Genomic DNA, 72,089 nt, shown 5'->3' with positions numbered 1-72,089 from the left:
AGAATGGGTGCAGTAACCTCTACGTAGTGAAGCAAAGTGCTCATGACACAGAGATGGGGAACCGCTGGGGAAAATGGGTATGACACGGATGAGGAGTCCGACTTGGTTCTATGAGACACCATAAAGGAAACACCATCTGGGGATACCGAAAAACCGTCCACATCGAACACTCAAACGTCCAAAATATGACAAAAGGACACTAGACATAAAAGCAATGTGAGTTTGGCTGATAGTTGTTGATAGGAGTGAGAGATCTAAATTATCCTGCTAATTTAGAAGGAAGCGAATTACAAAATCTAAGTCCCATGATTGATAATACTTCGGAGCCGGGGGTCTGGATACCCTATAGTAACCGGCATATCAAAGGATCCTGTCCGATCTGAGTGACGTTAATCGGAACGTGTGCAGTCGAAATAGCCGAACGTATCACATTAATGGAATGATGCGACCGCCCTATTGAAAAAAGGGTTGATAAAAAATTTAGCACTATGGTAACAGGTGCTGTAAAGGGATCGTAGTCCCTCTCCATACACCAGCGATTCCAGGTATTCAATGCAGATATGTAGCTTTGTCTGGTATCTAGTGCCCACAAGTCCCATAGTAGGTCTCTACTCTCTTGTGATAGGCCCATGACGAACCAGGCTCCCCAGAAAGACTTCAGGCCACTAATTCCAGATGTTATTGTAGGATTAGTGGGTGGGATTTCCCTTCCGAGTTTGTTAGAAGGAGTGGAAATGATAGTAAGAGTAGTGGGTGATCCTGTGCTAGTGCCAACAGGTCCGGGAACCATGCTTGACTCTTCATTAATGATGTGATAAGTATCATCGAAATCCTGGACACGCGGAGGCAATGGAGAACTCTCACCAGCATTGAGGATGGTGGGAACGCATATGCACCTATTGGGGGCCATGGTTGTAGAAATGCATCCACTGCTTTGCACTGGGGATACGGGAGCCAGCTGTAGTACTTCGGCAGTTGAGAGTTCGTCCATGACATGAAGAGATCTATGTGTAGTGGTCCTCTGATCGCTCTCACCATGGCGAATATCGATTAGTCTAGTCGTCAGTCGCTACTTTCTCGCCAGTGGTTCGTGACCGGGCTCCGCCCAAGTGGTTTATGTATTGGACTGCTGATATGTTGTCTATGCATAGGAGTATGCAACAATTGGACATGTCATTGGCCAAACTGCAGATCGCAAAAGATCCCGCGATCAGTTCCAGGCAGTTGATGTGAGGGAGTTTCTCCTCCTCCGACCATGGGCCTCCTGTTGAAGCATGTGTGCTCTGGAGGCTAGCGTCCGATTCCAAGATGAAATCCAGGGTTGGTCCAAATATGGCCCTGCCGTTACAGGCTTACATGTGAAGGAGCCACCATCGAAGTTCCGTTCGTACCTCTGCGGGAAGTGGTAACCAGTGGTCGTACGAGTGTCCGGACCATTGGTAGTGAGCCTTCAGTCGTTGCATGGCCCGATAATGTAGTGGTCTCAGGAACATCGCTTAAATGGAGGACGATAGCAGTCCGACCACTGTGGCAAGGAGGCGAAGGGGAATGGTGTCTTTCCAAAGCACATTTCCTATCTCCTTTTGAATCGCCACTATCTTTGTAGTGGGGAGGTGTAAGTCACATGTTCTTAAGTCTATTTTGAATCTGAGGAATTGAATAATTCGTGATGGAGATAGTGACGACTTTTCTCTGTTCACTATGAAGCCTAACGATTCCAAAAATCACACTATAAACCTTGTTTGAGATAGTAGTCTGGATGCATTTTCACAGAATATCAACATGTCATCCAGATAGATGAGGCAGAGGATATCCTTTGTCCTCAGGTGCGCCATGACTGCCTTCATGGGTTTCATGAAGCACCACGGGGCTGAACTAAGTCCGAACACTAGACATGTGAACTGGCATGGGCGATCTTCCCAAGTGAATCGAGTAAATGGTCAACTCAGGTGTGCTATGGGGATGGGTAGGTAAGCTTCCTTCAAGTCCAAGCGTGTGAACCAGTCGTTTTCGCAAAGCAGGTTTCGTGGGAGGTGGATACCTTCCATCCTGAAATGTTGGTACGTTACGAAACCATTTAGTTGGCACAAGTTGATGACGGGTCGGTAGTCTCCTGTCTTTTTTTTGACCATGAAGATATTGCTGAAAAAAACCTGTATCATCCAGAGCGAATTCCACCACTCCTTTGTCGAATAGAGTTCGAATCTCTTCGTCTATGAGCGCTTTGTGGTCTGTCGACGCCCGAAGAGGGGGTGGGCATCTGATCTGCACTGGGGTGTCAGTGAATTCTATTACGTAACCCCTTATTGTCTGAAGGACCCAGGCATCTGTGTTAATCCTCTCCCAGTTCTGTGAAAGAGAGACAGTCTGCCTGCGGTTATACGCGAATGACAATGCATAGAGCGAGGTATGCTCACCTGTGATGAAACGTCCGCGTCCTCGGTTACGAGCCACTCTGGGATGAAAGGAGTCCCTTGAGAAAGTGGCTCTTGTAGCTGGGAAGAAGGCTTGCAGATTTTGATTTCTGTTGACTGTAGGCCAGAAGTGGCTGGCGGCTTGACCTCTCTGCCGACCAGCCCTGCCAAAAACCCCTCTGATTGATGTGGGGTTGCGGAGTACTTGTTTGATGGATGTCTGAGCTTTATCCAGGGTAGTGAATAAGTGCACATGTTTCTTTAGTTCTCCAATGAATGAATCTCCGAACAACTGTCCGTTTGCCAGGTGGCCCATTTCCTTTTTGCCTAACTCCAGTAGTTTGGAGTCAATTTTCAGCAGTGCCGCCTTGCGTCTTTCTGCGCATATGGCCATGTTCATGTTGTCCAACATGCATATGGCCCATTGTATCCATTCCCTTACATACACCGCAAACAACCGCAAACAGTCCATTTGCACAAGGTTGGATACCAAGCTAGCCATGTCCCGTTCCATGTCCTCACTGATGTCATTGAAGGTCTCTTCCTCCACCCAGCCACATACAACACCAAGGGTCCCCGAAAGATGACAACAAGCCCCCTGGGACACCTGCTGTGTTTGGTCTTCCACCTCCTCAAAGCCACCTTCCTCCTCTGACTCCTCTTCTTCAGATTCCTCTCTCTGCGTTGCCTCTCTCTGCGTTATTATAAGGTGTGTTAACTTAGTAGTACTATTCTTATCAGTTTAATACCTGTTGCGTCTCCTATCAGTGGACGTGTATATGTGTCAGGGTACCTGAGGCCTCTACCTCTAAGGGAGGTAGAGACTTGGTGGTTTATCCGTCCAGGCGAGCTGTTTCCTCCGTTCCTCGCGGTTCATCCAGTCACTTAAACACCGGCCGCGAGGAATCCACGTCCTTTTCTAGCAGGACGCTCAATACGTGACGTCATGACGCTATCACGAGCGACCTGTCACTCAAGTGTCCGATATCCAATCGGTACTTGTCAGAGGCGTGATTACCATCCAGAGCCAGGGTATTTAAGCTTACTTCTCACTTCAGCTCATTGCCCTGTCGTGGTTCTAGCTTGTCTAGTCACTCAGCGCTCTGGTATTCTTGTTTGCTCTATTGGTTTTGACTCGGCTCGTTGTACTACCCTGCTTCTCTGTTATCCCTTGACCCGGCTTGTCTCTCGCTTATCTGTCTTCTCGTTCCCTCGACCTCGGCTTGTCTCTGACTATTCTCTATTACTCTCGGTACGTTAGTCCGGCCATTCTAAGGCCCGGTATACGTACCTTTCCTCTCTTTGTACTCTGCGTGTTGGATCCCTGTCCCGATCCTGACATTACGACAGGGCCAATGGATCCTGCAGGTACAAACAGTCAGCTTGGTTCTTCGGATCCCAGGTTTGACGCCATGGAGCATAGGATGGATCAGATGGCTTTAGCACTACAGGCACTTTTGTCTCGTGCTAGTAATCCACCTGAGGAGACACGTACTCCTTCTATTTCTCCTGCAGTCTCAGGTCTAGAGGTAGCCACTGTAGGTGCTTCTTCCCGTATTACCCCACCAGTACGTTATGGCGGGTCACCGGAGAAGTGTCATGGCTTTCTAAACCAGATTAGCATCCATTTCGAATTACAACCCCGCTCTTACCCTACTGATAGAGCGAAGGTTGGATTTATTATCACTCTACTCATTGAAAAAGCTTTGAGATGGGCCAATCCTTTATGGGAGAATGATAACCCACTAGTCTATAATTATAATGCCTTTGTAGCTGCGTTTAGAAGAACTTTTGACCCCCCTGGTAGGAAGGTCAATGCAGCTAGATTACTGTTGCGCCTTAGACAAGACAATCGAACACTTGTGGATTATGCACTAGAGTTCAGGTCCTTGGCGGCAGAAGTTAAGTGGAACGAACAGGCTTATATAGATGTGTTTCTGAATGGGTTATCAGATGTAATCCTTGACGAGGTCGCTACTAGAGAACTCCCTGAAAATTTGGAGGATTTAATTTCTTTTATATCTCGTATTGATGAACGCTTAAGAGAGAGGCTGAACACTCGAGATAGGACCCGTAGACCCTCCTTTAAACTAGCGCCTACTTTTCAAATTTCTGAGTTCGAGGACTTACGTATTCCTGAACCTATGCAGATAGGCAGTACTCATCTCACAGAGAGTGAGAGACAGTACAGGAGAAGGGAGGGCTTATGTATGTATTGTGGAGTCAGGGGTCATTTACGCCTAAACTGTCCCAATCGTTCGGGAAACGCTCGCACCTAAGTTCCTCTAGAGGACAGGCCTTGGGTGTTTCTACTTTGTCCTCTATTCACAACTACAAAGAGCTCAGGCTTCTGTTACCCGTTTCTTTAAAGTGGGAGAAGGGAGTAGTTAAGACTATGGCACTAATCGATTCTGGAGCTGCTGAGAGCTTTATAGATCAGGGTTTTGCTGCCAAGCATGCTATTCCATCCCAGTTAAAGGAGACACCACTGGCCGTTGAGGCCATCGATGGTAGACCGTTACTTGAGCCTGTTATTTTCCATGAGACCATACCGATTAACTTAACTGTTGGCATCCTACATAGAGAAGACATATCCTTACTGCTCATTTCTTCTCCGTCTATTCCCATAGTGCTGGGGTACTCCTGGTTGAGGAGACATAACCCTATTATTAATTGGGAGTCAGGGGAGATAGTTTCGTGGGGACAGAATTGTCAAGAGAAATGCTTGCGGAAAGTCTCACCTCTCGGCTTAACCAATACAGCGGCTAACTCTGATAATCCTACAGAGACACAAATTCCGTCTCAGTATCTAGATTTAAAGGCTGTATTTGACAAAAAGAAAGCCGATACCTTACCCCCACACAGGTCCTTTGATTGCAAAATTAACCTACTCCCTGGTACCATGCCGCCCAGAGGTCATGTATACCCGTTATCTACGAAAGAGAACTCAGTTCTAGAGGAGTATATTCACGAAAATTTAGACAAGGGATTCATTAGAAGGTCCTCCTCCCCTGCCGGGGCTGGATTTTTTTTTGTTAAAAAGAAGGATGGTTCTTTGAGACCTTGTATTGATTATCGAGGCCTAAATAAGATAACCATTAAAAATGCCTACCCAATCCCCTTGATTACCGAACTCTTCGATCGTTTGAAGGGCTCTACAATTTTCACCAAGTTAGACCTCAGAGGGGCATATAACTTGGTGAGAATCCAGCAGGGACATGAGTGGATGACGGCATTCAATACTCGATATGGTCACTATGAATATACTGTTATGCCTTTTGGGTTATGCAATGCACCAGCTGTATTCCAGGATCTGATAAATGAGGTTCTTAGGGAATTTCAGCAAGATTGCGTCATTGTATACCTAGATGATATACTCATTCATTCTAGTGACATTGAGATTCATCACAAGCAAGTCAGGAGGGTTTTGCACAAGCTTCTCCAGCATGGCTTGTACTGTAAGTTGGAGAAATGTAGCTTTGATCAAACCCAGGTAACCTTTCTCGGCTATGTGATCTCGGGGGAGGGATTTAAGATGGATCCGGATAAGCTCCAATCCATTCTAGAGTGGCCTTTACCCAAAGGTCTTAAAGCCGTACAGAGATTTATTGGTTTTTCTAATTATTATAGGCGCTTTATTAAGGGCTATTCTTCCATTATCGCACCTATCACTAACATGACCAAACAGGGGGCTGATACTAAGAATTGGACTACTGAAGCTCTTCTGGCGTTCAAAACTCTCAAGGAGCTTTTCGCTTCCGCTCCAATTTTAGTTCACCCCGACACTTCTCTGCCTTTTCTACTTGAGGTAGACGCATCAGAGACTGGTTTAGGTGCTGTCCTATCTCAAAGGTTGGGTGTTGATAAACCATTACATCCATGTGGATTTTTCTCTAAAAAATTGACCGGTACTGAGAGCAGGTATGACATTGGTGACAGAGAATTACTAGCGGTTATCAAGGCTTTGAAAGAGTGGAGACATTTATTGGAAGGTACTTTACATCCTGTTACCATTCTGACAGACCACAAAAACTTGTCTTATATCGGAGAGGCCAAGCGTCTGTCCTCCAGGCAGGCTCGTTGGTCATTGTTTCTTACCCATTTCAATTACGTTCTGACTTACAGACCTGGGTCAAAGAATTCTAAAGCCGATGCGCTATCTCGCCAATATGAGCCCTCTGCCTCAGTTGAACCACTGTTGTCCTCCATTGTACCCAAATGCAATATTATTGCTAATACCAGTCTCAAAATTCATTCTCCGCTACTTGACCAGATCTTGAAGTCACAACATCTAGCTCCTGGAAACACTCCTGAGGGAAGAAACTTTGTTCCTCCTGAATTTCAACTGGAGCTCTTACAATGCTTTCACGAAAGTAAATTAGCTGGTCATCCTGGTATTCGCAAGACATACTCTCTGATATCCAAGGATTTCTGGTGGCCTTCACTTCGAAAAGATATTGAGGAGTTCGTCGCAGCTTGTGAGACTTGTGCCACGACTAAACTACCTCATGCATCTCCATGTGGCCTGTTACACCCCTTGGACATTCCTGTGAAACCTTGGTCCTGTTTGTCCATAGACTTTATCGTTGATTTGCCTGCTTCCAAGAGACAGACTGTTATTCTCACGGTGGTGGATAGATTTACTAAGATGGCCCATTTCGTGCCATTACCTAAACTTCCGACTTCTCCTGAATTGGCGGAGATTTTTGCGAGAGAGGTTTTTCGCCTACATGGGATTCCTTCAGAGATTGTTTCTGATAGAGGTTCTCAATTTGTCTCACGTTTCTGGAGATCCTTTTGTTCTCAAATGGGCATCAAATTGAACTTCTCCTCTGCCTATCATCCTCAGTCTAACGGAGCTGCTGAACGTACTAATCAAAAGATCGAACAGTATCTACGTTGCTTTGTTTCCGAACACCAGGACGATTGGGTCGGTCTGATTCCTTGGGCAGAGTTCGCACACAATAACCTTGTTTGCGATTCAACTCGCTCTAGCCCTTTCTTCATGAACTATGGCTTTCATCCTTCGATTTTTCCTTCGGTTTCCTCTTCTCAGGGGATACCGTCGGTTGATGATCATGTCGCCAACCTGAAGAAATTATGGGATCAGACTCGGCAAATTCTATTACATAGTTCCTCGCTGTTCAAGAAACACGCTGACAAGCATAGAAGAGCGGCTCCTGTTTTTGTTCCTGGGGATAGGGTATGGTTGAGTACCAAGAATATTCGCCTAAAAGTTCCATCTATGAAATTTGCTCCTCGCTACATAGGCCCTTACAGGGTTCTCACTCGTATCAATCCGGTTGCGTATCGCCTTGCTCTGCCACCTGCCTTACGCATTCCTAACTCCTTTCATGTCTCCTTGTTGAAACCTCTTATTTGCAACAAATTCTCCTCTAAGGTCTCCTCACCTCGTCCTGTTCAGGTGGAGGGTCGGGAGGAGTACGAGGTCAGCTCCATCATTGACTCCAGAATTTCAAGGGGAAAATTGCAATATCTGGTCAACTGGAGGGGATATGGTCCTGAGGAGAGGAGTTGGGTACCTCAGGAGGACGTTCATGCTTCTCGCCTTCGCAGAGCATTTCACCTCCGCTTCCCATCTCGCCCCGGTTCATTCCGCCCGGTGGGCGTATCTGAGAGGGGGGGTACTGTCAGGGTACCTGAGGCCTCTACCTCTAAGGGAGGTAGAGACTTGGTGGTTTATCCGTCCAGGCGAGCTGTTTCCTCCGTTCCTCGCGGTTCATCCAGTCACTTAAACACCGGCCGCGAGGAATCCACGTCCTTTTCTAGCAGGACGCTCAATACGTGACGTCATGACGCTATCACGAGCGACCTGTCACTCAAGTGTCCGATATCCAATCGGTACTTGTCAGAGGCGTGATTACCATCCAGAGCCAGGGTATTTAAGCTTACTTCTCACTTCAGCTCATTGCCCTGTCGTGGTTCTAGCTTGTCTAGTCACTCAGCGCTCTGGTATTCTTGTTTGCTCTATTGGTTTTGACTCGGCTCGTTGTACTACCCTGCTTCTCTGTTATCCCTTGACCCGGCTTGTCTCTCGCTTATCTGTCTTCTCGTTCCCTCGACCTCGGCTTGTCTCTGACTATTCTCTATTACTCTCGGTACGTTAGTCCGGCCATTCTAAGGCCCGGTATACGTACCTTTCCTCTCTTTGTACTCTGCGTGTTGGATCCCTGTCCCGATCCTGACAATATGGCAGCGAGAGATGGAAGAAGATGCTTGGTCGGTCCTCCTACTTCAAATTTGGGGCACTGCGCGTGCAATCTAATGTGCCACCAGATAGGAGTGGTGTTTTTAGTACTATTCTTATCAGTTTAATACCTGTTGTGTCTCCTATCAGTGGACGTGTATATGGCAGCGGTTTTTGGAACAGGGAGATAGAAGAAGATGCTTGGTCGGTCCTCCTACTTCAAATTTGGGGCACTGAGCGTGCAATCTAATGTGCCACCAGATAGGAGTGGTGTGTTTAGTACTATTCTTATCAGTTTAATACCTGTTGCGTCTCCTATCAGTGGACGTGTATATGGCAGCGATTTTAGGAACCGCACACCTGGGTCCCGAGCAAGGTCACCTCGTTCAACAGGCTACAACATTTGCCCCTGGAAACCTAGCCTGGACATCATGCACAACTTGAATGGAGAACGCAAGTTCTCTGATAAAATAAAAATTGTCAGATTCAAGTTCTTGTGCCCCACAGTTCAAATTAACATTCAAATGACAATTCATGACAGATCACACAAGTGAATAGCCCTGCCAACGTCGTCTCAGAATTTTTTTGTTATCTAAGAAGAAATAGAAATTCAAGAGCAGAATAGAGACTGTTCCCTGTCCTCAGAGACCATGATACACACTGACACAGAGCAGAATAGAGACTGTTCCCCCTACATAGGGTCACTTGGCAGATATGGATTGACACCTATGCTAAGGATCCCTGAAACACACTGACACAGAGCAGAATAGAGACTGTTTCCCGTCCTCAAAGCCCCTGATACACACTGACACAGAGCAGAATAGGGACTGTTCACCCTACATAGGGTCACTTGGCAGATATGGATTGACACCTGTCCTCAAAGCCCCTAATACACACTGACAAAGAGCAGAATAGAGACTGTTCCCCGTCCTCAAAGCCCCTGATACACACTGACAAAGAGCAGAATTCACGTTGTTTCTATGATGTGCATAACATGTTCTTGTAAATGTTTGTTAAATTTTTCCTGGAATTTTAATTTTGGAATCTGAATAAAGATAGTCAAATCCCTGATACACACTGACACAGAGCAGAATAGGGAATATTCCCCCTACATAGGGTCACTATGTGCCTTTTTTTTGGTTTGGTTTTTGAAGCCACAGTGCAGCACCAGAGGGCCTGACAATTAGGCATGTACACATGCCTGAAAAATTTGGTATTGTTGCAGCCGCTGCTGTAGCAGCGGCCAGAAAAATTGATGTTTGATTCACAGGCAGAAAGTGCCCTAAAACATGGCGGCTTGAACCCTAGTTGGTGGCGGATAAGTCACGCAAGTCAACCGGCATTCAGAGCTAAAATACAGCAGCGTGTGGACCATTTTTAGCCCAAGGCAGCTCATCTAATCAGGCCTTTTTTTTATCGAATGTATCGCCCAGTGTCAGTCCCTTCGGGATCCATCCCTCATTCATCTTAATAAAGGTGAGGTAATCTAGACTTTTTTGACCTAGGCGACTTCTCTTCTCAGTGACAATACCTCCTGCTGCACTGAAGGTCCTTTCTGACAGGACACTTGAAGCGGGGCAGGCCAGAAGTTCTATCGCACACCCAGTAGTCAAGGGGTTCGTCGCTCCTCAGAGTGTCGATATCTGCAGTTAAGGCGAGGTAGTCTGCTACCTGTCAGTCGAGTCGTTCTCTGAGGGTGGATCCCGAAGGGCTGTGGCGATGCGTAGGACTTAAAAAGGTCCGCATGTCCTCCATCAACAACACGTCTTTAAAGCGTCCTGTCCTTGCCGGCGTGGTCGTGGGAGGAGGAGGATGACTTCCACCTCTCCCCCTGTTAGATTCCCGTTGTGCTGTGACATCACCCGTATACGCTGTGTAAAACATACTTTATATATATTATATTATATTATATATATCATATTTTGACATGTATACTTATTTAACTGTCCTGAAAAAAGTTCGGAATGTGAACTGAAATGCTGACCTAAACAAATAAAGTGCAAAAAACTCATTTTGAGCAAAAAAACAGGTTGTTTTGATATGGAACACATAGTATTGGGACAAGAAGGTTGGTTTCCAATGTAAGTTCCAGTTCATCCAAAGGTGTTCGATGGGGTTGAAGATAGGGCCCTGTGAGGGCCAGTTAATTTTTTAACACCAAACTCATTCAACCATGTCTTTATGGACCATGCTTTGCAGTGGCGGAACTAACTTAGAGAGGGCCCTGGTGCAAGACTTTTATTTGTTACACTCCCCCTATTGCAAGGGTGACCCAAGGTAGATCCCCAAAACTCCCACAATGCTTTGCCAGCTGGAGATCTATCATTTGTCCATCCTTGTAAGTGCACTGTCTTGGCATCAATCTTGATTCTGGATTCACCTTTGAGCCTCACATCTAGTATGTTGCCAAATCTGCACCCGCCCCTTTCTTACACAAGATGCTACCAATGAGCTTGTCCCTGCCCTTTTCCCAAGATCCCTGGTATCTACTTCTCTCTGAACCCCAGGATTCCCTTACAAGAACAGAAGATTGCCTTGGCAATCCACAGGGCTATAGCAGAACTGTGTTCTGATAGTAAACTTCCAAAATAGACTATGATTATCCATAAAGGAAATAAGACAATGGAATTTGATAAAAATAACTGCTGCAGCACACAATACTCCCATAAATTTCCAGAAAATATGAGTTTCTTGACTTTCATCCACCTCCATGAAACCAAGCTCTTGGTTTCTCCTTTCTCACTATTTCTTTACTCCCTTATTAAATGTCTATTTTCTTTGCTTCCACATGGACCACTATTCCTACTGCTTCCCTCATCCCTTCTCTTTTACAGGGTGAACTGTAATAGATGGCACCATTTGATGTTGTTTACCGTAATATATCTTCTTAATATTTCTGAAAGGGCTGTCCCACCATTTTCCCCTTTTTTATGACATGTTTAAATTGATTCTGTCTTTATGAAAAACATTTGTTTAATAAATAAGTGGGTCACAGTTGTATGCTGTACTTATAAACTAACAATGTCTATCAAGAAAAAATAAAACCATTGGAAGGAATGGAAAATGAAAATACTCAAATTTAGCCTGCAGATGGCAGCAACATGCCACTGTGTCTTTGCAAATATTCTAAATTAGTAGAAGAAGTTAGAAATATAAGTATAGAATAAAACTGGAAGAAATAGATTTCCTACCAACCATACACTTGCGAAGACATCCCTTCAGCCCAATAAGTTGCAGAGAAATGTCTGTCCTTATTGTGTCTTCAAGATCAGGTTCGAAGTCCAAAAATGGGATTACTGCCCCAAGTAGCTTCTAGTTAAATAATCCTGAATGAGATACAAAGGTAAAAAGGATTTGCCAAGGCTAAGACAAAGAGACACACTAAATGACTACAAATTTCTACCAGTGAAAAAACTTGGCAAAACCAATTTCATCCAGGTCTGGAAAATAGAAGGCCCACATCTGCAGGAGCCCCAATGCACCATGTAGTCGGTCAGGAAAATCTTCAAGATCAGCCCTATGTCTTGAAATATTTGAGTGTCAGAGGATTAAACTGAGCAGGTTAGGAATTGGCAATTATATAATTCCCATGAATTCTTAGTAGATGAGAAAGTTTTGGATAAACAAACAAAAGAAAAAAGAGGAGGATGCAATGTCTGGTGAAAGGAATGGAATAATAAAGGAATGTGTTAATACTTTTGATAAGACTTAGCTTTTAATAAGTTAAATTAAAAAAGTCCTACAAGGACTCAAACAAGAACTGACCACAGGACATAACACATAGTACTTTAGACAAAACATGACAAAAATACAAAACAACTATTAAAAAACATCTGTGGCTGTTCCAATGGGGGCAATGATTTGATGAGTACCTCAAAATAATATACTTGGATTAATAACCCGTGATAGTGGTTGTCATGGACCACGTTCCCACCCAATGTTTTTGATACACCCAGAAAATATAAATTATGTAAAATCATGCACATTTTATTTACATTTATCTGTTCATCCTCAAGAGAAATAATAGGTGGAGAAATTTCTTTTGAGAATGTTTGATATTTATTTTATGCAATATTTCAGACAGGAGACTGGATTCTAATATAAGAGATAAGCAGTTTCTAGAGTTATTCATGTAGTCTGTGTTTAATTGCATGCATAACCCTCACTCCCTCGTCCACCTTCCCTGAATGCTAACATCTTGCAGTATTGACATTTTGTAATGCAAATTTACTACAATGTATAATAAAAGGACCGTTTCTTGCAATCTCTCTGCAGAGAAAAGTAACCCAGGAATTACAAGATATATTTATTTTTGCATTACTGTGCTTTGCTAAATGAAATGAACACATTGTTGGGAGGTAAGAAGTTAATTTAATTTGGAATGTTGCCCTACTATGATAGCAGAAGTGCATGTCCGTATACAATCTTCAATCTCGGTGGCTGCCATTTTGTCTCTCTGACATTATGACACAATGGAACTTTCTCCTTAGTGTATACAGATTGTAAAATGGAGATTATTTTTAAGAGCAGTACATGCATTGTTGTTTCCATCAAAGTTTCTGTAAATGGACAAGTGGTAAGTGGTAAATGATAAATGATAAGTGTTTCTGGACAAACACTGATTTACAAATAGACAAATGCCAGTTTTCTAGCATTTTAAACATTGTTCTCTCACTTTATAAACAGGTGCCTAATGTTTTAGAAAACGTTGAGAAGTTTATTAATCACTAGGGATAGTGGCCCATGTGGAAGCAAATCAATGGCTGATTATCCCAGTAACTGCCATTATTATGTTTAAAGGGACACTCTAGGCACCCAGACCACTTCTGCTCATTGGAGTGGTCTGGGTGCCAACTCCCACTACCCTTAACCCTGCAAGTGTAATTATTGCAGTTTTCTATAAACTGCAATAATTACATTGCAGGGTTAACTCCACCTCTAGTGGCTGTCTATTAGACAGCCACTAGAGGTCACTTCCTGGGTTCTAGCACAGAAAACCTGTGCTAGAGTGTCGCTGGACGTCCTCACGCTGTGTGAGGACCTCCAGCGTTGCTCAAAACCCCATAGGAAAGCATTGAAATGATTTTTCAATGCTTTCCTATGGGGAGACGTAATGTGCCGCGCATGCGCATTAGGTCCCCTCGGCCGGTGGGCGAGATCAGTCTCGCCCACCGGCCGACGCAATGAAGAGGAGGAGCGTCGCGGAGGCGGATACAGCGATGAGGTACATTGCCGCTGTCTCAGGTAAGTCACTGAAGGGGTTTTCACCCCTTCAGTAACTGGGGATTGGGGGGTGGGAGGGAGAGGGACCCTCCAGTGCCAGGAAAACAGATCGTTTCCCTGGCACTGGAGTTTCCCTTTAACCAATGTCTCCATGCAAATACATAATTTGCTTTTATTGGTTTCCCTATGTTTAAAGCTTTGCAGAACTCAACAGAGAGCAGGCATTTTTTTTTAGATTCAATGAAACCAGTGGTGTCACTAGGGTTGGTGTAAGTTAGTGCTGTAACTCACTGTGTCACCCCCCCCCTATTGACATCCTCCTGTACCAGATCATATGAGATCCATGGCAGTCCATTGGTGAGATCATCTGGTCTGCACCTTCACCTGGTGCAGACCTTGTATATTCTTATTGCATGCTCTCTGATAGTGTCAGAGTGTTGCCATGGGTAACCACTGCAATGCTCCAATATTATCAATGATAGTGGCAGAGCTCACAAGAGGCATATGTAAAGTCTGCACATAAGGTACAGATCAGTAGGTCTCAGTGGGTGCACTGGGCTGGTGAGGGAGATCTTTGATGTTCGGCCAGCTGGCCGAGGCGCTGTAAGGTGCTTGTGCTGTCTTAAGTTAGCACTGGCTTTGTTGGTGTCACCCCTGTCCCCCTCTATTGACACCAATAAATGAATCCTTTGGGAATTATTTTTGGGATACACTATTAAACTATCAAACACCATTAAACTCTTGAATAGTATCAGGTTTCGGTATTTCCAAACTAATTTTGAATAAAATGCTGAGTTAAATGATTACTCCATGCACCAAAACCACAACTATACACTGTTATGGTGCAAGAGTGCCTTGGCTCCATCCTACCCAATGAAAATATTCACATTGTGAACAGAACAGAACAGTTTGACAGAATACCTTTTCTGCCCATGAAGGTTTCTGTAATGCCAGGTGAGAGTACGCAGCTGGTATTTTTAACCCCTTAAGGACACATGACATGTGTGACATGTCATGATTCCCTTTTATTCCAAAAGTTTGGTCCTTAAGGGGTTAATCAGTAAACTAATGGGCTCAGCTCAGTGGGTCTAACTATACCTTACTTAAGCAGCATTATTCTCAACGGTGCTTCAGTGATGAAGGGTATCAAGTGTTATCTGGATACATGGCCACAAGGTGTTGCTGTTGTACTACAAAAGGAGGTACCTGTATGCTTTAACCCCTTAAGGACACATGACATGTGTGACATGTCATGATTCCCTTTTATTCCAAAAGTTTTGTCCTTAAGGGGTTAAAGAAAGTATGTGCTCTGTGTAGATATCAAAACATTCTATCCCAGTCTATATAACAGAGGTTGCAACTGTATTGAACATGACATTAAATTACATTAGTTATCTAATGCAATTAGAGATGTCAAAAAAAACTTGATGACAACTATTTTCTCATTTGCTATGCGTGGTTTTGCACATTATTTTATTTGCAGAAATCAAGGTATTCCAGTTTCCAGAAGTATACAATTAGTTTTTAATATGTCATAGTTAAAACAGATTAATATCACATTTATTCACTATGAAATGTATTGACAAACTCCAAACAGAATCCAATTTGCTCCTTCTAACTCCTAAGTTATTTATGTGACCTTAGCTTGGTAAAATTTAAACGTTGTTACTTGAAAAATGAATTTAGTAGCCAAGTTTGGATTGTCACCACATTGGAGAACGTTTTCCAAATCCCATATTTTGGTGAATTCATAATTCACTGCTTAGTGAATAAACCCTAGCATGTTATAAGATAAAGAAAAAGAAATTGGAGGTGGAGCTTGTGTGGAATGCTAACTGGGAGGATCCAGACAAATCTGAACAGAACTAAATACAAGCTCCGTGTTTGTTTCGATTCAAGAATAACATTTTCTGCATTGCAGAAAGCTCTCTTGGGAGAACAAACAGGACACAGCGTAGAAGTCAAGAAGAAATCTATGATCACAGCTACATTACGAGATACAAGGTTTGTTTTACAGATTAATATAGATTACAAGCCATACAGGCATGTGGGTAATATCTTATTTTAGAGTAGAGTACTATCATTTCAAATTCCAGCGATGGTTTATAACTATATAAATTGCAACATCATAACATGTTGCACAGAAGACATATACAGAGAAAATATCATGCTAAACCAAATATTAACAATTAAACTCTTATTTTTTTTCTCTCGATCTGTTAATGCCAATAGTTTTATCTTAACTCGTTAATGCCAATATAAGTCCACCTGCAATAACCCTATAAGCCAGCGGTACCCAAAAGGTAGATCCCCAGATGTTGCAGAACTACAACTCCCATGATGCTTTGTATGCCTTTAGAATGCTTTAGAAAGAATGACAAGGGATCATGGGAGCTGTTGTTTTTAAAACATCTAGGAATCTACCTTTTTGGCACCCCTGATATAAACCCTTCTTTCTTCCCTTACCCCTCACAGTCATAATATTCCCTGCATTAACCCTTCCCATGAGTTGCTCATCATATTCTCAGTATGAAGTTGCACCCCATTCAATGAACTTTATGCCTCAAACTATGTAGTTCCTACATTAACCATTTCCATTTAATTGTTTTTCTCCCACCCCATCTCTCGTATCTATGCCACACTGAATTCCATCCTTCCTACCCATGTCCAGCCCCAGCTTACACCCAGGTAACGTAATTTCCAACTCAAGCTGTGTCATACAGCCACTTACCTCCCAATCCCGACCTTGACTTTACGCCTATCCTGTACATAAGTAATGAAACCAGCTGAATTACAGGAGAAATCTTTTTTCAGTTACTTATTGCCTCAACTCCAGTTCCACAGCAGAATTTAATGTATAAGACAACCTGGACACTTGCATGATTAAACATATCTCAAATCCTAATAAGTTATTGATTAAAGCATCATAACAGGAGTGAAACGCGACCTGAGTAGGTATTTCCCTTTTTTATATTTTTATTGCATTCTTTTTGTATTTTTCTTAACCTTGTACTCCCCTGAGGTAGAAAGAGTCTGCATTCATTGACAAGTGTTTGAAGATTTTGGATTGCCTGCCACTTATGAGTTCTGCTCATATTTGTATGGCATGTTGTTAACCATTTTTTGTGCAATAAAATATGCACTTTCCATGATCCACCTTGTGGATTACTCTGAGATCCTTATGAGTGCAGACTGTTTGGTTGGGTTTGGCCTATCCTGTAAAGCCCATTAATTTGTGCTCAACACTGTGCATTCACAGTGCATTAAACCATCTTGTGCAGTCTTCTTCCCCACATTAACCCTTTTCATACAGCCAGTTGGTTCCAATATTAATGGATGCAGTTCTATCCCAAATTTCATCCCAGCCTTTTCAGACACTCAGTATGCAGTCCCAACCTTTTACCTCCATCATTCACCTGTGCAAACCTAGGGTTGGAGTCACTTTGCTAAAAGATGATCATTCATACAAAGCCTACATTTCAGATTATTAAAATAGGTTAGTGGCAACAATGGCAGCAGAGATGGACATGTTTGAGAGGGTCAAAGACAATGCAAACAAGTGAATTTACATTGCATTCCTATAAAATATTTTAGTGAATGTAATGACTGCAGATCAGAAGGAACAAAGAGTGGTGATGCAAGAAGACTTTGGAGATTTGGAGACACTGTGTGGAGGAATGTAGTCACACTGGAGTGAGTTCTGAATTGGTGAAGGCCCTCTAGGCACAACCATGGGCATCTGCAGGAATTTTGCTAATTGTAATGACATCCATGCTGGGCCCCTTTTTATAGGGCTCGCCTGGGGATACAAAGCAGCCGTGGAAAAAAATTTACTTTAGCCCCATACGTCATTGTGCATGTGTGTATATATATAGTTACATAGTTACATAGCTGAAAGGAGACTTGTGTCCATCAAGTTCAGCATTCCTCACATTTGTTTTCTGCTGTTGATCCAAAAGGCGGCAAAAAAAAAAAAGTTTGAATCAATACACCAGTATTGCAACAAACTAAGAAAAGAAATCCTTCTTGACCCCAGAATGGCAGTCAGATATATCCTTGGATCAAGCAGCTATTACCCTATCCTTGAATATTCTGTTTTTGCAAATATCCATCTAGTTCTAGTTGCTGTTTGAACATCTGTATGGACTCTGATAAAATCACTTCTTCAGACAGAGAATTCCACATCATTATTGTTCTTACAGTAAAAAAAAAACCTTTTTCTTTGCCTTAGACGAAATCTTCTTTCTTCCAGTCTAAACTCATGACCTTGTGCCCTATGTAAAGTCCAGTTTGTGAATAGATTTCCACACAATGGTTTGTATTGGCCCCGACTATATTTGTATAATGTTATCATATCCCCAACGTTTTTCTAAACTTAAGAGGTTTAAATTCGTTACCCTTTCTTCATAGCTGATATGTTCCATTCCTTCTATTAATTTTGTAGCCCATCTTTACACTTTTTCTAGTGCCATAATATCCTTCTTTAGAACAGGTGCCCAAAAGTGCCCTGCATATTCAATATGTGGTTTTACCAGTGAATATATATATATATATATATATATATATAATATGTGTGTATGTACAGTGGTGTACTCAGGCACCCACACCCGCGTGCAACCCCCACCCAATCCTCCCCCCCTGCCCCGCATTCTAAATACACACACATTCACTGACAAACACACACACTCACTAACAGAAACACACACACTCACTAACAGAAACACACAAATTCACTAACAGACAAACACACACACACACACACTCACTAACAGACACACACACAGACACTCACTAACAGACACACACAGACACTCACTAACAGACACACACACACACTCACTAACAGACAAACACACACACTCACAGACAAACACACACACTTACTAACAGACACACACACTCACTAACAGACACACACTCACTCACTAACAGACACACGCTCACTCACATACACTAACAGGCAAACACACACACTCACTAATAGACACACAGTCAGACACACACAGTCAGACACACACTCACTCACATTAACACACTCACTTTTTTTTTTTATTTAACCCCCCCCCCTGCTTACCTTTAGGAATGTTTGTGTCAGTGAGCTTGTCTGTAGTGAGCTTATGTGTACGTCGGGTCTTTGTGTGTGGTGAACATGTGTGCGGCAGTGAGTTTGTCTCTCCCTGGGGCTGCCGGTCAGTCGGTCGGGCGGCGCTGGCGAGGGAGCACTTTCCCCTGAGCACTCTGCTCAGCTCCCTCGCACGCCACAGAGTGATGCCGTGAGCCAGAATATGACGTCATATCCCGGCTCCCGCGCGCCGCAGAGTGATGCCGTGAGCCGTAATATGACGTCATATTCTGGCTCCCGGTATCACTCTACGGCGCGTGAGGGAGCTGAGCAGAGAGCTCAGGGGAAAGTGCTCCCTCGCCAGCGCTGCCCGCCCAGCAGCCCGCCTGGCTTGTCAGTTAGCCGCAAGGCTAACAAGATATTTGCCATGGGCATTTGGGGGTGGCTTTTTTTGCTGCCGCCTGGAAAATGCCACCCAACAAATGCCTTGTTTGCCTTGCGGCTAAAACGTGTATAAAATTGGTATGTTTATTTTACTGCTTACTGGCGCACACACACAAACTTAGTACACACTCTTACACTCACACAAGGTTACTACAGACAAAGACATTGGTATATATAATTTAATGCAGACAAGCTTACTGTCACACACATACACATGCTAACTACAGAGAAGTTTACTGTCACACACATTCCCCCTACAGACAAGCTTACTGACACACACACACACAAGCTCACTGACACACACACGCTCACTACAGACAAGCTCACTGACACATAAGCACATGCTCACTACAGATACGCTCACTGACACAGACATGCTCACAACAGAAAAGCTAGCTGACACACATAAGCTTATTGATACATGCATGCTCTCTACATACAAGCTCACTGACACTCACACAAGCTTATACATGTTCAATACAAACAAGCTCACTGACACACACATGCTCCCTAGAGACAAACTCACTGCCGCACACATGTTCACCACACACAAAGACCCGACGTACACATAAGCTCACTACAGACAAGCTCACTGACACAAACACACAAGCTCACTGACACACATACATATGCTCACTACAGACAAGCTTACTGACACACACACAAGTTTACTACAGACAAGCTCATTGTCACACACACACATGCTCACTACAGAAAAGCTCACTGACACACACAAGCTCACTTACAGACAAGCTCACTGACACACATGCTTACTACAGAAAAGCTAACTGACACACAAGCTCACTTACACATAAGATCACTGACACACACATACACATGCTCACTACAGACAAGCTCACCGAAACACACATGCTCACTACAAACTCACTGACACACACACAAGTTCACTACAGACAAGCTCACTGACACACACACTTGCTGACTATGTACAAGCTCACTGACACACACACACACGTTCACTACAGACAAGCTCACTTACACACACACACGCTCACTGACACACACGCATGTTCACTTACAGACAAGCTCACTTACACACACACACACGCTCACTGACAGACAAGCTCACTAGCACACTTACTCACTACAGACACACTCACTGACACACACACATATAAGCTCACTACAGACAAGTTAACTGACATACACATGCTCACTACAAACCTACTGACACACAAACACACACACACACACACATGCAAGATCATTCGCTATCAGACACACACACACAAAATCACTGTGATGGGCTGAAGCCTACCTGTCACTGAAGGCTAGGGGAGATTGGGAGCACTGAGAGATGAAGTCTTCATGCTCTGTCCTCTTTCTTCCAGAGAGGTCAGCAGCGTGAGTGTGGGGACAGAGCTTGTGGGGACTGGGCTTGCATGTGGGAGGCGGGGTCTCAATGCGGAGGCACCAAATTGCTGGGGATTCCGAAGGGAGCCTTACAGTGCTTCCTCCACCCTGCTGGCAGCCTAAATGCAGCCCCCAGCACCTCCCTCCTTTTAATTATTTAAAAGGCACTTTAGGTATCTCGGTGCCTGTGGGGAGGGATGACGTTAAAAAATCCAGGGGTGGCCCAGTGCCCCCCTTTACCTTATCCTGCGGACGTCAATGGGCACAACTGAGTTTAGTTTCTACTCCTAGTAATTATTTAGCATATTTAATTATTGTAGGCCAGCAATAGCAAAAAAGGGATGCAGAAACACCTCATAGGGTGCATGAATTGTATACACTATGGTTTAGTACATTAGTACCTTGGTCCCACAGTTGTAGCGTATCGCATGCTCTGGCCATATGTCACTACTTGGAGCAAAGCAGGAACATGATCATTGGTAAAGGGTTCTCAGCCAATGAGCATGGTCTAGCACTGGCTCACTTTGCTCTAATGAACCCTCTGTCTTCTGCTTACAAGAGAAAACAGAATGCAGGGCGCGAACCAGTTAAGTTGTCAAGTCATATTAAAATGGTTTCACGTCTTATCATGGGACAGTGCCAGGGTATTCCTTGAACAACGTCTACTAGAGCAGACTGTAGTAGTTATGGTGCATGGGGTGTTCCTTTAACTATTTATTTACCATAGTGCAGGTTCTAACCAAATATTTTAATCAACAGTCTACATTCTTTTTACTTACAGTTTATTTAGGAAATGTTAAAAAAAAAAAAAAGAATAGTTTAACCCAGGTATCAGTGCTGGGTCATACAGAAAAAAAGAATATACTTGCAGCTCTTCAAATGTTATCAACAACATAAGTAATTAAATAGTGCAGAACAGCAAAATTGAGATCTTAAGCATTGGGAAATAGGTCTGAGTTCAGTGATAGCAAAGCACAAAGTCGAGAAAAAAATATAAACAGATCAAATATTGATCTTGGGCTGCAATAAAATTGGGAGATTCGTTTTGTAGATAAAAAAAAAAATACTGTGCCAGCCAACTGAATAATTCTCAAAACAAAATTAGGTCTGCTTTTTTATGACACTCTGATGATTGTAGTAAAAAAAAAAAAAAATACTTTAACTGTTTTTTATTGTTTGGTTGGAATGTTTTTTAACTTGTTATTAAGTTGGAAAATATGTAATCTATGAGTTTCGGTCATATAACTACACCTATCTTTTAATTTATTTTGAATGTATGATTACATTTCAACAAAGTGTTATATAAATAGACACAATAATTAATTAAACATCAAACATTGCCAAATAAAGATCTGAAAGGCAAAATATATTCCAAAAATAGTCTTCAACTCTGCTATAGGCTCAACTTGAAAACCCTATGGGAATCTCTGATCAGTGGCCCAATCAGATTGGCAGTGATGGTAGGAAGGGAGTTCAGGTCACTTCCGTTCACCTTAACAGAGTGCAGTGCAGGACTGCAGAGGATGGGACAGATGAGGAGGTAGAGAAAGGAGTGGAACCAAATGCCCATCAGCATGCAGCCATAACTGGATCCCAGGGAAGTCATCCTGCTGCATCCATAATGTATGGAAGTAGAGGATGGCTATAATATGTAAACTACAACTTGTCTGCATTTGTGTTAGTATGTATATTTATATTATAATGTGTGTCTGTTGTCAGTGTGTATGTGCATCTGCATCAGATTGTGTGTCAGTATTGTGGGTGTATCAGTTTGTGCAATAAATAAATGTATACTTTGTATTTTATCTAATAAAGGATTTGGGTCACTATACTTGTGTACTGTGCCAATTATCTTTTGTTTTAAAATTTTTCTTTTTAAACATACTCACATCCTTTCTTCCTGTATACTCCAAAGAATTCCCATGTGGGATCATACCACCAGTGCCCTATCCAAAGAGCAATTTGCCTGCCCTATCTTTGGTAGTATTTACTATTGCTATTATTTTAGCTCTTTCTATTGCAACAGAGCGCACTATTATCTGCCTTCTATAGTTTTGTCATTTTGGGTTCTATGATACACTTATCCACATATCCCGTAAGTGGGGATTATAATACTGTAGCAAAATTGGACCTGATTATAACTCTATGAAATATTAGTAAGCTACCGCTGTTTTACTACATACACTAGGTTTAAATTGATATATTGCACTATTGAATTTCTGTTTTTCTTATTTTACATATTTATACAGATTTTGCTAAGAAACCTAACTTCCAGTAGAAGATGTTACCATCTACCCAAGATCTTAAACTGGGGTGTTTCTATTGTTAAGACTTTTTTTTAGACTATTTTATTTATTCACACATATTGTGTTTTGATCACTGGCAATACTATTGTATTATATTCTTGTAGGACAACCTCTTTTTCTTTGTTTAACACAGCCACGCCTGCACACAACACAGTTTTGCCACAAACACAATTCACACATCAAGACCACAAACAGCTTCCCATAAACACGACACACCGAAAGCAGCTTCCACACACAAATGCTCAGATACAGAAGTAAACAAACTTACAGACACAGAAATTTACACACACACACACACACAGACATAGATATACATTGCAGACAGTCATGGATACGCATACACACAGATGTGCACTCATAAATATAGATGTGCACTCATAGACACACACTCTCAGGCACTTACACAGATACAGAATTGCAGACAGGCATATACAGGTACACACTGTCAGATTCACTGTGACTGTGTGCCTGTATCTGTCAATGTGTGTGGGACTGTCATTGTGGTTTGTGTGTACGTATCAGTGTGTGTGTGTTTTCCATGTATCAGAGTGCGTATGTATGTGCATGTATCAAAGTGTATATATGTGTGGATGTATCAGTCTGTCTATGCATGTGAGTTTATCCAATGAGTCAACATGGCTGCAATGTGAGAGCGATAGTATGGGAAATGTCATGATAAAGTGGCAATATGTACAAAATAGTATGTAAAAAATACATTTGAAACATTACTTTCCAGGAATCTAGTAGTGTTTCTTCACAAACGTCTTGGTAGTGAAGGGGTTAAAGGTTTAGGAAGTGATATCAAAGTCTAAATCAGACTAGGCAAAACCAAGGCAAGCATTGCAAATGAAAAAAAATGTTTTGTTTATGCTCTTCTGTGTATTCTTTTTCTATGCTGACTGACTGGTGCAAAGGACAGAGTTTATCCACAACACTAAAATGGATGGACCCTATTGAAGAATAAAGAGGTCTACAGATACATATTTGTTAAATATAGGAATAAGTAAACATAATAGTAAAAATCATGGTGAGTGACATTTCCACTTTAATTAGGTATTTGGATTAAAGAAAGAAAGCTTATGAACCATATGTCAATGCAATTAACATTATTTATTTTTTTAGGGAGCAACTTCTGATTATTAGTTTGAATTTGAGATTCAACACAGATACTATTGATGTACAAATATTTCAAATCATTTTTTCCTATGTACATTCTTCATTTTTTTTTAATGTTACTTTTCTTCTATGATGAAATGTGATAAAATTCATATTAAATATGCATTCAGCTTTTCATTTCTAATATATTTCCTCTAGATTCTCTGGCAGACATGTTTGCCTTTGATCCTGTCTCGGTACTTCTCTCAGTAGTTGTAGTCCTATTTTTGCTAAATGCTTTTTTGGATCGGAAAGGAAAAGTGTACAAAAATTTTCCCCCTGGACCACGAACTTTGCCAATAATTGGAAATATACACAATATGCTTATGAGGAGACAGAAGCCACATTTAACATTTCAAGAGGTAATATTTCTATACCAGTAGATTTTGAATACAATTTAAAAAGTAACAAAAAAAAAATCAAGATAAAATGGAACTCGCAACTGAGTTTTAAAGATAACCCATTTTTAACTCTCATTTATATATATATATATATATATATATATATATATATATATATATATTTATGTATTGTTATAAACATCAGTTAAACTACTTTTGCATATAGAAGTTAAGTCTGTACAATTTTTAAAACATTACTGTCTTGGCATAGCTATGGCACACAATGCAAATTAATTTAACCTCCATGGTGCAATACTTTGTACAGTATGTCTTTGCAGAGGCCACATCACATGAGTATAGTAGGAGCATGTTTCGCTTATATGTTGTATTGTTCATACGCCATCACACTCATTCAAGACAGTATGTGATTAAGTAACAAAGACGGGATACCACATACAATTGATTAGCAGCAAGGATGTCAGTGCTATAGCTGCCACAGTTGAAGCCTTTCATTTTTAAATTGCATTTTTTTAATTATTTTGTTTCGCACTTATTATGCAGTTTAGTGGGTTCATCTAATATAGGCATCAATTTAATATTTTTGGATAAGCTTTTCAAAGAATGTAATATTTTTGGATGCATTTTTAAAATTATTTTATCAAAATATTAAAATATAAAAAATATCAATATATAAAACATTATTAATATTGTTTCAAAGTATTAAATCATATTAAAAATTCATCCAAAAATATTAAATCATTTGAAAGTCATCAGAAATATTAATCTGTAGTTGTATTTTATAGGGTAAAAATGTTAAAAATAATATTTTATAAAAATTACCAATCATTTTATATGTCTTTAATATATAAAAATATATATTACAACACAGTAATATTAATGAGAAAGCTTTCCCAATCAATGATTTATATGTATACAAGCGAGAAGTGCCTATTTTTCACTTCAATAAAGCATTAAATTAATTGTTCAAATAGAATTTATGATTCACCAATGAAATATCACATTATAACAATTTCGATTTTATTGTGACATAAAAATGGATAACATACTTAATATAACACACTGAATAGTATAATGAAATCTGGTAATGAGGCAATATAATCCAATTAGGTCAACAAATTGATATGCATTTTCTACAGTAAGCTCATCGTGATTATCATAGAAATTATTATTCAGTAGAATGCAAACAACATTTAGCAGCCTTTTCTTTCATCAACTGTTAGTTACTACCTGGGCACTGGCCTTACCATCCAGAACAAAGAACCAACAGGTAACAATTAATTGAGATACAATGCAATATTATTAATTAGTGATAACAAAGAACATTCCCTATCTCTTTGTCTGGTTACGCAATGAGACGTAAAAGTTGAATTAATCCCTGTACACTTTTCAAGTTTAAATACTGGTGATTTAAAGATAAAGTTATGAAAATGATTTTAAATTTGACTGCGATATACCTATCTGAGTTGCAGATCAGATAAAACATACATAAATAAATTGTCCCAAAATTGGGACAACTTATCCAAACTGTTTTTTTTTTTAGATATTTTAACCTAAGTTACAAAAACATTTTTAGGAGACCTTGAGATGGCTTTTTCAAAGATTGTCAGAAAAAAATAGATTATCTCAGACAAGTATTAGAAAATGAAGTAATGCTTAAAGTGATTTCATTTGGGATGTATCAGCAACAAGAGAGAGATTGTCAGAAGTATTTCCTTCATCCAAGTGTGTATGTTAGAGAGAGCCTCTTTTTTTTTTTTTTTTGTTTTTTTGTTTCATTAATTTATCCCCATCAGCAAATTTAAAGTCAACCTTATTAATGGGAAATAACCAATCAGTTTCTGAGGGGCAATAATATAAAAATTAATAATCATATATTGTGATATACAATATACGACAGCAGGGGGCACTCCTGATTAAGGCTAAATTTTAACCAATCTCCTCAATGGTAAATTTTACAAAATCTTCAAAATAATTGCATGGTAGAGTTTATCTTTGACCTTATAATATAGCTGCATGTGGTTGGGAATGTTGGTTACCATGTTTTATAAAGTATACAAACTAACATTTGATTAGTCTTCTATCAAACAGCTGTGTTCTGAATATATGTCCTGCTAGATATATATGTACAGATTAAAAAAAATGCAGAATAATAAAAAAGGTCTCAAAATAGTTTTTGCTCACTTGTACCATTACAGAGAGAACATATCTGAAGCATAGCAGCCTGATCCCACCCCATAAGGGCAGTCAAGAACCGAAATGCCAGCAAGTTCTCTCTGCACGAGAGCTACAGCAGTCTGTGAGGTGTAGCATTACGTCTCTAAGCACAGTGAGCACGGGGTCCGCTTCTGGATTACCCTTTTAATTTGGGAAGAACCAAGTTAAATCATGGCAACAAAAACAAAGTATATGAGAACTCTGAGAACAGAAAAAAGCTTAGAGGAACTCAGTAGCTTGCCCTTCGGTAAATCCCCACTTAGGTCTCAAAATAGTTTTTGCTCACTTGTCCCATATCTGTAGCATACACTGGTCTCACCTATAAGGGCAGTTCAGAACCAAAATGCCAGCAAGTTCTCTCTGCACAAGAGATAAAAAAAACCCAGACAATCGTTTAGGCCTTCTTTGGGCCTCGTCATAGAGGTGTAGCTGATATCCCTCTTGGTACAGTGAAAACAGGGTCCACATCTGGATTACCCTTTGAACTTGGGAAGAGCCAAGTTAATGCATTGCAACAAAAAAAGGGTCATACACTGATCAGCAACAACGTTAATGCCACTTGCCTGATGTTATGTAAGCCCCCTCAGGCTGCCAAAACATCTCTGATGCATCGAGGCATGGGCTCCACATTGACGCATGGACTCTGAACTTGTCCTGTGATATCTGGCACCAAAATAATATGATCTTGTTATGCCTAAAGATATCAAATCCCCTCACTGTAACACATCATGTTTTAATAAATAGTTAGTAAGCAGCAAGACCATTGAACTGTGGTAATTCTGGCATCAACACATTAGCAGCAGATCCTTTAGGTCCTGCAAGTTGCAAAGTGGGGCCTCCATGGATTGGATTTATTGTTCCAGCACATCTTACAGAAGCTTATTTTGGTTTGAGATCTGGGAAATTTGGAGGCCAAGGCAACACCTTGCACTTGTTGTCTTGTTCCTTAAACCATTCCTGAACAATTTTGTAGTGTGGCAGGATGCATTACCTTACTGAAAGGTAATGGAACACCATTGCCATGAAGAGATGTATGTGGTTTGCTACAATATATAGGTAGATTGTACATGTCAAAGTAACATCCACATGAATGCCAGGACCCAAGGTTCCCCAGCAAAACATTGTCTAGAGCATAACACTGCCTCTGCTGGCCTTTCTTCTACCCATAGTGCATCCTGCTGTCATCTCTTCCCCCAGGTAAACATGCACACACACCTGCACACGCACCAGCACACACCAGGCCATCTACCTGATCTAATAGAAAGTATGATTTATTAGATCACGTTCTTTTGCCCACATTCCCATTGAAGGCACTTTGAGTGGCAGACAGAGGTCATCATGGATACTCTGACCAGTCTGCTGCTACACAGCACTATTCACAGCAAACTGCAATGCACTGCGTGTTCTATCATGGCCAGCAACAGGGTTTTCAGCAATTTGAGCTGCAGTAGCTCTTTTGTAGCTTTTGCTCCCAACGTGCTTTGGGCACACATGACCATGATGCCAGTTCAGCAGATGACCTTCCTTGCATCACTTTAGGTAGGTACTTACCACTGCATACTGGGAACATCCCACAAGACTTGCCATTTTGGAGATGCTCTGCCCAAACATTTAGCCATCACTATTTGGCCCTTGTCAAAGTCACTCAGATCTTTTTGCTTGCCCATTTTACCTACTTCCAACACATGAAATTAAAGATCTGACTGTATCCTACCCCTTGACAGGTGCTATTATATTGTATCTCCAATGCACTATATGGACGTATAATGAAGTAAACAACTAGCGAAATGGCTGGACATGTTCGTTTGATTTACTATTTAGAGTTCCACTTGTGAGATCAAAACAAGAGATGATTGATAGCTAGTGGACAGATGCTAACTGTTGATTGTATTCACAGATCAAGTGAGAAGTGATGAACAGAGGGAAGAAAAAGAGAAACAGTAAAAAAAAAAAAAGATAATATATTATATATTTAAGATAGATAGACAGACAGATAGATAGATAGAATTCATTTATTTATTTTTTTTACTCCTCCTCTTTTTCCCCTCTGGTTATTTTTTTTTTTTTACACTTGGTCAGTGAACCAAATGGCAGGAAAATACATCTATGGCTTTTTCAGAACACTGATTGGCAATTTGACTCCCTTTTGATTTATCTTAATGTTTCCTGAATATTTTTTCATTGATAATATTTGGCCAAACCAAGCTGTCACATGAACAAGTGTTGGACTTCCCAAACAAAATTTTAATTTCAGGAAAGCTAATTCAAACAATCTGAACTTTCCAGCCATCCACAAGTCCAATGGCAGTCGATTAAGGCTCATCTCCCCAAAACTTTAATTGATGGACCACTGTACTGGTCTTTGAAATTATAGTGGTCTTATGGACCTCCACAATTCTAACTTGATAGAAAATGGAATAGGAGAAGTGAGTTTTGATGTGTTAATCCCAAACACATTTTCTAAGAATACTAGATTTATATGAAACAAAACGTTCTATGTATTTATTGCAATGTTTATGTAGCTATTTCGCTATTATTTGATTGTCCAGGGAGCCATTTAGCAAGGTGACTAAAGCTCCCCAGTAATAGTGGCTTTTAAATATCTAAACATATTTGTTGCACAGTTTTTTGGGATAAAACAAAAGTGTTGCTTGTGTGCAGCAGGTATATCTACTGTTCAAGGTCACCTGTGCATAATTGTTTTCACATATGCATGTAAAGAAATGTCTGTATTGGGAATACTCACAAACAACATGTCCACATTTCTTAAATAAATTTCATTTTGCAGCTTGCAGAGGAGTATGGACCTGTATACAGCATGCAGATGGGACCTGAGAAAATAGTTGTGCTATGTGGTTATGAGGCAGTGAAAGATGCTCTTGTAAATTATGCTGAGGAGTTTTCAGAGAGACCCGTTATACCAATGATGGAAAAAGTAACTAAAGGTCATGGTAAGTTGTCAAAATATTTCAACATAACACATAGATGCAAAGAAAAGTAATAAAACAAAGCCATCTGTTGGCTTTTTCCTTATGAAGATTAACATCCTTTCTCCCACTCTTGCTATCAGCTTTATCTTTATTTGGGTACTTTCTTTAACTGAAGAATTAACTAGTGGCTCGTGGTAGTTGGGCAGCTGTAACAATGTTAACCCTAATGTGGAAGGGGAGTAGAAGATGTATTTACTTTTTCAACTATTTACTCCAGGGCTATACTTCCCACAAGGCCACCAGAACATTACAGCAGAACAAGGGATAGGGGAGGTACAACCATTAGGGATATTGAGGTCTTTATCGGTGGTGGGTGCAGGCCATGTTAAGAACTTCCTTGTGGTCCTGGCGCACAGAACACACATTCACTGGAACCCTACACAGTTGTTCTTTTTCATCAACATCCCTGCACACAGCTGGAAGAAGAAAAGGCCATTCACAACATCTCCTGGTTAATACTGGGATTTGGAGAGCCACACACAATTGTTTCCCTATTATGTATCTCCTGGTCTGCCCATGACTGGTGGGTATTTTTGGACAGCAGCTATGGTTTCCAGTTGCCACCATTCATTCAGTACCTCTCCTGATAATGGTGCATTTAAAAAGAAGCTGAGAACCGTCGACCAAGCTGGTCGCACATGGAGAGAGCTCCGAGCAGAGATCAACAAACAAGCAACATAATTAGAATAAACTAAACTAAAATTGATATCCTGGGACAACAGAGCATTGGTGATATCCCAAGACTCACCTGGGTGGCTCTCCATGCTCGGACAACAATCCTAATACCAGCTACAAATAGCGGCCTGCCAGCGGCTGCAAACGCAGGGGAAGCGGACAATCTCCCTGTGAGTGGCAATGCATGACAGCGCTGACACCATCGGGACCCCCATTCCCCCCTTCAGCTGGTGGGAGTTATCCCAGCACAAGCAGGCAGGCACTACATCCAGGCATACTGAGGCCCCTGGTAGCTCATCCGCCCCTGTGGCCTGCCTCCAGCCTTACCGCAAAAACCGAGATGGCGGCAGAGGACTCTGAAACCGCAGCACGAGGCCCACCAGCGACATTAGAAGAGCGGCTTGAGGCGCTATTCAGCAGCTTCTGGCGGAAACTGCGAGACAGAGAGGCACAGGCTAAGAGGTTACAGAGGAGAATGAGCAAACACCCAAACATGCCTCCGGACCCTACTTCCCCCCCGGCAGACAAGCATCGGATGCAGCACACGGCTCCTAGATCAGTGCGGCAGGGGAAGCAGATAACCGACACAACCAACGCATGCCCGAGTCCCGAGAGGTGCAGAGCTAGCTGCCACTTACCGGGACAGAGGACCCAAAGAGGATGGAACAAGGGGCTCAGCGCACACAATCGGTGGACCAAAAGCCCTCTCCGAGAGAAACACACCGTCACCCTAGTCCCTGCCCGCAGCCACAAGCTTGACTAGAGTAACGGGAATCCCACATGGGCTCCTGGGATGGCCAGGGGCCAGAGAGTCGAGCAAACTCTGAATCACGAGACTCTGTGCATGTATGTGACATTGGTGGCTAGCACATGTGTGGGGTGAACTATGGCAGCATATGTGAGGAGGGGGAGGGTGGGTGGTACCCCTCGCTGGTGATATAGTATACCACCCTGCGGGAGCATGTTGTTAATATTGCCCTCACTCGGCTGGACATCTTTGTCTTACCCCCCCTACTCATATAGAGGCACCGTATTTTAATGCAGAGCATGCTCTCTGAGCAAGCACCACTGAAATTGTAACCCCCCCTTTTGCAGCAGCACCACACAGAGGCTTATCAAGTGAAATTAATATTGCTGAACAGAGTCTCTAGATAAGATTATACATATACTTCTCATCATATGCCCAATAGCTAGACGAGTTTTGTTGTTAATAGTGCCTCTATCACCAAGCTTAAGATTAACGATGTAACAGATAAATAAGCGTGTATCTTATATTTAAATGTACGCAGCATTGAGACTTTTTGATGTACTTATTTTCATAATCCTAGTGTGCTATACCTACTCTTTGACTACAGCAGACTGACTCTCGAGTAGTAATTTGAAATTGTAAGAGGATATTACGTCTGTGACTGTCGTTGTGGCAACATGGGCTCGTTTGTTATAACTTGCACGTCAAAAAAAAAGAAAAAAAAAGGAGCTGAGGAGACAGATACAAGATCCCAACATACATTCCAAGGTTGACTTAAATAGGACAATATAAAATTGTAGCAGTTGCAAGTAGCAGCAGCTGCTAAAATAAGTAAATCAAACAAATGTTCTAAATGTACTAAATTAGTGCTTAATGTGTAGGGTTAGGATAGTATAAAGGGTAATGTTTAGTGATAGTGAAGTTTATTGTAAGGGTTAATATTTATTAAAATTACAGTATATAATGATCGGGAGTATAACTCTCATTTATCTTAGGAAGACCAGGATATGAGTGGGCCTAATGAGATTACTGCACTGAGGTGATCCCTTCATTACGATAAATAATTTCTTCTGTGCAGTACAGCATTTGAAAACATAATTTGTCAATTTAACCCCTTAAGTCCGGAGGACGTAATATTACGTCCTGCAGGAACCGGCTCTAAACGCCGGCGGGCGTAATATTACGTCCTCGCCATAATGGCCGCCCACGTGGCCGGCGCTAATCGCCCGCTGCAGATCGCGGTCGGGGGGGATGCCTGGCCCCCCAGGCAACCCCCCCTGTGGCCGGTGACCGCGATCTGCAGTCTCTGATCGCAGTGACAGGCTGTCACTGCGACCAGTATTCAGCATGTGTCAGCCGATTTCAAATCGGCTGACACATGCGGCCGGCGGCGTTCCCCTTCTGCAGATCGCGGTCGGGGGACTTACCTGGCCCCCCAGGCAGTCCCCCTGGGGTCAGTGACCGCGATCTGCGAAGTCTGATCGCAGTGACAGGCTGTCACTGCGATCTCAAAGCACTCTGATCGCAGTGACAGCCTGTCACTGCGATCAGTGTTACATGTGTCAGCCTATTGGCTGACACATGTAACTGGCACAGTGATCCCCCTGCAGATTGGAAGGGGGGAGTGCTTGTACCACCCAGGCACTCCCCCCTGTGGTCAATTACCCAATCTGCAGGAGGTGATCACAGTGACAGGCAGTCACTGTGATCACTGATCCTGTGTGTCAGCCAGTGATGTGAAATCACTGGCTGACACTCTCTGACCCCTGTCCTGTAAAAAAAATAAAATATTAGTTCAAAAAATAAATTAAAAAAATTACAGTTACAAATAAAATATACTTAGATCATATATATTATATATATATGATCTAAGTATATATATATACACATACACACACACACACACATTTACACATACACGACGTGTATTTAAATATTAATAAATATATATATATATATATATATATTAATATCAATTTACACGTAGACTGATACTGATTAAATATATATATAATTATTGTTATATATATATTTATATATAATATAAAAAAATATATATGTAAATACGTAAAAAAATAAAATGAAAAAAATATTTAAAAATAAATAATTAAAAAATATATAGATGTGTTATTTCGTTCTAACTGTATTGTGATATTAATATATATATTTATATCAAAATACACGTAGAACAAAATAATATATATATCATAATATATATATATCTATATACATAAATATATACGTATATATCACTATATATATACCTATATATAAATAAAAATATTAAAAAAAAATGATATATATATATATACGTATATATACACATATGTGTATATATATACATATATTAATTCTACACATATATTTATGTAATAATTTTACATAATTAGGTATCCTAATTAATTACAATTAGCGGGACCTGCCTGACAACCCATGCCGAAAGTATAGGGAATTTAATTTGCTAGCACTATATTTAACCCTATAACTTTCCAAGACACCATAAAACCTGTACATGGGGGGTACTGTTTTACTCGGGAGACTTTGCTGAACACAGATATTAGTGTTTCAAAACAGTAAAATGTATTACAACGATGATATCGCCAGTAAAAGTGACGTTTTCTGCATTTTTCACGCACAAACAGCACTTACACGGACGATATTATTGCTGCAATACTTTTTACTGTTTTGAAATACAAATATTTGTGTTGAGCGAAGTCTCCCGAGTACAACAGTACCCCACATGTACAGGTTTTATGGTGTTTTCAAAAGTTACAGCGTCAAATATAAGGCTTGTGTTTCATTTTTTTCACATTAAAATTCGCCAGATTGCTTACGTTGCCTTTGTGACCCTATGGTAGCCCAAGAATGAAAATTAACCCTATGATGGCATACCATTTGCAATAGTAGACAACCCAAGGTATTGCAAATGGGGTTTGTCCAGACTTTTTTAGTAGCCACTTAGTCACAAACACTGGCCAAAATTGGCGTTTTTTGCATTTTTCACACACAAACAAATACTAACGCTAACTTTGGCCAGTGTTTGTGACCAAATGGCTACTAAAAAAGACTGGACATACCCCATTTGCAATACCTTGGGTTGTCTACTATTGCAAATGGTATGCCATTATGGGTGTAAATTTAATTCCTGGGCTACTATACAGTCTCAAAGGCAACGTAACCAATCTGGCGAATTTCAATTTCAAATGTAACGTGCTATATTTGACCCTGTAACTTCCCAAAACACCATAAAACCTGTACATAGGGGGTACTGTTTTACACGTGAGACATCGCTGAATACAAATATGTGTATTGTATTGCAGTAAAAGCAAACAGTATTTTGACATCCACAGTTAAAATGTCACATAGAACAAAAAAAATTAAAAAATTCTTTTTTTCTCCCATTTTTTTATAAATTTTTTATATTAAATTATGTTCAATACCTAAATATTTGATGTTAAATGAAAGCCCTGTTTCCCCTGAATAAAATGATATATAATAAGGGGGGGTGCATTTAATATGAAAGAGGTGAATTACGGTTGGACAGACATATAGCGTAAATGCCAGGTTTTGTTTACGTTTTGTTCTGTTCACAACTTGTACATTTGGCTGCGGTGTTAAGGGGTTAAATGTGTATATATTTATTATTATCATGCATTTGTATTGGACCATGATACAAATCTATATCAATAACTAGATCATCTAGTTATCTAAACCCTGATGAAATCTAGATCAATAACTGTAAAATTTGGAGATTAAGATGTCAAAGCGGCTCTGTCACCCTATACATACCTTACTTGAATCTCTTCCTCCTTACTCCTAATCCTACTTCTTATCTTCTTTTTCAATCAAGCTCTCCTAAAATATATAAGGTAAAGTAAAGGACTTTACCATATGTATTTTTCCTCCACTTGACCTTTGTCAAGTTTTGACACTTTTTTCCCAGCCTTTGCTAGCAATGACTGTGGAAACAAGGCATTGTCTCGCTTGATGCAAGACTATATCTATGGAAGCTCAGACGGTCTTGCGGAATCTACCAAGGACCTCAATGCGGTATTCTCGCTGAATTACGAGAGCACAGCACTGACGTGGACTCCTTAAAGTTGGAGTGCCATTAGTTGAAGAGTAGAAGCAGGAGGATGACGGTGGTAGCTGCAAGAGACATGTTCAGATAATTAAGTCTCACCACCTTCCTCTGCACTCTGTGATCTCCTGATACCAAGCAGGTAAATATGCAAAGACCCCAAAAGGTGAAGGAGTCACTTTAACATAATAAATCCTCGGATGACAAAGAAAATTACTGAGTTTTGTAATAGGGTGTTACATTTTCTAGATCCATACATGTGAGTACTCATTTGTTCAGAATGCTACGTGGAAATTAAAAATAAATATTTTTACTATAATGGTATAAAATTGTGCCATTTGTTCCCCAGGGACCGATATTCATGATGGCTCTTGTACATCACTCATTTGGAGAATGCATTTCTAACATTAAACATAACATTTGTCTGTATTTAGGTCTGATTTTTTCACATGGGGAAAACTGGAAAGTTATGAGAAGATTTGCCCTTTCAACATTACGAGATTTTGGCATGGGAAAGAAATCAATAGAAAATAAGATTAATGAAGAAAGTAATTCATTAGTCGAGGTCTTTGAATCCTATAAAGGTTAGTTTCGGTTTTGCTCTGTTTCTGCTTTGTGTTTTTTTGTTTTTTTCTATTTCTTGTCTGCTTGTATCTCATTTTCTTTTGTGTAACTATCACTTTCTCTCCTTATGTTTAGCTACCTCTTTCTTGGTTTTCATCTCATCTTGTCTGGTACTCTGTCTGAGTTTTACAGCACAACAAACTGTCTGAGTTTTGTCTGTCTCTGCCATGATGTGCTTTTGTGACTTCTTGTCTATTTATATAAAATATTTCACCAGGAAGGAAATATATTCTGATTTGCATTTTCTATATATTTTATTATATTAAAGGCACCAGGAAACTCCTTATAAAAGATATACAAATATTAGATATTTAGTTACATATTAAAGTCATAACATGTTGTGTTTTAATCAAATGTAAAATGATTTCCAGGCCTCAGCAATGTTGTTCATAAATACAATAAAAACAAAAGATAGGATAAGCACTATATGAACAACTGTAAGATACCAAAGAAAATGCTGCAAACACTAAATGCAAGGGATACCCTCAACCCCTTACTAAAGAGAAAACAACACGATACAAGCAAAAATAGGTTGCACCAATAATACAGTCCAATATATTCCAAGAATGGTTTTATGCTTCTTAATTAATTGCTCTCCAGACTTTGGCTTGTAATCCAATATATGAAAATAAAACAAAGAGATGGCCGATGATAGTGCAATATGTTTAGTGCTAGTTGTGGACTCACAACACAGATATGAAAACTAGCACTCACATTTGATGGAGCTATAGACCAGCTCTAAGTAAAATGGCTTACAGCATTATAAATCCCCACTGGCGGATATGTAGCTTTATAGATCAATATCTCCGCTTGCAGATAAATATACTGGAAAAAATATAAAAACATACAATAGTGCTCACTGTGGTAAAATATAATGACAGATAACAATAATAATAATGCATCGGCTGCTCGAGAGAAATCGTCTGATTAATGTACTTTAAATCCTAGTAATTAGAAATTATACATTATAAAGGGGAATTGTAAGAAAAAAAGAAGGAACATCTGGGAAAAAAACATTTAAAAGGTAAACCATTGGTGGCAAAGAGTAACCCAAATAATAGGTAGAATAAAACGTCACTTTTAATATATTAATTAAAATATTCTAGAAAATCTAATCATGAATAAAATTAGCATCCAAAAAAATATATAAGAAAAAGGAAATCCTGAAGAGATTAATTGATCCTTGGGAGGACTATGATCCATTAATCTGGGTTCCAATTTCCTGTTTAACAAAAACTATGGAAAAAAAAAATTAAATCTAAACTAATACAGTGATCCCAAGAAATTATTAATAATAATAATAAATATATGTATAACAAATCTATGTGAGATGTATGTACATAGAACAAAATCAACAAATGTATATAAATAGAAAAATATTGGTTTAACACCATACAAAAGTTGTATGTAACCTGAATGTAACAAGATGTAAATGTTACATTTGTATCATATCGTATCGGCCCGGAGGAGAGCTGTATAGTGTGTCAGATAAGGAACAGAGCGGCAATCGTATCCTGCAGGAAATTGGAACCCAGATTAATGGTTTATAGTCCTCCCAAGGATCAATTAATCTCTTCGGGATTTCCTTTTTCTTATATACTAATTTTATTCATGATTAGATTTTCTAGAATATGTTAATTAATATATTAAAAGTGACATTTTAAGTGACATTTTATTCTATTTTTATATCCCCCCATTCCCTCTTTCCATAGGAGTAACCTGACACTTTCTCTCTAGAAGGCCACTCAGTTTGTAGTAGTTTTTACAAAGGGAAACTATAATCACCATCACCTCTGCAATCACAATGATAAAGACAAAATCAATATCATCAGTTCAAATTGTATCAGTGAAATGATAGTCTGTGTGCACGCGTGTACCCTCTTTTTTTCACAACTGCTCTAAAATAGTTAAAACATAAATGAGAAATGTGCAAATATATTAATTGCATCATAAACACTACAATGAGCTGTGATAATGGGGCATAGAGTTCCTCTTTAATGCAGACTTTGCAACACGTACATTGTTTGTGCATAGATCCACTATTATAAGTTGATTTACATTATTTCATTATGTGTTTTTGTGTTTTTTATTCCAGGAAAGCCATTTGACAACCTAATGATAATGAATGCTGCTGTAGCAAATATAATTGTGTCCATACTTCTTGGTAATCGCTTTGAGTATAATAGCCCCACTTTATTAAAACTAATGAAGCTAATTAATGAAAATATAAGGCTTTTATCTAGTCCTCTGGCTTTGGTAAGCATTACATTTTATAATTTGCTACAGCTTCACAAAACACATGTTCAAGTCAATTGGAAAATAAAGTTGTCTGTCATAATAAATATTTTCTTAATGGAGAACTACATGAAAGGGGTACTCTACCGCCTAAATAAAAAATTTAATGAAAATATGCATGCATTAAAGGGAAATTATAGTGCCAGAAAAACAAACTTTTTTTCCTGGCACTATAGCTTCCCCCTCTGTCAAGGCCCACCCCTGTGGTGCAGAAAGGATAAATAAACCCTTCTGTCACTTACCTGGGTCCAGCGCCGATGTCCCTCGGCGCAGGCTCAGCTCCACCCACGGTCCTCCCTCTCTGACGTCTGCCAATAGCCGCGCTCACATTAGGCTTTCCCCGTAGGAAAGCATTACTCAATGCTTTCCTATGGGGATTCCGGTGGTGCTGGAAGTCCTCACGCATAGGGAGAAGTCATCAGCGTCATTTAATTGACCAAAAGTCGCCAGACAGCCACTAGGAGGAGTTAACCCTAGCAGGTAATTATTGCAGTTTATAAACACTGCAATAATTACATGCTCAGTTTTAAGAGTGATGTGAGTTTACACCCAGACCTCTTCAATGAGCTGACGTGTTCTGGGTGCCTACAGTGTCCCTTTAAATTCTCTATTTTTTAGTTGAGGATATATCTGAAAACAGCTTGCAAAATATACATTTCTGTTTGTTTGCTGCATTTGCAAGCCCTCCCCTTCTGACCCCACCCAGACTTTCTGTGTCTGTCCAATAACAGACTTCCCATTGCATCTCATGAGAAGTCTTTGAAAGGTAGTAGCTCTGGGCAATTGCTTCTGGTTATCTGATTGACTTCTAAGGGGGTGTAACAAGGCTAATTTATAAATTGGCAATTAATTTTGAAGTCTGCTCTTTTTCTAAAATGGAATATATATATATATATATATATATATATATATATATATACACTCATTGCACATAAAGCAGTAAAGCAAGCTTTAACATACAAAACCCTCTCCTTTCAATAATTTATACTTTAATTTGCAAAATAAAATGTGTCTGTATAATGATTTAATCTAATGAAAGCAATTATGAATTGGAGCCTGCAATAATAAATTTTTCTTATCATTTTCACCAGCTATATAATGCATATCCATCTTTGATGAGTTGGATACCTGGAAGTCACCAAACTATTTTTAAAAATGCCATGGAAACGCGAAATTTTTTTCAAGATATATTTGTCAAATACAAAGAGGAATTTGACATGAATGACCAAAGGAATCTAATTGATGCATTTCTTCTCAAGCAGAAAGAGGTACTGTTTTCCAATGTGAATATTAAAATCAATAACTTTAGATACTATTAAATTGTTTTGTCTGTTTAACCTTTAAGGACAGCGGGTGTTCTATGCCCTCCTTTTTGGGGTGGATCTAAACGCCGGAGGGCGGCATAGAACATCCCTGCTGCCCAAGGCCCTTACCGCATCCCCGCCATTTCCACACCAGTGGTCACTATCCTGGGGTCTGCCTGGGAGCTCAGGCAGCCCTCTCGGGCCTTGTGATTGCGAGGACCCCGCAATCACATGGCCGGAATAGCCGGCTTATGCAGTGCCTGCAGGGGGAGTGCCTCAGCTTTTTAAAGTTTATTAAAGTTATAAAACAGTTTTTAAATTAAATAAAAAGTACTTAGATCATATATATATGTGTATATAAAAAGTACTTAGATCATATAGTGTCTGACACTGATATATATGATCTAAGTACTTTTATATACACATGTTTTTTATATTAATATATAATTATATAGATTAATATTAAAATAAGTTTTCTAATAATTATGTATGTATGTGTATATAAAAGTACTAAGATCATATATATATGTATGATCTAAGTACTTTTATATACACATACATACATAATTATTTTTTTTTTTTTTTAATTCTTTATTTTTGTTTGTGCAAGATTTGTACAATTTGGCTTGCTACGCCACAACAGCTGTAGGGAGCCTTTCAATAGCAAAACATTACATGGCATGAGAATAAACTGTGCACATTTTTAAAGGTTAAAGGTAAAGAGATTTTCTTAGATCACACGTTAAACAGATTAACATTTCTATATGAATAAACTTATTCGTGTGTGTTGATGCTAGCAGGATCATTTCTCCAAAATATGAATGCCTCGTTTTTTAGTTTTACAAGTCGTTTGACAAAAACATATTTTAAACAGGATGTGTTATCAGGCTAAGCCTACTGATCGCATTGAAAGCTTCACATTTTTATATTGATTATACACGCAGGCTATTAAGTCAGTGTAGTATTGAGTTACAGGCTATGCATATTGACAGCAGTTACAGATTTCTATACGCTTATCAGAGTTTAGCCACCAGGGGACAGTAGAACGCCGAGTACACATGTAGGCTCAGGTGTTTGAAATGCTTTCTGTGGGAAACTGCAAGTGGAGAATCTGCCGTAGGAAGCATACTGTGGTTGTCAGGATCGGGACAGGGATCCAACACGCAGAGTACAAACAGTAGCCAGATACGTATACCGGACCTTAGAATGGCCGGACTAACGTAAGTAGTACAGTATAGAATGGTCAAAGACAAGCCGAGGTCGAGGGTAACAGAAGACAGGTAAGCGAGAGACAAGCCGAATCAAGGGTAACAGAGATAAGCAGAGTAAGGTAAACAAGCCAGGTCAAAACCAAAAGGGATAATAGAATACACAAGCACTGAGTGACTAGAACAAGCTAGAACCACGACAGGGCAATGAGCTAATGAAAGAAGCTCTGTTAAATACCCTGTTCAGAGCAGTAACCACGCCTCTGAGGCGTCCTGATTGGTCCTGCAGCAATTGACTGACAGGTCGTTCCGGGGGAGTGTCCTGATGACTACTTCCTGCCTAGATGCTGTAAAAGGCAGTCACTCCCTCGCGGCCGGCCTAGCATGACCGGATAGACCGCGGGGAAGGGAGCCATCAGACCGTCTGCATGGAGGAACAGCTAAGTCTCTACCTCTTTCGGAGGTAGAGACCACAGGTACCCTGACAGTACCCCCCCTCTCAGATACGCCCACCGGGCGGAATGAACCGGGACGAGATGGGAAGCGAGAGTGATACGCCCTGCGGAGACGGGGAGCATGAACATCCTCCTGAGGTACCCAACTCCTCTCCTCAGGACCATATCCCTTCCAATCAACCAGATATTGTACTCTCCCCCGGGAGATTCGAGAATCAATAATAGAGTTAACCTCATACTCCTCCTGACCCTCCACCTGAACGGAGCGAGGAGGGGCTATTGTGGAGGAAAATCTGTTACTTATGAGTGGTTTCAGCAATGAAACGTGAAACGAGTTCGGGATGCGTAAGGTATTAGGAAGAGCTAAACGATACGCAACTGGATTGATACGGGTCAGCACCCTGTAGGGTCCAATATAACGAGGAGCGAACTTCATGGAGGGCACTTTTAAACGGATGTTCCTCGTGCTCAGCCATACCCTATCGCCAGGAACAAAGACCGGAGCCGCCCTTCTACGTTTATCAGCGTGTTTCTTGACCAACATAGAGTTGTGCACAAGGATTTGTCGAGTTTGATCCCACAACTTCCTCAAATTGGCAACATGAACATCAACCGACGGTACCCCCTGGGAAGGAGAATCCGAAGGAAGAATAGACGGATGAAAACCATAATTCATGAAGAAGGGGCTTGAATGAGTAGAATCGCAAACGAGATTGTTGTGTGCAAACTCCGCCCAAGGAATCAAACCGACCCAATCATCCTGGTGTTCAGAAACAAAGCATCGTAAATATTGTTCAATTTTCTGGTTGGTACGTTCAGCAGCTCCGTTAGACTGAGGATGATAGGCAGAAGAAAAGTTTAATTTAATACCAAGTTGAGAGCAGAAGGACCTCCAAAAGCGGGAAACAAATTGGGAGCCTCTGTCCGATACAATTTGAGAGGGTATCCCATGTAGGCGAAAAATCTCCTTAGCGAATATCTCTGCCAATTCGGGAGAAGACGGGAGTTTAGGCAGGGGAATGAAGTGTGCCATCTTAGTAAACCTGTCAACCACGGTGAGGATAACAGTCTGTCTTTTAGAGATAGGTAGATCGACAATAAAGTCCATGGCCAAACAGGACCATGGTCTTTCTGGAACCTCCAAGGGTTGCAGGAATCCACATGGAAGCGTATGGGGTTGTTTGGTTTTAGTACAAACTTCACATGCAGCGATGAACTCCTCAATATCCCTCCGTAAAGCAGGCCACCAGAAGTCCTTAGAGATCAACGCGTAAGTCTTGCGAATACCAGGATGTCCCACCATCTTGCTATTATGTAAACACTGTAAAAGTTCCAGTTGAAGAGCAGGAGGAACGAAATGACGGCCCGCAGGAGTCTGTTTAGGTGCTAGATGTTGCAACTTAATGATCTCGGCCAATAATGGAGAATGAATCCTGAGATTCGTATTAGCAATGATATTGCATTTCGGAACTATAGAAGAAAGAACTGGTTCAGGTACAGTAGAAGGTTCATATTGGCGAGATAATGCATCGGCTTTAGAGTTTTTAGAACCAGGTCTGTAAGTCAGTACATAATTGAAGTGAGTCAGGAATAAGGACCAACGAGCTTGTCTAGAGGATAAGCGCTTAGCCTCCCCAATATAGGACAAGTTTTTGTGGTCCGTCAAAATCGTAATAGGGTGTAGGGTCCCCTCCAACAAATGTCTCCACTCCTTTAAGGCTTTAATGACTGCTAACAGTTCCCTTTCCCCGATGTCATATCTGCTCTCAGGCCCAGAAAATTTCTTAGAGAAGAAACCACAAGGGTGTAACGGTTTATCCACCCCTAACCTTTGAGACAGAACAGCCCCAACTGCTGTCTCAGAGGCATCGACCTCGAGCAAGAAAGGCAGAGTCGTATCAGGATGGACTAGAATGGGAGCCGAGGCAAAAAGTTCCTTGAGAGTCTTGAAAGCACCCAGAGCCTCCTTAGACCAGAACTTAGTATCAGCCCCTTGTTTGGTCATATTGGTAATAGGCGCAATGATAGAGGAGTATCCTTTAATGAAGCGCCTATAGTAGTTGGAAAAACCAATAAACCTTTGGATAGCCTTGAGTCCTTTGGGCAAGGGCCAGTCTAAAATAGATTGAAGTTTTACAGGATCCATTTTAAAACCTTCCCCAGAAATCACGTATCCAAGAAAGTCTACCTGAGACTGATCAAAACTGCACTTCTCCAATTTGCAATATAGACCATGTTGCAGCAGCTTGTGTAATACCTTTCTGACCTGTCTATGGTGAGTCTCAATCTCCTTAGAGTGTATTAGTATGTCGTCCAGGTAAACGATAACACAATCATGCTGAAACTCCCTAAGTACCTCATTAATCAAATCTTGAAATACTGCAGGAGCATTGCATAGTCCAAATGGCATCACAGTGTATTCGTAATGGCCATACCGGGTATTGAATGCCGTCATCCACTCGTGACCTTGCTGGATTCTCACCAAATTGTAAGCCCCTCTGAGATCTAACTTGGTGAAGATTTTGGAGCCCTTAAGACGATCAAATAACTCGGTAATCAGTGGGATAGGATAGGCATTTCTGACAGTTATTTTATTCAAGCCTCGGTAATCGATACAAGGTCTCAGCGTGCCATCCTTCTTCTTAATGAAAAAGAACCCAGCCCCGGCCGGAGAAGAAGACCTCCTGATGAATCCCTTTTCTAAATTCTCCCGAATATACTCCTCTAGAACCGAGTTTTCCTGAACAGACAAAGGATATACATGGCCCCTCGGAGGCATAGTGCCGGGTAGAAGCTTAATCTTACAGTCAAATGACCTGTGTGGAGGCAAAGAATCGGCATTCTTCTTGTCAAACACTGCCCTTAAGTCTAGGTAAAGGTCTGGTATTTGTCTTTCTGTGGACTGAGTAGGATTCTCCGGTATGTTAATATTAGCTAATGGAGAAACCTTGCACAAACACCGATCCTGGCAGCCCTGGCCCCACGAGAGTATCTCTCCTAACTCCCAATCGATAATAGGGTTATGTTTTTTCAACCATGGGTACCCCAGAACTATGGGAACGGAAGGAGACGAAATGAGCAGAAGAGATAAATTCTCCACGTGTAGGATACCAACATTTAAATTAATGGGTATGGTCTCACGAAAGATAACAGGGTCTAGTAGTGGTCTACCATCTATGGCCTCAACGGCCAAAGGTGTCTCCCTTAGCTGGGATGGGAAATTGTTCTTACTAGCAAAGGCTTGGTCGATAAAATTCTCAGCAGCACCGGAATCTATCAATGCCATAGCCCTTACTACTTCCTTCCCCCAAGTTAAGGAAACTGGTAGCAGAAGCCTGTGATCTTTATAATCAGGAGTAGAGGACAAAATAGAAACACCCAAGGCCTGTCCTCTAGAGAGACTTAGGTGCGAGCGTTTCCCGGGCGGTTAGAACAGTTCGAGAGTAAATGACCCTTGGCTCCACAATACATACACAAACCCTCTCTTCTCCTGTGCTGTCTTTCCTCCTCAGAGAGGCGGGTATACCCTATCTGCATAGGTTCAGTAAGCAAAGATATCGTGGAGTCAGGACTTGGAACAGCGGGAGCTAACCTAAAAGAAGGTCTCTGGTTCCTCTCTCGAGTGTTCTGTCTCTCTCTTAGACGTTCATCTATACGAGAGATGAACGAAATTAAATCCTCTAAATTCTCAGGGAGTTCTCTGGTAGCAACCTCATCAAGGATTACATCAGATAGGCCATTCAAAAATACATCCATATACGCCTGCTCATTCCACTTGATTTCTGCCGCCAGAGACCTGAACTCTAGTGCATAATCCACCAGTGTTTGGTTCTCCTGTCTCAGGCGCAACAGTAATCTGGCTGCATTAACCTTTCTACCTGGAGGGTCAAATGTTCTTCTAAAAGCAGCTACAAATGCGTTATAGTTATAAACTAATGGATTATCGTTCTCCCATAGTGGGTTGGCCCTTCTCAGAGCTTTCTCAATGAGTAGGGTGATAATAAATCCTACTTTTGCCCTATCTGTAGGATAAGAGCGAGGTTGCAATTCAAAGTGGATACTAATTTGGTTTAAAAAACCACGACACTTCTCAGGAGCCCCACCATAGCGTACTGGGGGGGTAATGTGAGAAGAAGCACCCACTGTGGCTACCTCTAGACCTGAACCGACAGGAGAAACAGGGGTATTACGTATCTCCTCTGGTGGGTTATTGGCACCAGCTAATAGAGCCTGTAGCGCAAGCGCCATCTGATCCATTCTGTGATCCATGGCTTCAAACCTAGGATCAGGAGCAGCCAGCTGACTGTTTGTACTTGCAGGATCCATTGGCCCTGTCGTAATGTCAGGATCGGGACAGGGATCCAACACGCAGAGTACAAACAGTAGCCAGATACGTATACCGGACCTTAGAATGGCCGGACTAACGTAAGTAGTACAGTATAGAATGGTCAAAGACAAGCCGAGGTCGAGGGTAACAGAAGACAGGTAAGCGAGAGACAAGCCGAATCAAGGGTAACAGAGATAAGCAGAGTAAGGTAAACAAGCCGGGTCAAAACCAAAAGGGATAATAGAATACACAAGCACTGAGTGACTAGAACAAGCTAGAACCACGACAGGGCAATGAGCTAATGAAAGAAGCTCTGTTAAATACCCTGTTCAGAGCAGTAACCACGCCTCCGAGGCGTCCTGATTGGTCCTGCAGCAATTGACTGACAGGTCGTTCCGGGGGAGTGTCCTGATGACTACTTCCTGCCTAGATGCTGTAAAAGGCAGTCACTCCCTCGCGGCCGGCCTAGCATGACCGGATAGACCGCGGGGAAGGGAGCCATCAGACCGTCTGCATGGAGGAACAGCTAAGTCTCTACCTCTTTCGGAGGTAGAGACCACAGGTACCCTGACAGTGGTATCATGAGTGGGGTGCTAAGTTAAGGGGTACACTCTCCTCCAGTATATACATGTCTAGCAGCTGTTTGGTCATTCCTGCAGCTGTGCTAAGCCTGGAGTCTTTGCAGTATGAAAGTTCTTTGTGGTTTTTGCAGATTATGTCAGTGTTTGGGGCTTGTCATCCAGGAGTGGAATGGAGCTTGTATGTTAACTGTTCCCTTATATGTTGGCAAGGTCAGAGTCCTGATAAGAGTCCCCACCTACCCAAGGTGTGAGTGTTCTCATGGTGGTAAGCTGAGCTTGCGTGTGGAGTATGCCCTTGTTATATTATCCGCTGTGCGGAAGGAGCTCGCCGTTGGTCTCCTGGCTGCTGTCAGCTTACGGTGTTTTGGCGCTTCCTCCTCTCTTCTCCGTCTCTCAGTAGTGCGGCGGCCATTTTAACTTTTGCCATGCGGTCCCCGGATGGTCTCTCTGCCGCCTAGATGTCCCAAGGAACCACTGCGTCCCCAGTGGGGTCCGGGATAACCCCCCCGGCCCACAGGGGGGGGTAACGGGGCCCTCAGTTGGCTTGCGAGCTTGGGACATCTGCCGGACTAAGCACGGGAGATCGGCCGCTTCTCCCGCCAGAGCCTCACGGCAGGCCGCAATCCCATCTGCCATTCAGTCCGTGTCGCCGATAGGACGGGGGCTAACTATGGTACCGAGGGTTGTTGGTCATGTCACCTTGTCCCGCTCACAGTAGCTATGGATTTTTGCAGGTGAGAAGGGGTAGTTTTAAGCCCATTTATGGAGGGTTCTTCAGGGAGCCGAGGTGCCCCACGTCCATCCAGCTTGGCGGTCAGGCCCCGCCCCCCTCATACATAATTATTAAACACTTATTTTAATATTAATCTATATAATTATATATTAATATGAAAAAAATTGAAAGAAAAGTATAAATTCATTCTAACTATATTTTGATATTGATATACATAAATATTTAAATCAAAATACATTTAGAATGATGTTATAAATACATATATGTATCTATATCTATACATCTCTCTCTCTCTCTCTCTCTATATATATATATATATATATAGCTATAGATGAATAAAAATAATTTAAAAAATAAATATATATGTGTGTGTTTCTGTCAGCTAGTGTATATGTGTCTGTAAGTCAATGTGTGTGTCTGACACTGAGTGCATAAATGTCTGTCAGTAAATGTTGTATATGTGTGTTTGTCAGTGTGTATCTGTCAGTGAATGTGTCCCAGTGTGTGTGTCTGTTGGTGAATGCGTGTCTGTCAGTTAGTTTATATGTGTGTCTGTCGGTGAATGTGAGTGAGGGCAGCACAATACCAGAATACACCACTGGTTACATTTGAAGAGGCACAGCTTATGTGTATACGCTGATCAGCCACAACATTAAAACCACCTGCCTAATATCATGTTGGTCATCCTCGTTCTGCCAAAACAGCTCTGAAGTGTTGAGGCATGGACTCCACAAGACCTGTGAACATGTCTTGTGTTATCTGACACCAAGACAATATGATCTTGTTATACCTACAGATATCAAATTCCCCCACTTTATCACATCGCACTTTAATAAGTAGTTAGTAAGAAGCAGTTAGTAAATGCTAATACATTTCATTAGTAAAATTACTTATTTGAGTAATAAATGAACAGGCCTCTTTGTAAAGTACTATTGAATACTGCAAATAGTGAGTATGATAAATGTATTATTGCAAAGATATTTTTTATGGGTTAAGAAAAAACATGACCCTTTTTTTATGCAATGTATATTATGCTCATTTCAGGAAAAACCCAGTCCTCAAATGTTTTTCCACAACGACAATTTATTAAGTCTTGTGAACACTTTGTTTGGAGCAGGAATGGAAACTACATCTACAACTCTTAGATGGGGAATACTATTAATGATGAAATATCCAGAGATTCAAAGTAAGCAGTGTGAAAGGTGTACTTATATAGGCAGACAAAACCTTTGAAGGCGTGATTTAATAGGTAGCAGAGAAGGGGGAGGGAGAATATGTTTGGTGTTAGCTAGCTATGCTGATATTTACTCATTGCAACACCTTCAAAAAACGTTTCTCTAAATAATTAAATTGACAACTGTAATCTGTATTATGCAGCTTATCATGTCTATTAACACATCATTCATTTTCACAACAATTATTAAAATATTGTATTCACTAGAATAACATCTTAACCCCTTAAAGACACATGCCATGTGTGAAATGTCATGATTCCTTTTATTCCAGAAGTTTGGTCCTTAAGGGGTTAAAAGGCCATTCTCTTATCCTGGTTTCCAATATATTTTACACAAAAAACGTAAAAAAAAAAAAATCAAAGAAACATAAAATGCGTTGAGCTCTTGTATGTAAATATAGACCAAATCCTCAGAAACAAGATATTCACATAGTTTTTCAGTAGAATTATATGCGTAACATCTGAAAAAAACAGAAGACAATACAATGGTATAATATACCTTACGTAGGTTAAACTAACACTTTGTTGAATCTATATTAAACTGTCTCATGTCTTCAGACTTGCAGCACAGTTAAGGAAGGTGAAATTCAACCTAATTTTTTATATTCTCTTTCACTCTTGGATCTTAACGTGTAACGTGTACAGAAAAGAGAAAAGAAGCATATATGGTGTAGTCTGTTAAAATATATTGGAAGGGTGTACAATAACGAAGGTGCTTACTTAAAGTTTGTTGAGCCAGTATAACTGGCTTTAGTATAGCTCACTCATTGATTTGCAGTAACAATACACTTCTCTGGAAGTTGGGTGCCAATGATTTTAAAGTCACAAAAATAATTGATTAAAAACAAATGTAAAAATACCTGCAGTCTGTGCAATATTAAATCCTGACTCCAAGACAAGTTTCTTGTAAAAGATGAGTTTATTGCGATAGCGTTAAGAGAAGCAGATCAAGGTTGATTTTTCTTTTACGTAATCTTATCTGACTAGCAGTTGATTTGAGGAAAGTTAAGCAAGAAGTAGATAATTATTTCCTGCACCTTATCTGTTACAAATAAGATAAATGTTATACATATAAAATCTGTAACACCTTAGACTTTATCCCTGGCATATGGGTCACAAGTTACTAGAAGACTAACAGAATTCCTGGAAAGATATCATGCACAAACCAACACTTTATATCATCAATACGGGTTTGGCTAGTTCTACATCCAACATAGACTCAGTGAATACCTAGGTATCAGATCCTGGACAACAAAGGTTATTATTTCAGTATTTTAGGAAGCACTGATATATATATATCATTGTCAAGAAGAGGACTCCAAAAAAATAATATTCAAGTAACCTAAATGGGAGATCAGAAGATGCCTAATTACAACTGTTAATTTCTCAATATAGATAAAATAGGGTTTTCCCCGGATTTCTGCTAGCTCTAGTTTGTAAGAAGTGTAATCCCATTTACACTATAATAGTGTACATGCACGTGTGAAAATTTCAGGTTGCTATCTGGTATCTTCAGTAGTGATGTCACGAACAGTTCGCCGGGAATTGTTCGCCGGCGAACATAGCGTGTTCGTGGCGAACGCGGCGGGCGAACATATGCGATGTTCGGTCCGCCCCATATTCGTCATCATTGAGTAAACTTTGACCCTGTACCTCACAGTCAGCAGACACATTCCAGCCAATCAGCAGCAGACCCTCCCTCCCAGAAACTCCCACCTCCATGATGAATAGGGGGCGGACCGAACATCGCATATGTTCACCCGCCGCATTCGCCACGAACAAGCTATGTTCACCGGTGAACAGTTCCCGGCGAACTGTTCGGGACATCACTAATCTTCAGAGTATTCAGTGATATGGAACATTACAGTAGGACATAAGTTCTAAGTCTAAGGAACAAGAATGCACAACATGTGTGTATATGTACATGCACCTTGTAAAGTGCTCTAGAAATCAAGGAGCTGGGACCGTCCTAAACTATTGAGGTTTCCTTAAACTCCTAAATTACGAAATTTTGACTAGCGCCGTGGCACAAAGATGGCTGTTGTGGTTATACCAAGTAAAGTAAAAATAGAAAACTAGTGGGTTTACAATATAAATATATAGAGGTAATCACTCAAAATAACAGGGGAAATTAAATGTGGTCAAGATACCAACTTTACCATTACTCGATCACTTAAGATGGAATGGCCCACTTAACAATAACGCAGCTTGCATTATCATTAATGACATTTACTAATCTTGTATGGGAACTTATCCTGTTTAGAATGTGTTAGTCATTTATTTGCTTGGTGTTTTACTTTTTTATTAATAACAGAAAACGTCCAAAATGAAATAGACAGAGTGATAGGATCTGCTCAGCCTCTCATAGAACACAGAAAGTTAATGCCGTATACTGATGCTGTTATACACGAAATGCAAAGATATGGTAATATTGCTCCGACTGCCGTTCCCCATTCCACCACTCGAGATGTTACATTTAGAGGATATTTTCTTCCCAAGGTGAGATGTTTTCAGATGTTGTATAATTATACCTATAAAAACCTATACTGAAAAGTTATATATACTTACACTGGAATGCTCTGACTGAAATGTGTTAAATCACACACAGAAACGCCTAATCTCTGAATAACTGTTAGGTATAGATTAGTTATAGACAGAAGAGACACAATCAAATGATTAATTTGTTATCTTGGTTACATATTGATTGATAACCCCTTTCCTTTAAATCCTTGTACACACCTCGCTTACTTTGCCTTCCATTGTAGCACTCTTCTATAGAAATCAACGTGTTCATTGGAAATCACATGGGGGAGAAAAATTATATTTTAATTTTTAAAACTTCCCTGGTCTGAAAAAGGAGGTGGCTTTGCAACAGTCCCATGTATTTTTTTGTCATGCTACCCATTTTTCTGAAACAAATTGAAGTGTCGGGTTTTAAAAAACATTTTTATTTAGTTTACGTCTCAAGAATTACCATTATCATTGATAAAATCTGGAGAAAAAAAGTTCCTTGGAATGTCACATTAAAAGACATTGGTTCCCTTTTATCATTTTGTCCCACTCCCATCTGTGCAAAAAAAAAAAAAAAATACTCATCTTTCCTCCAGCGATGCGTCACCCTCAGCACTGCTGCGACCTCTTCCTTCTCCTCAGGTTGCGTAATCCTGGAGGCATGCCAATCAATGACTGGCCAATCAATTGACTGGATGACTGGATGACTGGCCAATCAATTCTAATCATAGAGGAGCATTGAGGAACTTAGGAACATTTATGGCACTTGCTGCGACGGAGATTCCTCCATAGAGAATAATTGCTCATGCGCTTGTGACATTACAGTATGTTACTGTATGAGAGTTGGGAAGTAAGATTCCTGGCTCTGATAACCTGTGGGTATATTTAGTTTTGGGAGTTAGGTGGGTGCAGCAGGACTGCATGCACTATAACAACTTCAAAAAGATGAAGTTGTTGACGTGCCTACAGTGTCCCTGTGATTTTACAAGAGTATTTGTTTTGCTGGTTATATAACTATAAAAACGTCTACCATGTTCTCAATATGGCATGAAATTAATTTATTGGTGTTTTATGGTTTACAAGACAACGTGAAGAGAACTAAAACTAAAATTATCTAGAATATTAGAATAATAAAATCCACCAGGACTGACACATGAAAAGAATAAAAAAAAGGCATGAATGAAATATATATTTTTTATATAGATAAAAATAAAATATGCTGCACTGCTATCTACAGCCAAAGTGCACCTGTAATAAAAATGACGTTTTTCCACTTCTTCCTTGCTACAGTGTCAATGGCAGAGGATAAAACAGCCATTATAATGACAGAGCATGTAAAATTGCTGTGTGTACCCAGAATGCATTGCCCATTTTAATATGGCATATGACACAGTGGGTTTTGAAATGAAATGTTTGCCAGAAATGTTTGATGCTCTGGAGTTTCTGACTGTCTTGAGGGCACATTACTTCCAGGAATTACTGAACATATGAGTGTTTTTATCTATTTTTTAGGGGACTCATGTCATTCCAGTTCTGTCATCTGTACTTCAGGATAAGGCTTATTTTGCAAAGCCACTTGAGTTTTATCCTCAGCATTTTCTGGATTCCAAAGGAAATTTTGTGAAAAATGACGCATTCTTGCCTTTTTCAGCTGGTACGTTTAATATAGCAAATTATATCATTATTTAATACCATTTTCATTAAAATTAAATTAATGAAAGTATCACCAATGATAATGTTAATTAATAAAAGTCACACCTTCCCCAACCTCTTCATCTTTGGGGCTGTCAGACTGTGTCGAGTTTGTTCCCTAGTGTCCCCCTTTTCCAAAATCGTCATGGTACCAAGTTCTGCTTAAAATAACCTCAAGGCCTTAAGATGACACGAGTGCACTTCAGTAACAGTATTTATATATGTAGCCCTGAGTGGAGATAACCAGAGCAGCATGTCAGGGTAACATCTCCTTTTCGAGAGGTCTGAGCCTTTTTCAGACGGTTGACCTCTCATGAGTGCGGTTGAGGCATAGCAGGGCTATGAGATATACTGGAGACACAAGGGCAGAGGGGTGTAAGTATATTTTTTACCTACCAATGCCACAGTAATCACCCCAGTGAAAACTTCACTGGTCTTTATTAAATAGGGAAATTAGGAATTGTTGCCTTCAGAAAAGTGACATTTTTGCTTTAAGTATTTTTTGTCTTTTAGTGATTAAAGAGGAGAACTAGATGATTATAACACATTTAGAGAAAGAGGAGGTTTTCATAATTATAAGATGGCATTTTTTGTATGAATTTTGGTCACTGCGGCAGCACCTTTCTTGCATAATGCATCTTTCGGGTGTGCCCCCAATCTCTTCTCTGTGCAAGTATATTTGGAATCCAGACCAGATTCCTTTGGGGTTAAGCACCCCGCCCAGGCCCCCCAGCTTCGGAGACCTCTTTAGAGGTGGCCACAGGTGTGTGTATAAATAGGAGGAGTTTTATAGTCATGTCACTTTTATTATTTTCTTAATGCAGCACAGATATTATCTCCAAATGTGAGTATACTCATTCAAGCACAAACACTTTAATTGTTTAGTTGTTATACTGTTTTTAATAGCTTTTATCACTCTTTATTGTATACTCACTTTGCTCTTACAAAGAAATTAATTCAATACACTGTAGCTTGTGTTTAGCACAAGTACTATTTAATTTGCCTCCCACATTTTGTAATTAGCATAGGACCCACTGATATTGGGGTACTTTGAAGCAGTGGTGGGCTTAACATCACATGGCCATATGGTGGAACTAAATCCCCATATTTATTCTCTTAGATAGGCGTTTTATAGTAGCCTTTTTAGTTATGAATTTTTACAAGTCTGAGTGTGTCGTAACTAGTTTTTTCTGGTAGACCATTAGTGGCATTAAATAGGGAAATGGGGGTGGGGGATAGATTTGTGCACAGTGGCATTGTTTTTGGCTAAATCACTTTGGTCAAAAATGTATATAAAAAAAAAATAATGCAGGACCAATTTTCAGGCATATGGCTGTTCAGCTTGTATACATATCATTAGCAAAAATAGATATTTTGGAAAAATAATCAGATTAACCAAAAATATATGAAAACAGATCAGTATACTGCTACATTTATAATAGTTATATTATAAATGTGATATATATATATATATATATATTATTATTTTTTTTTTCAGTACATTGATACCATTGATTTCTAACCATTTAGTTCACCATTTTAACCAATAAAAGAAAAAAGAGAAGGAACAATTTAAATGACATTTATAATACATATTGCTCCTCCATTATGTTCTCTCGCTTTGTCACTGCTTACTTAATCTGTGAATAAAATCAACATTAAGTGACTGTCCTAGTCATCAATACTCTTTTTTTTTTTATCCATCAATTATCTCATCAATTATTTTTTGGCACTATAAGTAGAACTCCAAGACACGAATTAATACAAACTTGTTAATTTTTTGGGTGATTTGCTTGGTTCATGATTTGGCTTCGTTTCGGCTCGGAGTTCATGAATTTGTCAGATCATCCAAATCACCCAAATTCTGACAAATTAGAGTTCAGATCAAAATGAATCTCCTGAGTTATAAATCACACATTGTGCAGGGTAATTCTGGTCCTGCTGTAGTTTACCCCAGGATCCAAGTGATTTTATGATCAGTAAATTATCCCCATAAATAAATACATCCCCATAAATAAATAAATAAACAAACAGAATATATACATTTTATATATTTTTATCTTAACAGATAAACCTTAACAGCCAGGTCCCAGAGTTGTATATTTTCTACAAATGTGACTTGATAATGCATTTATGTTACTAGTGAATGCGAAGTGATTGAGAAGTAGAGATCGCACCTGCATTCTTTAGAGGAGTGAGGGATTTATTCATGAACTTGTAGCAAATTAGCAATAGTTTGCCTGTTTTAGACTAAATTTGGCAATTTGGTTTTGATTTCTTACTACGGTATTCCAACAACACTGCTGCTATAGGGGGACTTATCAAGGCTATACAGGTGGTGCAAAGTCCTATATGTTGAGTGATTGGTTCTGTTTGTTTTCATGGTGATTTCTTATTTAGCACTTCGCCATTTCATAGCTATGTATTAGTTACAATGAAAAATGAAAGAGTGATTTGTGAACGCAAAATTACACAGATATCTAAAGATCACTAGGAAAGAGATTCTCAGCATCAGTAATATTTACTGAGTTATTTATATTATAAGTTTGTCCTATGTTTGAGTTGCAGAATGCATCAAGAATAATATGAGATTTTATGACTGCATGGTAAAGAACAAAAAATAGGTCTCAGAACACAGTCAAATATCTTTTAATATGAATTCGAAAATGTATACCAAATTATTTAAAAAAACGAAAAGAAGTCAGATTACTGCATAATAGGGGGGCATGACAAAAGAAAAACCTAGGTAAATCCTAGCACGACACTGAACGCGTTTCACATCTTAGACTGGCGCTTTGTCAACACACTTGATCTATTATTCTGTATGAGGTTCTCCGAGTAGTTCTATGTTGCATTTTACTTAAATAAACTGGTACTTTGAAGGATTTGCATCACTGAAGCCAAATGTTTATTGGAAATGCTGTCCACTTAAATTTTTCTCTAGCATTTTAAAAACAGTGTTCTGTTTCCCCTAAGTCTTAAATGAATAAAACATTGTTGTGAATTATCTGTAATAAATCATGACTTTTGTGCTTATTTATATCAGGTCGAAGAAGTTGTGCTGGTGAGACATTGGCAAAAATGGAATTGTTCATGTTTTTTACAAGGCTTATGCAGAAGTTCACATTCCAGCCTCCACCTGGAGTAGAAGTTGACCTCACCCCTAATAGTGGAATCACCATAAGTCCTTTATTTCATGAAATCTGTGCTATCCCCCGAAACTAAAGCTTGTATCAGCAAAATAAGAACAATTCTTCTCAATAGCATATGGATAACTGTAAATAAATTGACTTTTTTTTCCTTCTGAATATGAAATGTTATGTGCTGTAAATTTTAAATAAAATTATACATATGTTAAATTGTTTCCTGTTATAAAGAATAATTAATTATCTAGTTAACTAAGTATTCAGAGTGAATTCCAAGTTAATTTCAAAGTAAAGATCAAAATAGCCAAATTGGAAACATCCTCAAACCAGCTATGCTTTCAGTTTAGCTACTTTGGTCTTAAATTTGAAATTCAGTTTGATTCTTACATCAATAAACGCCCCTGTGATACTGAATTTAGGCATACATGCAAAACACAGGATTATTCACAATAGTAGGAATTGTTGGGAATTTAAAGTCAAGTCCAATTTAAGGCTGAATTGGAAGCATAGCGGACCTGAAGAATATACTTAATTTGACTACTTTTTTGAAATTCACTGTGAATTCACTATAAATTCCTGACAATTCTCACATTATTGACTAACCCTATACGTTAACTCTGTATGCCACCATTATACATTGCTTCAATATATATCCTGACTTTCATACATATATTTATACAGTCAACCTCATATATTCACAAACATTACATTTATACATACAAACATTCACCCACATGCATTCATACATACATACAAATTTCTACACAACATTTATCATACATGCAAGCGTGTAAATGTTTAACCCTACACATGTACACATAAAAACAGGGGTCACCATACATGTATGTGAGGGTATCTATCTATCTATCTATCTATCTAGCTATCACGGTTCTCACCGTGACATCCAGAGGGCCAGACGTGGTCGTCCCAGAAGTGCCCAACAGGGGATTTAAAGGGACTCTATAATCACCCAGACAACTTCAGCTCAATGAAGTGGTCTGGGTGCCAGGTCCCCCAAGTTTTAAGCCTTCAGATGTAGTCTGGGTGCCAGGTCCCCCAGGTTTTAACCCTTCAGATTATATTGCAGGGTTAATCCAACCTCTAGTGGCTGTCTTCCGGACAGCAGCTTGAGGCGCTTCTGCGATGCTGGATGCAAAAATCGCATTCAGTATGCAGAACGTCCATGAGAAAGCATTGAGAAATTATTTCCTCTGGACTGTTTGAATGCGCGTGCGGCTCTTGCCGTGCATGCGCATTCCGCTCCACTCGGGAGCCGACATCGGAGTGGGAAGAGAGGTCACCAGTGCCGAGGGAGCCCGGTGCTGGATTAAAGTAAGTAACTGAAGGGGTTTTAACCCCTTCAGTGCCAAAGGAGGGGGTCCTGAGGGTGGGGGGGGGGGGGACCTGCGGGTTGTATAGTGTCAGGAAAACGAGTTTGTTTTCCTGACACTTTAGTGATCCTTTAAACCGGTACTTTGCCGTCCTGGGTCTGCTTTACTGCCTTTAAGCCACAGCAGCTCCTATTCCTCTGAGTATTTCTAGCCATGTTGTACCTGGCTATGTCTCCAGCACTAGAGGGCTGGACTTTTACTGTGACTGCTCCTGTCTATCTCCTGAAGCAGATGCCAAATTAGCCAGTTATAAAACACTGCCTCTCTCTGAGGGCAGTGTCAGTTTATTAAATCTGGTTCCTCTATTTGTGTTCTTGATCCACTGTTCTCCAGGTTGCTCCTGACCTTGGTTTAGCTCATCGTTTATCCTGACCTCTGGCATCCTCTGACTTTGGCTTACCCTCGTTTATCCTGACCTCTGGCATCCTCTGACTTTGGCTTACCCTCGTTTATCCCGACCTCTGGCATCCTCTGATTTTGGCTTCTCCTCGATTATCCTGACCTCTGGCATCCTCTGAATTTGGCTTATCTTTGACTATCCTCCTGCTTTTGTCCTTGCCTGTACTGCAACTTGGAGCTATATCCTGCACAGGCTCACAGCCCAAGTGCCTTCTTATCTGGTCACTTTGGTCTGTGTTTATTTGCAAGGGTGAGCATATCGGACTCCATATTAAGTAAGAAACAGGGCCGGTGCAAGGATTTTTGGCTACACAGGCGAAGATGAATTTTGCCGCCCCCCACACACAAATAAGATGTATCTTTAGCGGTGTCTCATATCCAGCCTTTTGAAATCCCCATGTAGTGTATTGTACCCCCCTTTAGTGTGTCTTACACCCCCTTGTATGTCTCTTACAACCCCCATGTGTATCTCCTTTCCCCCCCCAGCCCCTTTGTGTGTCTTTCTTTCCCACAGCCCTTTTCTGTGGGTCTCTCCCCTCAGCCTGTTTTTTGTGTGTCCCTCTTCCCCTCAGTCTCCTTTGTGTAACTTTTCCCTCCCAAGCCATATAGACATAGATATATAGCTACACACACACATACAGGCACATAGTCACAGAAATATGCAGGCACACAATCAAACAAACACAGCCATACAGGCACACAGTCATACAATCAACACATACAGGTACACAGACATACAGTCATACATACACACACACACAGACATGCAGACACTGGCATATAGATAAATAAAAACACAGTTATACAAACACAGACATACAGAGACATGAAGATGCAGGCATACAGAGACATAACGAACAATGCATACAGAGACATATATACACAGACAGTCACACAAAGATATACAGAACAAGGCATACAGAGACATATGGATACAGTCATACAGCGACATACAGGCATACAGGGACATTCAGAAACACACGGACACAGTCATATAGAGACATACAGACACAGACAGACAGTCATACAGAGACATGCAGACAGGTATACAGAGCAGGGGCAGATCCAGAACCTAACCTTGGGTGGGGGGGGGGAGGTGGTAGTGAGTTTTAGTGGGGTAATAGGGGCTCTAATTCAGGAGTTAAGGGCTGTAGTAGGGGGACAGGGGCTGTAGTTGAGAGTTAGGGGCTGTAATTGGGGGCTTAGGAAATGTAGTGGGGAATTGGGGCTGTAGTAGGGGGTTAGGGACTGAAGTAGGTTGATGGCTGCAAGTGGGAACAGGGGCTGTAGTGTGGGGGATATGGGCAGCAATTTGGGGGAGAGGGGCTGTAGTTGGGGTAAGGACTGTAGTAAGGGAATAGGGGCTGTACTGGAGCTATGGGGTAAAAGGGAGTGGAAGGGATGTGAAGTAAGGGAATTAGAGGCTGTAGAAGGGAGTATAGGGGCTGTGGTGGGAGCAAAGGGGCAATGTGGTTGGAAATGGGCAGTAGAGGGGGGACACGGGCAGTATGGTGTGGGCACAGGCTGTAACGAGGGACACTGAGGCAATAAAGTGGTGTCACAGGGACAGTATGGTAGGGGGTAAATGGGAAGTAGAGGGGGGGACAGGGGCTGTTGAGGCGGGTAGAGGAAGTAGAGGGGGGAGACAGGGGCAGTAGAGGTGTGTGAAAGGGGGGCAGAGGCAGGGGGCAGGGGCTGTAGAGGGAAATAGAAGTGCTGTAGAGGGGCACATGGGGCAGTAGAGGGGGCAGGGGCTATTGAGGGGCTGTAAAGGGGGCAGGGGTAGTATGATGGGGCAGGGGCTATAGAGGTGGCAGGGGTAGTATGGTGGGGGCAGGGGCTATAGAGGTGGCAGGGGTAGTATGGTGGGGGCAGGTGGGAGTATGGTGGGGGCAGGGGGGAGTATGGTGGGGGCAGGAGGGTATGGTGGGGCAGGGGGGAGTATGGTGGGGGCAGGGGGGAGTATGGTGGGGCAGCGGGAGTATGGTGGGGCAGCGGGAGTATGGTGGGGCAGTGGGAGTATAGTGGGGGCAGGGGGAGTATAGTGGGGGCAGGGGGAGTATAGTGGGGCAGGGGGAGTATAGTGGGGCAGGGGCTGTAAAGGGGGCAGTATGGTGGGGGCAGGGTCTATAGAGGGAAATAGAAGTGCTGTAGAGGGGCACATGGGGCAGTAGAGGGGGCAGAGGCACTATGGTGGGGCAGGGGCTATAGAGGGGCTGTAAAGGGGGCAGGGGTAGTATGGTGGGGCAGTTTGGAGGGGTAGGGGCTGTAGAGGGGGCAGGGACTATAGAGGTGTCAGGGGTAGTATGGTGGGGCAGGGGCTATAGAGGTGGCAGGGGAGTATAGAGGTGGCAGGGGAGTATAGTGGGGCAGGGGGAGTATAGTGGGGGCAGGGGGTGTATGGTGGGGGCAGGGATAGTATGGTGGGGGCAGGGATAGTATGGTGGGGCAGGGGGAGTATAGTGGGGGAAGGGGGAGTATAGTGGGGGAAGGGGGAGTATAGTGGGGGAAGGGGGAGCAGGGGGAGTATAGTGGGGGCAGGGGCAGTATAGTGGGGGCAGGGGCAGTATAGTGGGGCAGGGGCAGTATAGTGGGGGCAGGGGCAGTATAGTGGGGGCAGGGGCAGTATAGTGGGGGCAAGGATAGTATAGTGGGGGCAGGGATAGTATAGTGGGGGCAGGGATAGTATAGTGGGGGCAGGGAGAGTATGGTGGGGGCAGGGGGAGTATGGTGGGGGCAGGGGGAGTATGGTGGGGGGCAGGGGGAGTATGGTGGGGGGCAGGGGGAGTATGGTGGGGGGCAGGGGGAGTATGGTGGGGGGCAGGGGGAGTATGGTGGGGGCAGGGGGGAGTATGGTGGGGGCAGGGGGAGTATGGTGGGGGCAGGGGGGAGTATGGTGGGGGCAGGGGCTGAAGAAAGGGGCTGAAAAAAAAAACACTTTTGATTTAAAAAAAAAAAAAATGCTACAAGTTCTTCCCCCACCCCCTCCCAGAGACTTACCTTGGTCCAGGAGGGAGAACCTTACCCCTGGTGGTCGGATGGGATGGGATGGGCTGCACTGGAGGCTGGAGGCTGGAGCTGCAATCAGGACCGCTGGGGAGTCTGGGAGCAGTAGAAGTCCCGCCCCCTTCTGACATCATCAGAGGAGGACGGCTGACTTCACTGCCAGGCTCCTGTGTGCTGGCTGCAGGGAGAGAGGTGAGATTAAAAATCCGAGTCTCCAGTCAGAGGCAGGGGATTCGGATTTTTGCGCCCCCCTTCTCTGGCGCCCTAAGGCGGCCGCCTGTGCCGCCTTATGGACGCGCCGGCCCTGGTAAGAAACACTATCTATCTATATGTATACATAAACACAACACATCATATGTACATCATACGTACTCACACAAACTTAGCCATAAAAATGCAAGCAGACATTCATTAATATTTACCATCATCAATGCATACACACAGAGAGTTACCTCCACTACAGTGTTAATTTTGTCGACTAACAATTTTAGTCGACTAAAACTAGACTAAAACTAAAGCAATTCAGTTGACTAAAATACGACTAAAACTAAAATTGCTTTTAAGTCAAAAGACTATGACTAAAACTATATTGAAATGTGCCACCAAAATTAACACTGCACAGAAGGGATTTTCCATGGGAGTTTTGCCATGGATCCCCCTCCGGCATGCCACAGTCCAGGTGTTAGTCCCCTTGAAACAACTTTTCCATCACTATTGTGGCCATGAAGAGTCCCTGTGGGTTTTAAAATTTGCCTGCCTATTGAAGTCTATGGCGGTTCGCCGGGTTCGCCCGTTCGCGAACATTTGCGGAAGTTCACGTTCGCCGTTCGCGAACGGAAAATTTTATGTTCGCGACATCACTATTGCACATATTATAATATATACATTTTTACTATGTGTTTATAATATATAATAGCACTTTATTTGTAGTTTTATTGTACTGAGTGTTTTTGGGGTTTGTACACTGCGTGAAGTTCAACTACTTTTTACAAATAAGTTCCTTGGTCTGTTCTTAGTGCCACTATTACTTGTATTTGTCCTTTTTACTACACACACACACACACACACAAACACATATCCACAGATGTCCAGCACTCACTGCTACTGGTCTTGTCAGGTCCGGAGTAAAAATGTTTGCCGACTTCACAATGCCCCACCCATATGATCTGCCATATGGGCCAACACCAGTTCTGCACAAAGTGTCTTTTATCTGAAAGGACAGTGTGTTTACATTAAAAAGCCTGCAGGCACAGCTATAGACACCAGAACCACTACATTAAGGGGAAATCAAACAAGGGGAAAAATATATTTTTCTTCCTGTTTTCGGTCCTCCTACTTTTTATTTACTGGCACTAGGGTTGCTCATACTTTTGCAGATATATATACAGTAACCTAGACCTACAGGTGGGCGGTTCACATTACCCACCTAGACGTTTATTTTCTTTTTTTTTTTTTTTTTGTGAAATATATTGTAATGTATCCAAAAAATAAAAAAAATAAAATTGGTACAGTGTACTCACAATATAACAAGCAATAGCGTAATATCACTTAGATTATACAAGAATTAATAACAATTTTTAACAAAAAAGAAAAAAAAAGAGAACCTCGTATAAAAATATATAGTTTTTAGTGGTGATGTGTAGAATCTCCACTTATTAGATAAATAGGAATTTATTTGACTCGCTAGTAATGGTCCAAGTGAGATCTAATGAAGGGACAAAGGAAGGGAAGGAGTAGAAGGAGTAGAAAGATGGAGGGGGGGGGGAAGTAGTGGAGAAAAAGTAAAGAGGAAGGAATAGGGGTAAGGAGAAAAAGATAATGAGTTTCCCTAGTGGGAATGAAGTTCAGTCTCGACACAAGAGAATGAACCAAAAAATATATGGGGTCGTAACGTAGCGCTGGCGCTGGAGACCCAAGTTTCGATCCTATATTTTTTACTAGTTGTAGTGGAGAGGAGCCGCAGAAGTGTCAATTAATTTCTCCTCTAGTTAGTATGATGTAGGGAGCTATTTGAGAACCTATTCTATGTTAAAGAAAAGGTCATTTTTTTTTTTGTTTTTTGTTTTTTTTGTTTTAGATATTATAGGAATGTTATGAACAATAGTGAGGGGGGGTGGAAGGGAGGAACTTTCTGTGCTCTTTAATATGTATGTCGTTTTTGTGTAGAAATTAAGATTACCATAAAGGTCTTAGTGACTAATTTGAGGTGGTTAGGCCTCGACAATTAACTGCAGTGAATACACATAATGTTTTCTTTAAGGGGTATAAGAATTGTGCAATTAATAATCCTTTTGTGCCTATGTTCTGACTGTAGGGTCACCAGTATTCGTCTATATCAGGTCTGGTGTGGTATTGTGGAAAATATTTACAACATTATATATATTACTTTAGAGATACCCTAGGGTTAGACCGCCGTAATTAGCGGTTGGTTAGAGATATGCAAATTTCCTAGACGTTATGTTACTCAATCAGTAAAACCAGGTAGTATCAATGCCAAATATTACAGATGAATTAACGTGCTTACAACGAGCCACCATTAAGGTTTATGTGTTGGTTATAACCCTGAGCAAGTTCAAACTGAGGTGTTACACATTATAATTATTAACAGGTGCCTTGTAGCGTGGTTCAACGAGGTAAGCAGTAATCACTGGAGAGTCTAAACAATAGCAATATTGACATGCAGAAGGTGAAATAACAACAGTCTACTGCTTTAGCATAGCCGATTATAGTAATAGAACAGATAGTGTTTAAGATTTCTATGCTCGTCAACTCACTTCGGCATTATAAAATTATAATTAACATGTCAGTTAAAGAAAAAAAAAGGATTATTATACGACCTGTGAGGCATGTTTTCCTGGAGCCTCTATTAGGAATGTTCTAAGGAGGATATCAGTGAGAGTCACATATGGGGAAAGTTCTCTAGGTAGGGGGATGTGTCTAGAGACAGAATGTAAAAGTCAAGTGAAGAAGTCTCAGTTCAGATGAATAGGTTGCTTTTCAAGTGTTGTTTCCCATCAATATAGAAGAGTTTTTCGATATTTGTTTCGCGGTTTTCAGTTTGTTCCAGTGTCTTGCGGGCGTTGTCTCTGAGGTGTATTTTCAGTCGGGATTCTACCCTGTCTTTGGTTCGGGGAAAGGAACCTTTGATCCGGTCGTCTCTTTCTTGCTGGAGTGGACCACTTATTTCGTTGGGTTTGATGGAGTGAGTCTTGGTTCGGAGGTGGCGAATTCCAATCTATGACCGTAGTGACAGGGAGGTCTAGGGCTCTGAGGAATGGAGCGACATCCAGGAATGACGTGATAGAATAAACTATTCCCTTGGCGGATACAATCAGCGCAAAGGGGAATCCCCAACGGTATCTAATATTTCTCTGTCGAAGCAGTTCTGTGACTGGTTTTAGGGCCCTTCTCGCCTGAAGGGTGTACCATGACAGATCTGGGAAGATTTGTATGGGGTTGCCCTGAAACAGTAGAGGTTGCGACGTGTCCCTGATGGCTTTCACTATATTGTCTTTTATGTTGTAGTAGTGAAGTCTACAAATAATGTCTCTTGGTGAGTCTTGTGATATGCCTCTCGGGCGAAGAGATCTATGGGCTCTATCCAGCAATATAGGATTATCTGCGGGAGATCCGAGGATTAGGTTAAATAGCTCAGCGAGTATTAGCGTTATGTCCTCACCTTGGGCCTCGGGTATCCCCCTGATTCTCAGGTTATTTCTTCTTCCTCTATTGTCGAGGTCGTCGATGTGTCTCTGGGTTGCAGCCCAATTTAGAATTTGTGAGTCCAACGTTGTTGCTATATTAGTAATTTGGGCTTGTAATACGTCTTTTTCTTCTTCCAGGTCCGATACCCGTAAGTTTAGCTGTTGGACGTCAGTGCCCATTACTTCCAGTTTGGATTGGAATGAGGATTCTATTTTTCCCAGCGTTTGCTGTATCTGTTGGATATCGGCCTTCGATGGTAAGTTTTTGATCAGAGCTCTAATATCTAATTCATCTTGTTTATCTGTTAGTTGTGAGTTTAGTTGTGAGTTTAGTCAGAGTAACAGGGGCTATGTGATAATGAATTTGAAGGAGAGTCCGTATCCGCCATGTTTTGGGTCGCGGCCGCGGCCTCCGACGCACGGTCAGGATTTTCTCTAAAATAGCGGGTTAACGAACCCGATTTGGATACAGGCGTCTTCCCTGTGTTACCTTGAGGATTATTCTGTTTTCTGTGGTTGCCCATGTTTTGCGATTCTCTCCGATTGCTATGGATTCAGACGTTTATTTTCATACCATTATTTACTGCACTGCAACTCGTGCCTATTTTGGAGCACACAGTACCTAAAAGGGTAGGCAATTTATGCCGTTTTGCTACTCTCCCAATATTTATCTGTTCACTCTGGGGTTTAGCTCATACTCAGGCCACAAGGAGGGTATTTTGTGCCTACTTTTCCCTCTGAAATAGAGGCTTTGAAGACTATCCCTAGATATTGCAGTGTGCCACCTCTTTTATCACCCCCATTTAGCTACTCAGCATTTTTCTAGATCTGGCTACCATTTAGCATATTTACGCTACTGTACCTATTCTACTATCTACACTCTCTGGCAGCTATACTGTCTACCTATATAATTTTACTAACTCACCTTATATCACTCCATACGGTTTCATATATGATCAGTATTACTTTACCATATGGGTATTTTACCCTTTATAGGAATATCTAACTCCATATGTTGATATATTTGAGATATACTAGGTAGACTCCAGCAAGACCCAGTTTTTTTGTGTGTTTTTAGCACTCATTTCACTTTTTTCTATTTATATTGTTTGGTAGCACCTTTTTTTGGTTATTCATTATAGAATATTTTCATGTTTTCCTATTAAAGAAAATTTTTATTGACATTTTCTAAACCTTAGATTCTGAGTTATTTACTCTACCTAATGGGCATACCCTTTGTTGGTTTCTATTGGGAGCTGGACCTTTGCTCTCCCTCCCAATAATACTGACTTCTGGGATTTTTTTCTTCTAAACTTTAAAGTCAGTAGAAGTTGGCGATGAAATAGCCAAGCAAAGAGGCACACAATGCTCCATTTTAAATAGCCTAATGTGTCTTTTTTTATAAATAATATGCTACAATGTGTTTAATGTACTGGTCCCAAAAGTAGCATGTGCCCAATAACTTAATTGAAGAAAACCTTTGAAAAATTGAAATCTGAAACTGGCATATTTGAGAAATGACCCCACTAACAGCAATATTTTTCCTACAATGTCCAATCCCAAAGATCTAAATGCTGAACAGTTTTCAAAACCTGTTCATGCTGGTACTCATGTATGTGTGATTGCCAGGATATGCAGTCATAACCTATACTTGAGTATTTCAAAATAAATTAATTTGTACATTATGCCTTTGACATTAAGTTCTGAAGATCACAGCACTGTGGCACCAGGAGCTATGTGGTCTAGATTTAATTTTACTTTGGACCTACATCAGTCATTATGTTCTAGTTGCACATATGTAGCATCCAACAAAAAGACACATTCCGAGGATTCTATGATAAATGGATGTGTCACCTTATTTACAAGTCAGGTATCTGTGGATGTTTCGATCTCCCAGAGAGACTTTTATCAAGACAATAAGAACAACTCTGCCACTACAATTAAATAGCCACTGGGAGAAGAAAGATTTGTTAACAGTGAGAAAATGGCCACGTTACGTCCGGACAACCTCACATCTGGAGGAACAGACTTCCACCACAAACAAATGTAAACTAACAAAAGCAAGAAGAGGATACATGTGTATAAAAGATCCCAGTGATAGCAGGGAGCTTGCCTGAGAGTGGCTGTTTGCTTGTAAACTGTAGGCGATATGTTTCTAGTGCTATTTTGATCTCTTCGCAGAGGAGTTTCGCCATAGCTCGGTTTTTGTTATTTAGTTTTCCCTGCATATTTTTTCCATAACTTTAGGAATGCATCATTGTTTCTCTCTTTTACTGAAATTTTCTCTCTGCTGTAATTTCCTGGTGGATCTTAGCTCAGGAAGATAGAAGCTACCCTCTAACTTTCTTAAATATACTTTTTCTAGGTATCATTAGGGCTATCTTGTTTTAAAATTATTTTATTTTAAATGTTAAGAAATTATAATAAAATATGATCCCTGTAGATCCATCACTTTACTGATACTTTCCCAATGATTCGCGTCAGTATTATTTTTATCTTTCCACAGCATTAGATATTTTCCCTCTATGATCATATTACTCCTTGCTATGACCAGGATCTATATTACACATTTACCCTGCGCTTGCGATCATTAGTTTACATTTGTTTGTGAAGGTCAGTTCCTCCTGATATGAGGCCATTCTAATGTTATGTAGTTTTTCTTCCACCGTTAACCTCTCCTTCACAGTGTCTATTTAAATGTGACGGTAGAGTTGTTCTTATTATCCTGATAAAAAGTCTCTCTGGGAAACTGAAACTTCAACAGATGGCTAACGTCTAAATAAAATGGCATAACTGTTTATCATGAAATCCTCAGAGTGCTCTCTTTCCTTGTGTTACTGGTTGGCGGTAGTGGCATTGAAATCAGTAATATTTATGCAGTGTCGTGTGTGTGTGTCACTCAATGACTCAGAGCAAAGTACTTGCCTAGGTGCTACTCCGGCCGATAACTAAACAAACAGATGAAGAGAGCACTCACAGGACGAATTTCAGGTGAATATAACTGTTTTTATTGAAAGGTTACAGCAACAAGTTCAACGTTTCAGTCCTATAGTGGAATTTTATTAAGACAATGTGGACATGTGCTTGATGTCCTTTTATAGGACATTCATTACACAGTTTAGGGAGCAGAGGGAGGGTAAAGAGGTGAGCCCAGAGTAACCCAGACTGAGGATGCTGGCACCCTGTTGTGCATATTGTATATCAGTTTCTTAGCATTCCGGCTAAGATTTACAAAGCCAAAATCCACAGAGATCTGCCTGAAAAAGGGGATACAAAAAAAAAAAAAAAAATATATATATATATATATATATATATTGCTTCTAGCTCTAATGAGAGCCAAGTCCAATGTTTGTGGTTTGTAGTCCCTTTGTATAAAACTATCCCTCATTTCGTGTAACTGCCATTCACAGGTATCTCTCTATGAGTTGTTTCAGATTACCCTCATAAATTGGAATACTGGAAGTGAATTTTTTTAAAGCCTTAAGATGGAAACTCTCAGCAAGTGTTTCGATCTGTGTCTTTGCGGAATAGGGAATAGTCTAAATGAAAATTCAACAGGTCCAAACAATCAATGTTTGTATTGTTATATTTAAGGGTTAGGGAGATAATTTCTTGGGAGAGTTTGGGCCCTCTCTCTGCTCATGCAGTTATCTGTTCAATATATCATGATGTATATTTTTATGTAGGCTGGAGTGTATGTGGAACTTGTTAAAACTTACATTTTACAGATCAACAGGCTGAGGCTATTCTCTGGCCTCAGACAATTTAGGAGTTGCCTCCTACTACCCAATATAAAGATGTGCTGAAGGAATTGCAGAAAAGGAAACCAAAAGCTATTGACTTGGAATTGTATACAACTTACCTATCTGATTACTATCGCTTGAAATTTCTCCAACGTGGATTTGAAATTAGAAATATACTTACCATTGGTTGTAACAATCCTGATGTTTTCCACACATTAATGGATATTCTTAATACATGCTTGCTGGATCTCATGCTAGTCATGATTATGGAAGTGTGCAGGAAGTTAAAAGTCACTAAAATCAAGACTGCTGATATTGAAATTTAAAATAAGGAAGTTATTGAACTACCAGACTCCAAATGCCAAGACCTTATTAAACTGTCTGCTGACTTGTCTGCTTACAAAAATGACCTAATTCGATTCAAGCACCAGAAACTTGAAAAAAGTCAACAGTCAACTCAGGGAAATTGTTCTGGGCAAAAGGAGGAAGACCACCAATCAGGTGAGTATGACCTCAGTCTTTAACCTTTCTCATAAAAGTTTACATGATTCTGAAATGTCTGTTTTGGCAAAGGGTTTATTTTTTGTCCCCACCTTAGACCCTCACATTTTTAAACAAATTTTGCAGACAACTGCAGCTAAAAGAGGCAGCTAAAAGAGTTTTTTCTTTTTGTTTAGTTTTTACACACCACAGATTCAACTAAAATGGATGAACATTTGGAGAGGGGACTGAAGAGGACCACTAGGGGGGTGGAGAGAGAGGACCACTAAGGGATGAGGGAGAGGAAGGACCACTTAGGGGGTGGGGGAAGAGGGTGGCCCACTAAGGGGTTGGGGAGGAGGACTACTAAGAGAGGGGGAGAGGGAGGACCACAAAGTGGGGGGCAGAGGGAGGACGACTAAGGGTTGGGGGGTGAGAGGACCACTAAGAGGGGATTGCGAGGACCACCAAGGGGAGACTGGAGAGGACCACTAGTGTTCAGGGAAGGGAGAGGAACACTAAGGGACAGGGAAGAGAGGGGAGAGACCACTAAGGAACAGGGGCAAGGGTGCAAGAGCTCTAAGGAAAGAGGGGTGGGGAGAGCACTAATGGACTGGAGGGGAGGGAATATCACTAATGGAGAGGATTAAGGGTCAGGAGGGCAGGAAAGCACTAATGGAAAGGAGGGGAGAACACTGAGGGACAGGAGGGGAGAACACTGAGGGACAGGAGGGGAGCGGAGATCACTAATTTATAGGAGGGGAGAGCACTATAAAAAAAGAGCTGCTCCCCTCTCAGCCACTATCCTACCCCACAGACCCTTTCTTTTACACTACACACATACACAATGCATCCTTACACATACACAGAAACACACAATGCATCCCTACACATACACACACAGAAACATACAATTTATCCCTACTCACATACAGACACACAACGAAACACACAATGCATCCCTTATGCACACACACTGCTTCTCTAACATACACTGAAACAAAATGCATCTGTTACACACACGCAATGCACCCCTTACAGACACACACTGCATTAAATTACATACACAGAAACACACAATGCCTTCCTTACACACAAGAACACACTGCATCACCTACACACACTACATCCCTTACACAAATGCGCATCCATATATACTACATTCCATGAGAACACACACATGTTTCATCCTCTACAATAGCACATAACACATCCCCTACACACATACACTTCACTCCCTGTGAGCGAACTCATGGGTGGGCCATGTAGGTGAACTTATGAGTGGGCCTTGTAGGCATACTCACGGTCAGGCCCTGGGGACCCAGACCCTGAGCTGTATAAGGGGCCCTGGGGACCCTGACCTTGAGCTGTGTAAGGGGCCCCAAAAATGGAGCTGCTTCCTGTTCTTCTACACCCGACCTGTGGAGCCAGACTGCAGCCTGAGCCCATCATCATCATCTTGTCCTCATCTGCTGGTAAGTAGGCAATCCAATATATTATTAGTGGAACTAATCTCTAATTTGCCTCACATTAAAGGGCCACTATAGTCACCAGAACCACTACAGCTTAATGTAGTGGTTCTGGTGTCTATAGCCTGTGCCTGCAGGCTTTTTAATGTAAACACACTGTCTTTTCAGATAAAATACACTTTGTGCAGAACTGGTGTTGGCCCATATGGCAGATCATATGGGTGGGGCATTGTGACACATGGGGCAGAAGATATGGGGGTGCTGCAATTTTTTTTTTTTGACAAGGCGGCAAAAATGTTTACTCCGGACCTGACAAGACCAGTAGCAGTGAGTGCTGGGCATATGTGGATATGTGTGTGTGTGTGTGTGTAGTAAAAAGGACAAATACAAGTAATAGTGGCACTAAGAATAGACCAAGGAACTTATTGGTAAAAAGTAGTTGAACTTCACGCAGTGTACAAGCCCCAAAAACACTCAGTACAATAAAACTACAAATAAAGTGCTATTATATATTATAAACACATAGTAAAAATGTATATATTATAATATGTGCAATAGTGATGTCGCAAACATAAAATTTTCCGTTCGCGAACGGCGAACGCGAACTTCCGCAAATGTTCGCGAACCGGCGAACCCGGCGAACCGCCATAGACTTCAATAGGCAGGCAAATTTTAAAACCCACAGGGACTCTTTCTGGCCACAATAGTGATGGAAACGTTGTTTCAAGGGGACTAACACCTGGACTGTGGCATGCCGGAGGGGGATCCATGGCAAAACTCCCATGTAAAATTACATAGTTGATGCAGAGTCTGGTTTTAATCCATAAAGGGCATAAATCACCTAACATTCCTAAATTGTTTGGAATAACGTTCTTTAAAACATCAGGTATGATGTTGTATCGATCAGGTAGTGTAAGGGTTACGCCCGCTTCACAGTGACAGACCAAACTCCCCGTTTAACGCACCGCAAAACAACCGCAAACAGTCCATTTGCACAACCGCAAACTCCCCATTTGCACAAGGTTGGATACCAAGCTAGCCATGTCCCGTTCCTTGTCCTCACTGATGTCATTGAAGGTCTCTTCCTCCACCCAGCCACGTACAACACCAAGGGTCCCCTAAAGGTGACAACAAGCCCCCTGTATTTTTTTTTTAAATGTACTGTTACACCAGATATGAGTTGCACTGGTGTGACACTGTGCCCTGGCAGGCCCTGGAACGCACGCGTGTGAAGGAAACTGACTGCTATTATATTACAGTCAAAAAAACAGATATGAGTGGTGACACTGGGACCACCTTAAAAATATTGGATATCACTAAAAATCATGATCACTATATACTTTCTCTACAAACCTCTAAAACGAACCAAACTACTCATCCATCCGCTATACCACTTTATCCCACCTAGAACTAGTGCCCAGTTAAAATACTTGACTCTTACTTACCCACACTCAGTCATGCCACACACATTTCACCACTACTCTCACTGAATCCCTCTGACTACGGCTAAATTCATCTTCTACATCAGAACACTACTGCTAAGATTGGGTTGTATCCATGTCTCGGGTCTTACATTTAGAATAGGGGCAGCTTCGGTCTCCTTCAACACTGACACTCCAGTGCATATTATTAAAAGATTGGGCAGATGGAAATCCTCAGTCTACAACCGATATATTCCTCATCCTGACAAAGAAATGAGGAAAGCTTTTAAAAGTTTGGCTTTGTAAATTTGATGCAATAAGTGTGTTTTTCTTTAATACCTTTTCACCCTCTTTGCATGAACCCGATTTACATATATTACTAATATGTTTCTGAACATAAATATTATATAATTAACTCACTCACTCTCTGGGCCGGCCTAAGACATCATGCTGCCTAGGTCCAATGATAAATGACTATGGGGGATAATGTATAATAAACACAGGTTACTGGCTATGGGGGATAATGTATAATAAACACAGGTTACTGGCTATGGGGGGTTAATGTATAATAAACACAGGTTACTGGCTATGGGGGATAATGTATAATAAACACAGGTTACTGGCTATGGGAGGGATAATGTATAATAAACACAGGTTACTAGCTATGGGAGGATAATATATAATAAACACAGGTTACTGGCTATGGGGGATAATGTATAATAAACACAGGTTACTGGCTATGGGAGGATAATGTATAATAAACACAGGTTACTGGCTATGGGGGGATAATGTATAATAAACACAGGTTACTGGCTATGGGAGGAGAATGTATAATAAACACAGGTTACTGGCTATGGGGGATAATGTATAATAAACACAGGTTACTGGCTATGGGAGGATAATGTATAATAAACACATGTTACTGGCTATGGGAGGATAATGTATAATAAACACAGGTTACTGGCTATGGGGGATAATGTATAATAAACACAGGTTACTGGCTATGTGGGATAATGTATAATAAACACAGGTTACTGGCTATGGAGGATAATGTATAATAAACACAGGTTACTGGCTATGTGGGATAATGTATAATAAACACAGGTTACT

General features: G+C 40.9%; 1 protein-coding gene across 1 annotated transcript; it reads left to right on the top strand.

Annotated features, from left to right (window-relative positions):
- The first annotated feature begins 15,766 nt into the window (after positions 1-15,766).
- LOC134586522 (cytochrome P450 2K4-like) lies at positions 15,767-55,512 on the top strand. Its single transcript, XM_063442081.1, has 10 exons — positions 15,767-15,849; positions 24,346-24,548; positions 29,551-29,713; positions 35,691-35,840; positions 37,976-38,136; positions 39,267-39,443; positions 47,828-47,969; positions 50,332-50,516; positions 52,041-52,182; positions 55,267-55,512. The coding sequence occupies exons 2-10, from the start codon at positions 24,360-24,362 to the stop codon at positions 55,443-55,445; spliced, it is 1,488 nt and encodes a 495-aa protein (XP_063298151.1). The 5' UTR covers positions 15,767-15,849; positions 24,346-24,359; the 3' UTR covers positions 55,446-55,512.
- The last annotated feature ends 16,577 nt before the right edge of the window (positions 55,513-72,089 follow it).

This window comes from Pelobates fuscus, chromosome 2, assembly GCF_036172605.1.
Source record: "Pelobates fuscus isolate aPelFus1 chromosome 2, aPelFus1.pri, whole genome shotgun sequence".
In the NCBI taxonomy this organism is placed as follows: Eukaryota; Metazoa; Chordata; class Amphibia; order Anura; family Pelobatidae; genus Pelobates; species Pelobates fuscus.
This window is presented reverse-complemented; position numbering and strand designations above follow the sequence as displayed.

What these genes read in the sequence shown, in the direction of transcription:
- LOC134586522 (XM_063442081.1), top strand. Translation starts at nt 24,360, where the DNA reads ATGTTTGCCTTTGATCCTGTCTCGGTACTTCTCTCAGTAGTTGTAGTC. An exon ending in GGTCTTTGAATCCTATAAAG is followed by an intron (nt 35,841 to 37,975) that starts GTTAGTTTCGGT and finishes TTTTTATTCCAG; the next exon opens with GAAAGCCATTTGACAACCTA. An exon ending in ATTCTTGCCTTTTTCAGCTG is followed by an intron (nt 52,183 to 55,266) that starts GTACGTTTAATA and finishes TATTTATATCAG; the next exon opens with GTCGAAGAAGTTGTGCTGGT.